This window comes from Ambystoma mexicanum, chromosome 2p (assembly GCF_040938575.1).
Source record: "Ambystoma mexicanum isolate Mex_15411 chromosome 2p, UKY_AmexF1_1, whole genome shotgun sequence".
In the NCBI taxonomy this organism is placed as follows: Eukaryota; Metazoa; Chordata; class Amphibia; order Caudata; family Ambystomatidae; genus Ambystoma; species Ambystoma mexicanum.
In genome coordinates, this window is record NC_090923.1 from 396,006,117 (window position 1) to 396,078,205 (window position 72,089).

Consider the following 72,089-nt stretch of genomic DNA (forward strand, 5'->3'; position numbering starts at 1 on the left):
AAAAATGACCAAATCTTCATGCTAATAGAATCTCCACAGCTTGTATATGCTTCACATTTAGTGCATTGCAACTGCATCTTAACTTTTCCCCCTTTAGTTAATTAATTAACTACCTTACTTGCTTCTTTCATATTTTCAAAATCAGTCTTTGGCACATATACCTTACTTTCATTATGCAGGTTGTCTCCTTGCTCTGCATATTCCTCTGGTATCATTTCAGAAAACAGCGACCCCCATTCCCTTTTCAGGCGCCTTATTCTTCCCAATAGTTCCCTGGGTCAAGGGTTGTGGGGGGGCAGAACCTGGTGGACCAATCTGTTGCAGTATTCTAAACATTGGATGTTCAATCTCGCTATTCCATTTCTCTGTCTGTGTGTGTACATTTTTCAAAAGGGGAGTGGCCTCACCTGTTTTAAGTAACATCACTGGCATTCCCTCAGCCACCATCTTTCTGCAGCAACCCATAACCAGTAAAAAAAGGTGCAAAAAAAGGATAAGTCACAGAACAAGGACAGGAATCAGCACTTTGAGTATATTACCTATCAACGGCTGTACCCATGAAAATAAAGATGTAAACCAATTTTATTCTATGACCTCCCCCCTTCTTTCTCCATCACAGTGCACAAAGCGTATAGTGAGTGAATGGCTTGGGTTAGGGTGTTGTTATCTGAGTCTTTGGAAGGCATGCAAGTGCAACAGGAACTACGTTTATTTGCAAAGATGCCACCCTCCATGGCCGTGAGCAGGTCAAGTACATATCTGTTTTGGAGGGTGGATGACCTAATGGCTCTTTTTCCTGCCTCATAGTGTTAATCCTGTGTTCTGTTTGGTTTGCAACTTGAAGCATTTCCCACTGGGCTAATAGAAGCCAAGCCATTTCACATTTGCCACTGCCTGTATAGTGGGAGCAAGATGAGAGGAAAAGAATGTCTCAGCTTTACTAAACAGCGTACTCCTTGGGATTATCATTCAGTCTGTCACTGGAGTCCTGGAAGAAATAGTTTCTGTGTCAATAACATTGCAAGCTGGAAGAGCCCTGCGCCCACTCATGCATGAGGTGCACTGGTTTGGACATGGAGATATGGAGTGCTCGATGATTGTGGTGAGAATGACATCTGGGACAACGAGCATGGGAGACTGCAAGGTTGCCAAGGAAAACACACCCCTACAGAGTGGCAGCAATTGGGTGTAGGTCAAACAGCTGCATATCCAATATACGTCCACGAGGGCTGGTGTGTCCCCTCTGATGTCTGGGAGATCGATGGTCATGTTACAAATGTGTTAGTCCCCACATGCATGCTGCTATTGCCTCTGAAACACAAGCAGAATCATGCGAGTTTCAGTACATTGGTAGTCTTCTAATTCTGGTCTTTTTATAACATACTTCTTCCAAACAGCAAAACAAGTGTCATAGTCTAGCCATCCCTCCTACTTTACACCCCACTAACACTTCAACTCATTAATGTCTATCATAAACAGCACCCTGCATCTGCAAATCAGGTCAGTTTTGCACTGAATATGTTCCTTTCCTTCTTCATCAGGACACTTGATCAGGGGTGGTATCATAAAGACAGCTTTGCCTTTCCTCTGACCTACTGCTTGATAGTTCAGTATACGATTTTCAAACTCTCTGTGTCTGTTATTTTCGTTATCTTTCTGTAGTTATCTGTGTATGTTGTGGTTTCAGCTTCTACCCTTTGTGCGTGGACCCAGTGTCCCTGAATCAATCATTGCACCATGCATAAGGCAAGGTGCACTAAACATTGAGGGCCTGATTCATGGAACATTTTTCTATGGGATTGCACCATTATAAAAGACTTCCATGCTTCTGGTGTCTATTCTTGTGGTATAGACAGTCCGATTGTGCCCATTGCATGGGGGATTAAAGAACACACATAGCAAGGATTGCTTGACTTCCCCCTTCTGACTACCTTCATTTGGTTGTACCACATGTTGTCAGCCTATAGGTGAAGCACATCTATCACACTGCCTAAATAAACACCTGGGTTTAAAACATCCCCTACCATTTTATGGTCACGGATACACTACCATTCACTGTATTAAATGTAGTATTGGTGACGTTATTGGACCCTCCCCTAGATAACAACCAATTAAATTCAATCAAGAGGTAAGAAACAGAGCGCCTGATTCATGGAAGTGTTTTATAATGGTGCAATCCCATAGGAAAACGTTCCATGAATCAGGACTAGAGAGTGAGAAGACAAGACAAAAAAAGGCATAATCTTTTTAACATTGGCTGTTGTTCTTGATGGCTGTGGAAAAATGTTACCATTCGCCCGCACAAAGTGGTGCATTGAGTTCAAAGTAATTAAAGAACTATCAATGTCACTCATCTTTTTCTCCACCCCTTTTGCTCCTTCTGTTCCCAGAGAGGGGGATTGGATCTGTTGTTCTTCTGGTAATGTGGATCCATGTCTTGCGACTGGCAACTTTGACTGCTGTGGGTCTGGACTAGATAATTTTGTAGGGTGCCTAATTGTGCATTCAGCAATAAACACTCCATCCTGATTGGCTAAAGTTATACATGTAACATTTACTAAAATGTCATACCCTCATTGGTCAAAACAAATTCATGTAACTTCTGATGTGCAGTCCCACCGAAACAACCCATTATTGTAGTGAGTGTGAACAGTGAAGTCAGCAATGTAACTGATATCCTCTCCCATGATCTCAGCCAATTTGGCAATTCAGACATTTCCCAGGCCCTTTAGAAGTTTATACTCTGCAGCACTTTTTGTAACTCCCGTTTTCAAACATGTTGAAACATGTTGCTATCCCTGGCACATATTCTTCTGGCTGTCTCTTGGGAACCAGGTGGTTTCCTGAAAAAGATAACCGAGGCTCTACGTTTTGGAAATTAATTTCTCATATTATCTACATTTCACTCAAAGCTCCTGGGAACAACTAGGTCCTGCAACATTAACTAATATATGTGCTGCACCTCACCCTTCCTCCAAGGACCTAAGCATGCTGAACACTCACTGGGGAACCAGGAAAAAAGTTTAATTAATCGGAAGGACAGGGGCTCAGTTCTGCGGCCAAGTGCCTGAATGGCAGAAGTGTACAACTCGGACGGGGCCTAGTTCAACATGGCAAGACTCGGGCTAGGAGGCCCTTATGCTAATGGAAATCAATAACAATATCATTTTTCTGCCCATTATTTCACCATGTACTTGGTAGCCTAGTGCTCTCTAGAATGTGGCTAAAGTAAATCCCTTCACCTAGGGCGTTGCACCTGCATTCTAACATTAGTCATGAGGGAAGAGATACCACAAAGTATGTTTGATGTCAACATAAATCTATCAAATCTAGATGATCCTTATTTCGAAATTGTAAATATAAAGTTCAGGCTTACTGAACTAGATCATATATAATTAAAATTGGGACGTTGAATTATAAGAGAAATGCAGCTCAATATATTGGAGCACATTTTCAATTGTGTTTGCAAGGCATAAACGACTCGAGCAAGGCTAATTTTTAAGCATTTACATGGCAGATAAGAGAGGCAGAACACAACTTACATTTCCGGCACTCCCTTCCTCTCCACCATACAAATTCTCCAGCATCTGCCCCGACATTAATTTTCTTGAAGACACAGATGCTCGAGATCCCTTTGAGTTCTACCTTCTTTATGCACCAGCAAAAAGCAGACGGAACCCATAGGGATTTATTGTGCATGATTATTGCCATGCGAGCATGGTCGGGGGCATGTACAATTGAACTGAAACGCTCACCGACATGGGAACACTGCTTACCTTGTGCACTGCTTACCTTGTGCACATGGTAAGCCGTGATCCCAGCTGCGCTCACAACCGAAAGTAAAGGCTTGCACTGCGTAGTGCAAATGTGACAGGCAAAAGGTGGTGCACACGCTTATACGCTGCCATTAGCACTTTACATTTGCACTATGCAGTGCAAATGATGAACATTTGCCATTGGGGAGCCACGTACATATAATTCGTTTTAAAAAAAAAAAAGTGGGTCCCATTAAGTCTTACCTTTTACTGAGCATAATCCTTATGTATCTAGACCTTTTTCCTTGACCTAAAATTGTGTGGTTTTATGAGCATCAGGTTTAATATACTTCCTATCTTGCAAAACAATTGGGGTGGAAAGATATGACCCAGTCTCAAGGGATATGAACACTGTGTGCGAATTCAAAAAGATGTGAGACCACTAGGCATTTGTTGCAGACCTGTACATTCACATACATTTAAAATGCAAAGAAGACAATGAAACTGATTCACCTGGGAATGGTGAATGTCATTTTATTTTTCTTGGATGTCTAAGCCTCCATACTATAGTTAGAAAGCTTGTGAAGGCTAATCAAAGCTTATACAGTCATCAAAGCATTACATTTAACTGCGTTGATATTTATGGCTGCATGAAGGTTTATGCTAAAAGCAGATTATTAAACAAGGAGGTTTGCCAATAGAATCAATTGTTATTAAAAATATGAACCTGGCATTTAGGGACACAATATGTACTGTAAGGGTCTAGCAACCCTCCTCGCACCGGCCCCTGCATTCATTGCAGGCAGCCGACGCGAGGTAAGGAGGCCCATCCGGGCATGCCGCCGATTTCCGGGCGCCAACTGGGCCCCCAGGCCCTCCGAGCGTCCCTCTCCCACCCCGCACCCTCTTCCTGCTTCCCGCTCCCCTCCCGCCTCCCAACCCGCCCACCGCCGCTCTGATTGGGCCGTGAGCCCAGCTGTAAGGGTCTAGCAACCCTCCTCGCACCGGCCCCTGCATTCATTGCAGGCAGCCGACGCGAGGTAAGGAGGCCCATCCGGGCATGCCGCCGAATTCCGGGCGCCAACTGGGCCCCCAGGCCCTCCGAGCGTCCCTCTCCCACCCCGCACCCTCTTCCTGCTTCCCGCTCCCCTCCCGCCTCCCAACCCGCCCACCGCCGCTCTGATTGGGCCGTGAGCCCTTCATCACTGGTCCTCCCAGGGCAGCCCTCGCGGCTAAGGGCCCCAAGGCCAAGGGCGGCTCCAGGAAGTGTCAGCAGGTGTCCGCAGGGGAAGCCAAGGAAGCCACCAGACACCGACAAAACTGTAAGTGCTGGCTTGGGTGGGGGGTAGAGCAATTACTCTACTCCAGAAAGCTCCTGCCACTCTCACTTACCTTTCAATAGCCTGCAGTCTAATGTTAACCAGCACCATTGCCCTAGAGAACCACACTGATTAGACTGCGCCACTTCTAGGCAGTAAGGTGATTGTAAGCATATGCCGCACTTAGATGACATCTCTAATAGCCTCTCTGTGAAAAATAGAATTTAGATATACATTTAGAAAGTTGCATTTAGATGTGTACCCAATAGCTGTGAAATGTTGCATTTAGAAGTGTGCCCAATAGCCTCTCTGTGAAAAGTAGAATATAGAAGTGTGCCCAATAGCATCTCTGTGAAAAGTTGAATTTAGAAGTACATTTAGAAAGCTGCATTTAGAAGTGTACCCAATAGCTTCTCTGTGGAAAGTTGAATTTAGAAGTGTGCCCAATAGCATCTCTGTGAAAAGTTGAATTTAGAAGTGTGCACAATAGCCTCTCTGTGAAAAGTAGAATATAGAAGTGTGCCCAATAGCATCTCTGTGAAAAGTTGAATTTAGAAGTGTGCCCAATAGCCTCTCTGTGAAAAGTTGAATTTAGAAGTGTGCCCAATAGCCTCTCTGTGAAAAGTAGAATATAGAAGTGTACCCAATAGCTTCTCTGTGGAAAGTTGAATTTAGAAGGGTGCCCAATAGCATCTCTGTGAAAAGTTGAATTTAGAAGTGTGCCCAATAGCCTCTCTGTGAAAAGTAGAATATAGAAGTGTACCCAATAGCTTCTCTGTGGAAAGTTGAATTTAGAAGGGTGCCCAATAGCCTCTCTGTGAAAAGTTGAATTTAGAAGTGTGCCCAATAGCCTCTCTGTGAAAAGTAGAATATAGAAGTGTGCCCAACAGCATCTCTGTGAAAAGTCGAATTTAGAAGTGTGCCCAATAGCCTCTATGTGAAAAGTAGAATTTGAAGTGTGCCCAATAGCCTCTCTGTGAAAAGTTGAATTTAGAAGTGTGCCCAATAGCCTCTCTGTGAAAAGTAGAATATAGAAGTGTGCCCAATAGCCTCTCTGTGAAAAGTAGAATATAGAAGTGTGCCCAATAGCATCTCTGTGAAAAGTCGAATTTAGAAGTACATTTAGAAAGTTGCATTTAGAAGTGTACCCAATTAGCTTCTCTGTGGAAAGTTGAATTTAGAAGTGTGCCCAATAACCTCTCTGTGAAAAGTAGAATATAGAAGTGTGCCCAATAGCATCTCTGTGAAAAGTTGAATTTAGAAGTACATTTAGAAAGTTGCATTTAGAAGTGTACCCAATAGCCTCTCTGTGAAAAGTTGAATTTAGAAGTGTGCCCAATAGCCTCTCTGTGAAAAGTTGAATTTAGAAGTGTGCCCAATAGCCTCTCTGTGAAAAGTTGAATTTAGAAGTGTGCCCAATAGCATCTCTGTGAAAAGTTGAATTTAGAAGTACATTTAGAAAGCTGCATTTAGAAGTGTACCCAATAGCTTCTCTGTGGAAAGTTGAATTTAGAAGTGTGCCCAATAGCATCTCTGTGAAAAGTTGAATTTAGAAGTGTGCACAATAGCCTCTCTGTGAAAAGTAGAATATAGAAGTGTGCCCAATAGCATCTCTGTGAAAAGTTGAATTTAGAAGTGTGCCCAATAGCCTCTCTGTGAAAAGTTGAATTTAGAAGTGTGCCCAATAGCCTCTCTGTGAAAAGTAGAATATAGAAGTGTACCCAATAGCTTCTCTGTGGAAAGTTGAATTTAGAAGGGTGCCCAATAGCATCTCTGTGAAAAGTTGAATTTAGAAGTGTGCCCAATAGCCTCTCTGTGAAAAGTAGAATATAGAAGTGTACCCAATAGCTTCTCTGTGGAAAGTTGAATTTAGAAGGGTGCCCAATAGCCTCTCTGTGAAAAGTTGAATTTAGAAGTGTGCCCAATAGCCTCTCTGTGAAAAGTAGAATATAGAAGTGTGCCCAACAGCATCTCTGTGAAAAGTCGAATTTAGAAGTGTGCCCAATAGCCTCTATGTGAAAAGTAGAATTTGAAGTGTGCCCAATAGCCTCTCTGTGAAAAGTTGAATTTAGAAGTGTGCCCAATAGCCTCTCTGTGAAAAGTAGAATATAGAAGTGTGCCCAATAGCCTCTCTGTGAAAAGTAGAATATAGAAGTGTGCCCAATAGCATCTCTGTGAAAAGTCGAATTTAGAAGTACATTTAGAAAGTTGCATTTAGAAGTGTACCCAATTAGCTTCTCTGTGGAAAGTTGAATTTAGAAGTGTGCCCAATAACCTCTCTGTGAAAAGTAGAATATAGAAGTGTGCCCAATAGCATCTCTGTGAAAAGTTGAATTTAGAAGTACATTTAGAAAGTTGCATTTAGAAGTGTACCCAATAGCCTCTCTGTGAAAAGTTGAATTTAGAAGTGTGCCCAATAGCCTCTCTGTGAAAAGTTGAATTTAGAAGTGTGCCCAATAGCCTCTCTGTGGAAAGTTGAATTTAGAAGTGTGCCCAAGAGCCTCTCTGTGAAAAGTAGAATTTAGAAGTACATTTAGAAAGTTGCATTTAGAAGTGTAGCCAATAGCTTCTCTGTGAAAAGTTGAATTTAGAAGTACATTTAGAAAGTTGCATTTAGAAGTGTACCCAATTAGCTTCTCTGTGGAAAGTTGAATTTAGAAGTGTGCCCAATAACCTCTCTGTGAAAAGTAGAATATAGAAGTGTGCCCAATAGCCTCTCTGTGAAAAGTTGAATTTAGAAGTGTGCCCAATAGCCTCTCTGTGGAAAGTTGAATTTAGAAGTGTACCCAATAGCCTCTCTGTGAAAAGTTGAATTTAGAAGTGTGCCCAATAGCCTCTCTGTGGAAAGTTGAATTTAGAAGTGTGCCCAAGAGCCTCTCTGTGAAAAGTAGAATTTAGAAGTACATTTAGAAAGTTGCATTTAGACGTGTAGCCAATAGCTTCTCTGTGAAAAGTTGAATTTAGAAGTACATTTAGAAAGTTGAATTCAGAAGTGCACCCAATAGCTGTGAAATGTTGCATTTAGAAATGTGCCCAATAGCCTCTCCCTGAAAGTTGATTTTAGAAATGTGCCCAATAGCCTCTCTATGAAGTTGAATTTAGAAGTGTCCCCAATAACCTCCCTGTGAAGTAGAAGTCTCTGAAAGGGCATGAAACCCATCATATCTCACCAACACGCTTACTCTCTCCTTACATCACCACTCAACTAGAACACAGAGATACTATGACACCATTCGGTATAACTGTTCTCATATCAACATTCGCCGCTCTCTCCACATCATTCTAAATAATCACTGCTGGTTACACACCCCCCAGCGAGGCGTTCTCCTCAGGCCTAACGCAGCCACATCCGATCTGGATTAATCCTGCCAGAACGAACACATACTCCTGACCTCTCAACCACCACACCTACCGCTAGAAAGCAGCTATTACATTGATACTGCACGAGCTGTACACATACCCGGTGCTCACACGCACCTTTTGACTCTCTCTACTCTCTCTACTGATATGAACTTCGGTTCCCAAGGGCGTTGTAGGGTATTTTGTGGAGATTTGGGGCCTGACGGTATTTTATTACCGCCGAAAAATAACTTAGCAATAATCACTCTTTGTATTCAGATTTGGCCATGTGCAACAATAATACAATGGACATGCATTATTTCAGCACCCAGACCTGCATATTTGGTATACGTGGTTGGTGGTATTTTGGTGAGCATAATTCCCTTGTTTTATTTGTGGCCCCAATGTCCAGAATCCCTTATCTTCGCTTAGATTTTTCGTGTGATCACTAGAGAGACCTCAGACCTGCATTCTAGAGATACCACATTTTCCAGTGATAGTGTTGGTGCGCCACCATGGGCAAACTCACTGACTTATTTACGACAGAGAGCTATATGTGGTAGTCTTGTGGTAATTTCCACTACCTTATATACGGTAGGGAGCTATGTTCAGAGAGTCTCTCTTCCCGTTGGCTCATGTACCTCCAACAAGTTATACTACAGTCACTCACAATTATTCATACTGATTCTGACATGCACACATCTGTCTTAAAATGACCATTGCACTGTTTAAAAATCTCCCCACATCATTGGCATTGTAATGGTAAATAGAAAATAAACCACCCGTCTGTTTTCAAATATTTTCTGTATTATAAAAGTTGCATTTAGACATGATCTCATTCTTTACAGAAATAAATAAAATGGTACAGTAAAAGCATTTTCTATGACACACTGCAATTATAGTGGCGGAGAACAGAACTTAAATTGCAACATTAGCACTTGATTAAGACACGCACGGGACTTTCATTTTTCTACACTGACTGCATATTTCCGTGCACACACACAGCTCCCCCAGTTAGGTAATTACCTTATCTGTTCAGAGGCTTCTCTCTGTGAATGTGGCTCTCTTGGCTTAACTCCAGCAAAAAGGAACGCTTGCCTTCTCAAGCCGGGGTCATTGCCTGGAATTCTCAGCTTTTTCAGATAGGACTGCCTCAGCCAGTGGAAAGGTTTTTCTTCCAGCTCTCCCCAATGTCGACTGCAGCAGGACACAGGAATCTGCATTCAGTCAAGACCCCACAGCCAGGTCTTCTCCCCAGTAGTGCAGAAAGATGTCTCCTGTCTTTTTCCCTGCTACTGCCCACTAAAACTTTCCTCTCAGCCCTCTTTATGACGTGTCCCAATGAAATCCATCATCTCTCATCCTCCTACTCTTCAACAATAGCTTCGCTTATACATTTGCAATTGTTGCAAATCTGACTTCCTCCTTCCTGCCGTTACTGTGCACAACAACACGGATAATCAGGCAGAGAAGAGAAGAAAAAAAAATCTGCACACTCATTCAAATGGTTTTCAGAGTATGCCTAATTCTGCAGTAGAGAACACATTTTATTAGTGGGTTATATTAAAATAAGGTTTTATTAGTCAGGTTAATGGTTAATAGGTTAGCTGTTAATTTTCAAATGTGTCTCTAGCAATATAGGCATTTCAGGTGAAAAATAGTGTGCATTTTTAAATGAACACGTGTGCTTTTAACTGTAAAAATAGCTTTGCATCTTATATGTTAAAATCGTTTTTGACTGAATAGCCTGTCTTTCCTTGTTAATCTGCTAACCCATAGAGCAATGCACCGCACCCTTGTGGTGGTGGTGCTGCAAAAATTTTGTGCTACTTGTGCAGTATTGCTGTACTGTGTACTGTAACACGCCAAATATCCTTACATCTACCCTCCTTTTGTTTTTAGAACTTGGCTATAATCCAAGCCAATTCCTAAAAACAACTTGTTCTATTTTTTTTTTTTTACAATATAGCAATCCAACAAAATGAATATTCATGTGCATCAATGAAAATTTGCAATCAACATTTCACCTGAGTCCATCAGTTCATAAAATGTTCCACATTTGCCTTCTCAGTGGAAGTGGCATTACTTTAAGTTTAAATTTTCCAAGTCAATTAAAAACAATGAAATAAAACAACTAACTAAAACAAATAAGTAATATAACAAGTTAAAATAAATAATTAAAATAATAAATACGTGGAACTTCATATGCCGGAACTTTTGCTTTGTCTCTTTTGGTATGTCCCGACCAGCGATGTTATTCGGTTCATCCGAGTACTCTTTCATCTTGGCAATCTTGAATCCACAGTATTCATCTCTTTTGGCATTCCGGTTATTTTGTCTTCACCTCCACCTGGAGGCAGGCATCTTTTGGTCTTCATCCAGGGGACTCCAGGACTCCATCGTCTCCCGTGGCCTCTGATCCCGGAACCTCCGACCAAATAATGTTAATTGTCTAAATCAAAATAGAAAATAAACAGATTAAGTACATAGCACAATACTAACTTCATCCTTTTGCCAAAAATAAAACATGCTTGGTAAAAATACTTCGTTTTTTTTTTCTTTTTTCTGAAATTAAACACAAGTTAAAAGAAAACAAACACATATAAAACAGCATTCAATATTTAACACACTTTCTCTCTGCACACCAACCACGAGCTTCCGTTATATGTGCATTTATTTATTTATTTATTTATTTATATTATATATTTTTACATATATTACAGTGTTTATGTGCCATCATAACAATCAACTTTTTTTTAACTTCTTTGTCACTGCCTCCTGATTACACCCATTTATTTTCTCAAGGGACTCTATCCGTTTCCACATGCTCAAGCTGCCTGATCTCATGTCTGGGATGGCATGGTTTGATTTGATTTACATGGACAAACTGCTCTATTGCTGTTTCACCTTCATTTTTCAAAATTTTATACACTACAGGAGAGACTTTATCTATAATTCGAAATGGCCCCTGCCAGGCTGCCAGAAATTTAGAATTTTTCTGTTTACTTTTTCCAAAATGAAACTTGTACACCTGATCCCCTACATTGTATTCCTTTACTGATGTCTTTTTGTCATAATATGACTTAGCACTGTCAGCAGCTCTTTCCAGATTTCTCTGCACAAAAGCAAATGCATGTTGCAAATGCCTCCTCAGTTCATCAATATATTCATGAACTGTGGATGCACTCACTAGAGTTTGCTCATGTGTTCTGTATAGTAGGTGTTGTGGTAACACCATTTTCCTACCTGTTAAGACCTCATGGGGGCTAACACCTGTTGCTTTGGCAGGAGTCGACCTGATTGCCATCAAAACCAATGGTAAACGCAAATCCCAGCTGGAACCTGCTTCTGCCACAAATTTCTTTAAAATGTCCACAACAGACCTATTGCTTCTTTCAACTGTACCTGAAGACGCCGCCCGATATGCAATATGTAGTTTCCTTTTCACACCTAGTATTTGCCATACCTTACTCATTAGAGTACTTGTGAAATGACTTCCTCTGTCTGACTCAATTCTTTGTGGCAACCCAAACCTTGAGAACACATGGTTCACCAGCAATGTGGCTGCTGTTTGCGCACTACAATCTGGTGCGGGAATGCACTCAATCCACTTTGACATCAAACATACCACACTCAAAATATAGCGGTGTCCCCTGCTCGACCTTTTTAAAGGACCTACATAGTCTATTTGCAAATCTGACCATGGGAGAGTTAGGCCTCTTTTCATCAATGGTGCTCTATGCATTGGTGAAGCAGGTTTAAATTGGGCGCATACTAGACATCCTCTAGTATATAATTCCACATCTTGGGACATATGTGGCCAGTAAGCATAATCTTTTAGTATTTCTAATGTCTTTTGTGAACCTCTATGGCCTGCAGTTATGGCATCGTGTGCATGGTGTAGCATTAGTCCTCTGAATGAAAGGGGTACTACCCACTGTATTTGCCCTGTTATGGACTCTCTAATCATGAGCCCATCCTGTAATCTAATTCGTGTTTTGTTCTTTAATAACACCCTCAACTCTTCTTTTCCCATACAATCATTTTCTGTTAAAGGATTTTGTTCAGGATCTATCAAATGATTATAATAGATTCCCAAAATTTGATCATTCTTTTGTGCCTCAATCAAATCTTGGTCTGGCGTGTCATGACTCCACTGCACCACCGGTTGATCTACCTCCTTTGGTGCTTTAGAACGTGTGACTGCATCAATTTGTATTTCACCCATTAAATAATCAATAGGTAGCAATTCTCCCATCACAGCCCCAATCTTAGCCAGATGGTCTGCCTTATCATTTCCCTCCTTATCCTCTCCTGGTGTTTTTAAATGCCCACGAATTTTTCTCCAGTATATTGTTAAATTATTTTCTGACACCAATTTGTCTATGGCTTGTATCATTTTTCCATGTTTAAGTGGCTTTTTGTTGTATGTAACCATGCCTCTTGCTTTCCAACCAGGCAAATACTCCACAAAGCTATTCCGTGCATAGTCAGAATCAGTCACCAGGACAATTTCACTGAACTTTTTATCAACTGCAGTAGCAATTGCTTTATAGATGGCTGCCAATTCCGCCACCTGACTGCTCCTATCTCCAATCCTCATCCCTATACTAGGAACGCCTTCACATTTCAACCAGACATTTCCTATTCCTGCCACTAATTGTTTATTACTGTCATTTTCAATGTGAAAAGCACAACCATCCACATATACAGTTGGCAAATCCTTGCATGTTTTTTCATCAAAAGCTTTGTGTGGTGATTGTTCAAATTCCTGTAAACTAGCTTCCACATCCATTTCATTTGTTATTTGTTCAGCTGCACAGTCATGTAAGTCAGCTAACCCTTGAGCAATTGGGCTCTTTTTATTTTGTCCATATCTTACTTCTACGGGAAAACCTTGTAATGCCAGTGTCCATGAAGTGATTCTGGATTGCGCTAGATTTCCTGATCTAATTCTTTTACTCTCTAAAAATTGCAAAGGTTGATGATTTGTTTCAATAATCACCTTTTCTCCCTGAACAATGGGGCGGAAATGTTGTAGCGCCCACACAGTGGTTAATAGGGCCTTTTCGCATTCATTAAATTTCATTTCAACTTGGGAAAATGCCTTACTTGCATATGCAATGGTTTTGTGATTCAAATCGTGTTTTTGTGATAACACTGCTGACATACAATGTTCAGAAAAGCCTATTTCTATAAAGAAATCCCTGTCCTTTATGGGGTATGCTAAACATGGTGCCTTTACAAGACATTCCTTCAATCTAGCCACTGCATCAGACTGCTCTCTTTCCCATCTCCAGGGAGTATTTAGTTTAAGCAGTTTAGTCAATGGTTGAGTGATTTCTGCATAATTCTCAATGAACTTTCTGTTATAGCCTGTCATCCCTAATAAACTTTTTACTCCTTTCACATTTTTAGGATCTTTTAATCTTTGTATGGCCTCTATTTTCTTCCTTTGTGGATTTAGCCCATGTTCAGTCACTTCATGCCCTAGAAAGTTCACTTTTTTCTTGCACCATTGTGCTTTTTGCAAAGATACTTTGGCGCCTGCTTTCTGCAATTGGCCAAGCACATGTCTTATTTCATCAAAATGGCTTTTAAGGTTTTCATTTTTTATCAAGACATCATCCACATAAACTATTGTTCCTCTTTCCGCTGCATCTGGCATGGCCTTTCTCAAAAATATGCCAAATTCACTCCCACTATTGATGTACCCGAACGGAGCTCTAAGCCAGGCATATTGAGTCCTGTCAAATGTAAAGGAAAATAGGTGTTGTATCTCCTCTGCCAATGGCACACACCAATATCCAGATGTGAGATCTAACGTGGTAAATACATTTGAACCATGTATCTGAGCTAGGCCCTGATCAATGAATGGTAGTGGCCATCTAGATACTGGTACTCTTTTATTTAACTCTCTTAAGTCTGCACACAGCCGCCATTGACCATTTGGCTTTAACACACCTAAAATAGGCGTATTGGATGTGCTATGAATGGGCCTAATCATTCCCCGTGATTCCAAATTTTTAATAATCTCTGCCAATGATTCTAAACATGCCAGCGGTAGTCTATACTGGCGTACAAACACTGGATTTCTGCTACAACCTTCTGGTAGTGTGGCCACATGTAAATCAGTTAAACCACAATCATAAGCATCTTTTGCAAATACATCCTTAAACTCCATAAATATTTCCCTCAGATTGCGTCGATCCTCATCGCTGTCACATGCATCCGCTAAGGAGATCTGCTCTTCTACCATTCTGGAAAATTCTGGAAACTCTTCTGGTAAAGGAATCTCAGCGCTTTCCTCTAACTGTGTGGCTGTGTCTTTTTGTAGAGCTGCCACTTTCAAATATTTTGGCAGATCAGCTTCCACTTCAATGGGCTGATTTCCTGTTTCATTTTCATTTAAATTAAATATTATGCAATCCTCTTGATGGCAGCACACTGTCTCATTTGAATCATAAGGATACACAGAATGAATTTTAAATATTCCTTTGGGCTGAGAGTCCAGGTGTTCTGGCAACTCGCCCTTGGCATCTACATATTTTTCAGGAATATTCCCAATCACCATGTTATTTAAATCTGCCGTATAATGTGATTTTTGTATGGCCATTCCTAATGGGGAGTTTTCCTCTAAATGAATGTCCTGACAACCTTTATTATTTACCATGATTTTTACAGATCCTTCACCAATGTCTACCAATGGAATGTATTCATAATCCAGGCCTTGCTGTTTTATGGATTCATTCAGGCATACAAATGCATCAGAGCCTTTCATCTGCTGTCCATTTTTGCATTTCAGTGTTATTGCAAACTGTTTTGTAAATGCAGGAACAATAGTATTTTTCCTCATCTGTAATTCGACTGCATAAGGAACTAGTTGTGCACAATGATAAGCCCTTCTTTTGTCTTCAAATTCAGGCGCCGGCCCACCTAGGCGTGACCATATTTTTTGATTAAGGAAATCTAACACCATACACATTCTGTGCATGATGTCATTGCCCATGTAAAATTCATTTTGTGCTCCACTCACTATCCATACATTATGGTAAATTGTTTTCTGCCCAATGCTAATTTTAAGCATGCATCTGCCTGTAATTCGGTTTTCAAAGTTTGGACTGTCCAACCCAGAAACATATTGGTTTTTAATCCTAAATTTCGGGATTTCTTCCCTCTCCATAATTTTTTGCAACAATTTCTCATTAATGAAACTCCTTTCATGTTCAAGCGCTAAAGTGGCTTTTATTGTTTTAAGATAATCATTTATACCAACGTGAACCCATGGTTGCTCATCTTCCATGTGTATCTCTGCCAGAGTGGTAATGTGTTTTTCTGAATCTGTTTTAGGAACAATATTCTGTTTGCATGTATTCTCTTTTAAGTAAAAACGTAATGTGTGCTCATCTATAGCAGTCTGCCAATCTTTCCTTGGGTCCAAGTATATTTGTACAGGTAGTTTTTCATTGTCGCTCTGATCTTTGTCTTGACACATTAATATAACAGTGACACTAGGTATGCAGCTATTCTGGAGATATACCTCCACAGCATCATTTGTTTTGGCAACGGTGTGACATTCTTTTATATTGCTGTTTTGTGATTTTAGTTTCTTAGGCCTCAATGGTTTTTTGGTTAAGGACCACAGCACTCCATTCACCCCATCTATGAGAGGAGACAATCTTTTCAGGCAATCTGTCCCCATCAGAAATGGAATTTCACAAATAGATGTGATCAATACCTCTTGTTTCATTCTGTGCTTTCCTATTTTTATGTCAACCTCAGTTACACCTATGATGGGCACCTCCTCCCCATTAAAGTTATGCACTGGGCCTTGATTTGCCTTCACTGTGATCTGACTCTGTGGAGGCCTCCCTTCATTGATACTCTTTACCAGCTCCTTGGACATAATTGTGGCCTGTGCGCCAGTGTCAATCATAGCAAAGGTGTGGCATTTTTCTTCTACAGTGATGGGTGCATAATATCTGTCCTCAACTTCCTCTAATACACATAAGAAATGTGAATTCTTACTGATTTCAGGGCTCACCTTTCTCAGGTCTTTTTCACTTTTGGCTAAGCACATTGGTAAATGAAAAGACATTTTTCCCTCCTTTTTACCCATTTCTGTGCGAGGTATTTTATTCATTTCTCCATGTTCAGAGGTTTTTTGGAGTGTGGCCACCGTTCGCCCATCCATCTGGGTAACATCAGAGACCACATTACAACCTTCCAACTGATCATGTGTAACAACATCATTCAGCAATTTGTCATTTTTTAATTCTGTGCATTTGTGATCATTTAGTGTAATACCAGCCCTTTCAGCCTCTTCAAAAATATGTGGCTCAAAGAATTTTTCAGGTGATTGACTTGTACCCTCCTTGTGAGTATTTCCTTTTTCTGTCTGTGTTTGGTCATTGTTTTGCTTGCCCAGGGAAGGAGCTATGGCATCCCCACTTACTCCCTGTTCACTGGTATTCCCCATGCATGAGTCATTTTTCTTAAATCTATCCCTTTGTTCTTTTGGAATTCCTAATGTTTCTTTTTCATTTGTGCAAATCTTTACTGTTTTATTTAGCTCTAAGTTAAACCGTACCTCTTTTTTAGAAGTATTTACACTTTCCATCACAATTTCATTTACTGGTACTTTCATTTTTAATCCATTAGTCATCTCAGAGTCGTTATGCAAAGTTATATCAGAGCAATCTGTCATTTTGGCACTGCAGTTATCATGAGTACTTATTCACTTTTCGGAAGCCCCCCGGTCATTGCTATGGCCATCAGCCCCCTCTTTGGAAGGTTGTTTTTGCGCTGTATAGAGCTTTCCTATTTGCTCAGCTAACATTTTCACTTGGGCCTCAAGGCATTGGAACCTTTCCACCTCTCTAGGATCCTCTTTCTGTGGCCTAGGTCGATATTGGTTGTTTTCCCCCTGATTGGATCTATTCTGATACCTCTCAGGTGATTGATACCGGTTGGGATGGTTTCTGAACTCTTGATTCATTTGTGGAGGGGAGCGGGTTGCACCCATCCTTTGATTATAGTCCCCTGGTGGGGAATCATTGTACTGGCGTGGACTGTAGTTCACGTTTTGCCTCATGTCCTGTCTCTCAGATTGTGGGTACTGGCCCCTATATTGATTTCCATTATCAGTAAATCGATCCACATATCGGGGCCTATCCTGATTACCATATATCATGGTGCTGGGATCAAATCTGCTCTGTGTCCCCAATGACTGGTAGGGACCATCATTTCTTTGATCTTGATTTTGTCTCTGGTTATTGTTCATACCTGCCATATCAGACCGGTATCTTACCCGGGGTCTATCTCCTAAATATCTAGGGCTGATGTAGCTCTCTCTATTACTAGGATCATGTGATTGGAACATTGGTACAGGAAATGGCGATCTTTGTTGATTACCCCTTTGTTCAGGTGTCACATTATTTTTACCTTGGCTTTGAGCAGACTCAAGGGACATTTTGGCTGACCTGATTTCCATTACTGTGGTTGAGGGTTCTTTAGATTTAAGCCTAGTATCTTTCATTTTATCACTTTCTCTACCCTGACAATAGAGTACCTCATATAGCTTGGTGCTTTGATGTACAATCCATTCAAGGGACTTGTCACGGTCAAATTCACGGACCAATTGGGATATGATGTCTTTCTGTAGCCCATAGAAGTATGCGGTTTTAAACTCATTGGAATTTGAGTCAAAAGATACATCAAAGCGAGAGAATGCTCTTTTTAAGTCTTGTAAAAATTGGCGAGGTGACGTATTAGGTCCAGCAGTAATAGTGTACGCGACTTTCTTTGCCTCCTGCAATGACTGAAAAGGAGAAAAATGACGCCTAATTTCTTTTTCAAACTCCAGCCATGTCATATTCTGCTGTTCATTTAATCCCCTTATGATGCTGGCCGTCGGGGCATCTAAAGTTAAATGAAAATATTGTCTGTACTGTTCCTTAGGTATCTGGAGCGCTTTAAAAATGTCATGCACCGCTTCTAAGTGATCCTCAATGCAGCATTCACCTCCCTTTTTAAATGGTTTGATCAGGGCTTTAATGGATTTCATTATTTTATGGGGCTACTTGTTGCAATGCATGGAATTGCACTATTTTGTGATTCAATCCTGTTTTCAGGTGTATGAGATTGGTGGCTGCCCCCAATGGGAGTATCAAATCCCCCAAGGGCGCTGCAACCAAGTTCAGTCACCGGCCCAGTCACTGGGGCACTAGCTCTTTGGGCAGAGCTAGAATTCACCTCCACTCCATTGAATGTGGTACCCTGCCGCCTCTCCTGGGACCTGGGAATGCACATTTGCTGTTCTAAGTCCTTACACTTTTTAAGGAGTCTGTTGGCTTCATCATGCAAATAATTATTTTCATCACTCATTTTATTAATTGCCTCCTGCATATCGCACATTTGCATTTGGCATTCATTGAACTCTTTATTTCTCTTGTCTCTTTCTTGGATCATTTTAATCATTTCTTGTTCTGCACTCTGGAGATCACCTTCTTTTTCGCAATGTTCTTTTTGTAAAATCTGCATTTCTGAAACAACCTCATCTTTATCCTGCCTAATGTGATCCACTAAGGCTTTTAAGTGTGTCAATTCTTGCTCACTATCTTCAAATTGTTTCTTGCTTTTGGATAACTGAGTATCAAAGTCTCTGCATTTTAATTGCATGTCTTTTTGGCATACATCCAATTCTGCTCTCAACATTTCCTGATTTTTACTTGCCCCATCTAATTCAGTCTTTAACCTGTTAATTAGCTGAGTATCATTCTCTTGCATTCGCAGGGACTTGTTTAAAATAAACCATATTTTGCCGCATAGCCGTATTAAACAGTCTTTCTCTGCACTTTTATCGGCTGCATTCAATAATCTTGTAAGGCAGACCTGAATTATGCTGCCTTCTGCAAAAATATTGTCTAGTTTTTCTTTCTGCACCTCACCCTGAATGCGGTTACTCCATTCTAAGGTACTGTTCGAAGACCAATTCCCATGTGCAAATAACTTTGCCTCTAAATATTGCACTAGATCTGAGAATGTGGTTTCCCTTTGTGACATTCTGAAATTCGTTTTTAGTGGCACACTGCTATTATAAAATGGGTTCCCTTTAATGTGCAAATGGCAGTGTGAGACACGCTTGCCACGCCCAGTAGGTACTCTATGATCACTTTCCCGGCCTGCAACGCACCATAAATATGTAGGGTATTTTGTGGAGATTTGGGGCCTGACGGTATTTTATTACCGCCGAAAAATAACTTAGCAATAATCACTCTTTGTATTCAGATTTGGCCATGTGCAACAATAATACAATGGACATGCATTATTTCAGCACCCAGACCTGCATATTTGGTATACGTGGTTGGTGGTATTTTGGTGAGCATAATTCCCTTGTTTTATTTGTGGCCCCAATGTCCAGAATCCCTTATCTTCGCTTAGATTTTTCGTGTGATCACTAGAGAGACCTCAGACCTGCATTCTAGAGATACCACATTTTCCAGTGATAGTGTTGGTGCGCCACCATGGGCAAACTCACTGACTTATTTACGACAGAGAGCTATATGTGGTAGTCTTGTGGTAATTTCCACTACCTTATATACGGTAGGGAGCTATGTTCAGAGAGTCTCTCTTCCCGTTGGCTCATGTACCTCCAACAAGTTATACTACAGTCACTCACAATTATTCATACTGATTCTGACATGCACACATCTGTCTTAAAATGACCATTGCACTGTTTAAAAATCTCCCCACATCATTGGCATTGTAATGGTAAATAGAAAATAAACCACCCGTCTGTTTTCAAATATTTTCTGTATTATAAAAGTTGCATTTAGACATGATCTCATTCTTTACAGAAATAAATAAAATGGTACAGTAAAAGCATTTTCTATGACACACTGCAATTATAGTGGCGGAGAACAGAACTTAAATTGCAACATTAGCACTTGATTAAGACACGCACGGGACTTTCATTTTTCTACACTGACTGCATATTTCCGTGCACACACACAGCTCCCCCAGTTAGGTAATTACCTTATCTGTTCAGAGGCTTCTCTCTGTGAATGTGGCTCTCTTGGCTTAACTCCAGCAAAAAGGAACGCTTGCCTTCTCAAGCCGGGGTCATTGCCTGGAATTCTCAGCTTTTTCAGATAGGACTGCCTCAGCCAGTGGAAAGGTTTTTCTTCCAGCTCTCCCCAATGTCGACTGCAGCAGGACACAGGAATCTGCATTCAGTCAAGACCCCACAGCCAGGTCTTCTCCCCAGTAGTGCAGAAAGATGTCTCCTGTCTTTTTCCCTGCTACTGCCCACTAAAACTTTCCTCTCAGCCCTCTTTATGACGTGTCCCAATGAAATCCATCATCTCTCATCCTCCTACTCTTCAACAATAGCTTCGCTTATACATTTGCAATTGTTGCAAATCTGACTTCCTCCTTCCTGCCGTTACTGTGCACAACAACACGGATAATCAGGCAGAGAAGAGAAGAAAAAAAAATCTGCACACTCATTCAAATGGTTTTCAGAGTATGCCTAATTCTGCAGTAGAGAACACATTTTATTAGTGGGTTATATTAAAATAAGGTTTTATTAGTCAGGTTAATGGTTAATAGGTTAGCTGTTAATTTTCAAATGTGTCTCTAGCAATATAGGCATTTCAGGTGAAAAATAGTGTGCATTTTTAAATGAACACGTGTGCTTTTAACTGTAAAAATAGCTTTGCATCTTATATGTTAAAATCGTTTTTGACTGAATAGCCTGTCTTTCCTTGTTAATCTGCTAACCCATATAGCAATGCACCGCACCCTTGTGGTGGTGGTGCTGCAAAAATTTTGTGCTACTTGTGCAGTATTGCTGTACTGTGTACTGTAACACGCCAAATATCCTTACAGCGTTCAACCTACCAGCGCCTTCAGACCATACCAATGGTATATAAGGCGCTATATAAATGCAAAATAACAATAACAATAACAATAACTTCAGAAAATGACAAACCCACACTTGATGAGTTTGCCTGATTTATAAACACGAAATGTGGTGATCAAAATCCCACAAAAGAATCCAGGAAATGTTATGGGTCGCTGATCCAAAATTCAGTGTCTTGGGAAATGATGTGTTTACAACAAAGCAAAGTCCTGGTGTATCTAAGGTTGGCCCGTATGGGGTGTGAATAAATTAAAGTTATTCATCCGGTCCCAAAACCTTTATATCTAGTATAATTCATAGATATTGCATGCAGTCAGAAATTAAAGTCATTCCTTCAAAATGAGACATAAACATTATGGAAATTGCAAATTAAAAGCTTTATATCAAAGAAACAGAAAATGATATACAAAAGTAAGGTCTAACATGTAACAGCATGTAAAAACAATGGTTTAAATGGTACATACACGAATTAGGTGTAGAATCATTAAAAAAATTGAGAATACGTAATGAAAAAAACTTTTTTAACATAAGTTAGTTAACAGTCACAGTTGGTTGACAAATGAACTCTTAACAAGTGAAAGTATGAAATTGAAGAAAATGAAATAAAGAAACAGTAATATTCATCGTAAGCTGTAACCTTATTGAGGAAAACACGTGCCCCTTGTTGTGGGGCAATTGTGAAGAAACAAATAAGTTAATTATTTTTCGTATCCCAAAATCGAAAATTATTATGTATTGGGATTGGGTCTGCCTAAAATGGGAAATGATGTAACAATATTTCAAAAATCGTTCTTTTTCCAGCAATAATTTAAAAAAGTATATATATTTTTTTTTAAACACCAAAAACATTAGCTCCGGTATTCATAGGATTCCCTCATATTTTAATCTAGCATTCGAGATGCACCCTTCTAATTTTGGGAGCATTTGTTGCTGATGTTATTGCATTATGCAATTGATTCAATTATTATTTTCGTCCTTCTGATGTAGTTATTTCTTAAACCGTAAAGAAGTATTTGTTATTGTATTACATGTTATGTGTGTCTTTTTATTGAACATACGGGACATCATTTTAAACAGAAATTATACATATAGGAAACAATACAGGCACCAGAGGCAGTTCCAGATTTGTGTGACTTTTCAATTCCGGCTAGATGTCTGAATGATATTAGACTGGTTGCGAAGGGGTCTGAGGTGTCGGGATGCCTCCTCATCCTTTGCTAATAAGTAGAGCTATAGTTTGGTCTTAAACAGTTTCAATGAAGGGCTGCCTTTAATGATAGGATATATACTGTAAACTGATATAACTTCAAAATAGGTATAAATACCTGTGCCTACGGGATTGGTTTGATTGAATGGTAATCTCATCTATATATCGCCAAATCCATCCCACATCTAAGTGCTGTATTATAAATGTTTTATTTTTAACCAGTATCAAGTGGGTGGGATTGCCAGGACTTGAACCTGCACAGATCTTTATACAAAGGTGGTTTCCGTTTCGCAACATATGCAACAACTGTGCAGGCTTTTTGTTTTAAATTGCTCAGTTTTGCTGTCAATATGCAGCAGCAGCTTTAAACAGAACAGAATGCGCCTCACACACTCAAACGGTGTAACCACCCCAAGCCGTTCCCCCACGTTAAGCACTGCCATAGGGTCTGACAACTTGGTTGCAGAAGAGGGAAACAACACACAACTATCACCCAGGAGGCCAGGGAAAGCATAAAGATACGCGTGAGTGGAGTTAACACCCTGTACCACCCTGAAAGCTCTGGTGGCGATGGCAAGAACACCCCTTTAACAACCTAAGAGCGAACACCTCAACCAAACCCATCTGGACCAAGAGGTGGGGGGGTCCTCCATCCTTCAACCAGTCTATAGATGACCAGACAGTTACAGAGTCATGCAACTACTTTGCACAGAACGGAGGGAGTGACCCACCAGGGAACACCAATGTACATAGCCAAAGTACATAGCGCGGGCAGAGAACCTAACACTGACGTCTGAAGCAACAAGACAAGAAAAGCCCATTAACCACACCTGCTAAAAACCTTAATTCTCTGCATACACATCTCAAACAATAAACAAATACAGCCCCATATCTGCACAGCATTCCACATGCACTTCAATACACCACAACAAGACAAAAAACACACATAGTCATGCATAACAGCACATGGGAGTCTACCGATCCGAAAACCACACCTATGCTCAGCGAACGGTGTTGACTGAACTGAAGCTGTCAACAGGACATCACAACTCTCACTCTACCTTTTCCCACTATACCCTACTAACCCATTCCACCATCTTACCTTTCAGATCTGCCATAGTGCCAGGTGAAAACTCCTGTGGTTGTAGTTTATGGTATAAATGTCCTTTAACATAACATAACACCTGCTTCCTGCCCAAACTCATTGACTGCACTGCCTATGTCAACAGCAGTTTTTCCAAAAACCAACAACCTCCTCAATCCCAGCCAGTCCGGCTTCAGACTCCTCTATGGAACTGAATCTTCCCTAATCTCTATATGGGACAACCTCAAAAACACTGCAGACTCAGATGGTTGTGCCGCACGCATACAATTTAACCAGAGCATCCTCATTGACTGTTTTCAATCCCTTGGCATTAGGGGCACTGCAATTTACTGTATCTCCTCATTCGTGGCAAATTGACACCAAATTACCTACATTCCCCCTTTCACATCTTCTGCCTGACCCACCAGAAATGGAGACTCCCAAGATGCCTGCCTTGTGCCTCTCCTCTTTAATCTCTACATGAGTCCTCTCCCGGCAGTAATCCACTCACACAACCTCACCTGTTACAACAATGCGGACGACACCCCACACCCAGACCTCACATCCTGCCTCACAGGCATTGAATGCTGGATGACTGTCAATGACCTCCTCCTAAACCCTGGGAAAACAGAGATCATGATTTGGGGAAAGACAGCCCTTTTTCCGCAACCCACCCCATGGCCTGCCTCCCTAAGCCCCCCACCCAACATCTGCCACAGTCAAACACCTGGGTGTACACTGACCTGACTATCCACACACATTAACACTGTGTCAAAATCATGTTACTTATATCTCTGCATGCTTAGATGCATCTTCCCTTACCTCGCCCACCCCCACAGAGTGATGGCAGTTATGTCTATTGTCCTTTCTTAGCTAGACTATGCAAACTCTCTGTACCTGGGTGTTCCCGCCTACCAAATTAAAAAGCTTCAAAGAGTCCAGAACTATGCAGCCAGGTTCCTCCTTGCCCTCGGCTGAACATAACACATCTCTGCTGCCCTCCGTACCCTACACTGCCTCCCTATGAGATGGCAAGTTACTTTCAAAGTCATATGCATCACCCACTGGGAATTGCACAAGACAGGCCCTTAATAACTACAACAGAAAATCACCCACCATCATCCAACTGGAAACCTGCAGTCAAGCACTGCTCTGCTTCTAGTTATCCCCTTCCAAATCATGCAGAACTGCAGGTTCCAACTTCTCAGTCCTGGCTCCCTCCATCTGGAACTCCTTGTCCACTCACATCAGACACAGACATGACCTCATGACATTCCGATGGGCCCTCAAGATATGGTTATTCCCATTAGCTTTAGGAATGGACCATATCCAGAGCTGGGAGTCCCTGTGCAGCCTGCCCAGGTTACAGGCTAAGGGCCAGAGGCAAAGGGTAGCCCCCCACTGGGCAGCTATCACCCCACTGTTTGCTCCCTTTCACCCATGGACACCTGACTGAACAACCTTCAACTACGACCCGGGTAAGGTGCTACAGGTGGGGAGCACAGCCATCAATGTGCTCTGGTAAACCCTGCCACTCCAACATTACAACCATCTGCTCATAGCGTGATGCCGATTGATGATGTTTCATTATTTATTTATCCTGTTGAATTGAGCTAAGAGGGAATGTGGGAGTGGGCAAGGTACTGCACCAGGAGAATTTTGTGGGTGACCTTCGTGTTGGCAGTGGAAGAACTGTTGGGAGTGGCTAGAATACCACATTTGGCGGAATTAGTGAGGGCGGCCAGAGCCCCGTATCGGGAGGAACCTGGGGGACTGACAACATACTGCAATTAAATAAGTCTTGGGGAAGACAGTGTGCTGCACATGGAAGAAGTATGAAGGTAGCCATGTGAATGTAAAATGCAGTCACTGTTCTGAACCTAGGTGAATGTAGATCGTAGCTTAACTGTCTTGAAATCTGTTCATTGTTGATTGTAACCTTTGTCTTAAATTTAGACGAATGCAGATGGTATCTATTGTTATCTAGGTGAAAGTAGATTGTAGTCAATGTTTGAATTCTGTATGAGTGCAGATTACAGCCAATGTCCTAAACCTGGGTACGGTGGATTGCGGCCAATGTATTCTACCTGTATAATTGTTGATTGTAGCCAATGCTTATAGCTAGATGAATGTAAAATGTAGTCAATATATTGTAATATGCACATGTAATATTAAATAAATGGTCTGCCCTATTTCACACTTCTTGCCCAACCCATCTTCCATTAGAATGCTGCCAACCCATGATAAAATCTAGCCTAGCTGCACACATAACGCCTATCCTGCTCACATATCTTGCACAACACTTTTTCCACTAGAATGCAGCTATCCCCACAACAACATTCGGCCTAGCTGCAAACATTATATCTCTCTTACTCACACATCTCACACATCACCACTGCCACTAGAATGTGGCCCATCCACACACGTAATGTCCCTTGGCTCACATTTCCTGCACATCACCTCTGCAACTAGACTGCAGCTGCGACCAACGAATACAACTATACCCCACAATAAATTTGGCCTAGCTGCACACATAATGTCTCTCAACCCTTATATTTGCACACACCCTCTGCCATTAGAATGCCGTTATCCTCCAAAGTCAAATTTGCTCTAGCTGCACACATAACATCTCTCTGACATACTCTCCAGCCTGAGCTACTGGCACCCACCCACCTCTCTGCTCAGCACAGGATACCAGTAGGAACTTGGCCACCCCTACCTGCCTTCAAACTGGTCAAAATGCACACACACATTCTATAACTCTTTGATGAATTTCCCATACTTGGACTTCGGTCCCCAAGGGTGTTCAACCAACAGCGCATTGAGACCATACCAATGGTGAAAGGCGCTATACAAATGCCCATACATTACATTGCATTCATACAGACAGTGTTGACATATTCCCTTATTATTACTTGAGGCTTGACTGGCTTACATTGGCATGGCAATTGTGGATTTTTCTCTTATAGGGCCATGGCATTTTGACTGTATTTATAGGCAAAGACAACATGACAAGTGTTCGTATGTAGGGGTACATTGGCCTACAATGTTGCAGCAAGTGTGGACATGTCATGCAGTGGCATGTCATTGTTATTGGCATTATGAGAAAAGAAAACAAAATGATTGTTTGTACATGTTGTACTAGAATACATTGGTGCTTTCAGTATGGACATATTTTCATACTGTGACATGGCATTAGAGGCAATGGGGATAATGGCCTAGATTGGCACAAACAGTGTGGACATGTGCTACTACAGTGGCATGGCATTGTTTCTGACATCATTGGTAAAGACAACATGATGGCTGTTTTTACATGCTATACTGGACTACGTTGAAATAGTCATTGTTGGCATTTTTCATACTGTCTTGCTATGTTTACTGGACTTAGGGGCAAAGACAAAATTAAGAGTGTTCCTACGTGGATGAAGAAAATGGCCTGCATTGGCACGGGCAATTTAGACATGTTCTCTTACAGTGGCACATAATTCTTACTGGCAATATGGTAAAGGTAGTGTCATGAGAGTTCTTATTTGGGGACACAATGATATAGTGGTACAACCAGTAGGGATATGTTTACTGCCATTATGAGAAAAGCAAATATGACATGTTAGGACACAGCCAGCATGAACGGGTATTTTATTTTACACTGACAGAATACTGGCATATATTGTGGTTCATGAACAGTCTGTGCAAAATACTAAAGTGTACTGTTGGTGCCCTGGCATATATTGTAACTATGTTAAACCGGGCTTTAATGTGTACGTAATTATTCAACAACAATATGCCCCTTAACCTCTCTTTGTTGGTTCGGACTCACTTGCCGTACTTGTTGGCTTTCACACATTGATGGACAATGATTACATAAAAATAATTAACGAGCGAGACTGGCACGTTCGCTATCAAGCATGGCATGACTAGGAGACAGTCAACCTTACCAGTGACAGGTGGATAGACATGTGTATTAGCAGCAGCATGCCATTCCACCCCAATATGGCAATCACCATAATATGCCACCAACCCACCGCAAAGAGCCCGGGCATGTTAGCATGCAGATTGGATGAGCACCGAGATGTTGAGCAACCATTGCAGCACCATTACCATTCCTCTATCTACAGTACATAAAATAAAATAAAAATCCTGTTCATCCTTTTTCTATGGTGCACACATTTAGCCCATGCACTTCCTGCCCCCCACTTCGATCCTGCACCTGTTTTAATTGATGAGAAACAGAACTTCCCCTGTAACAATCACTACAATAACACATTGAGCTATCTTCTGCTTGAAAGCAATATTTGCAATGCATGTAAAGCATTTATCTTTAGGGACTAATTATAAGGAACATCGAGCAGAACAATGCCTTTGGCCTGCAAACTGCACTGGCACAGCTGTGCTGGCTTACTTTGCTCCCTCAGTTCAGTGACAGTGTTCAAATCTGATCAATTTGCAGCCGTTGTTCGATATTCGAGGCTTGTGTGTTTTCAAGAAGCAAACCGTGAAGGTTATTTATTTATTTATGTATTTATTTATTTGTTTTGCGGAGACCATACGGTTGAGCTTGTAATGATACGTTCCTAGTGCTTTGAAACAGATCAAATCCCCCCTCGTGAGTTGGTATTTATAGACATGATGTAACCTGTGCATGTGCTTTTCAGTGTAGAGTGTATTTAAGGATGAGCTGCTGGCTTAATGAAAGCACCGTTGCAGAAACATCGAGGCTGGCATTGCCTAATACACACATCATCTACTTGAGGGCAAGAGCATGTGTGTATGGTGAGTCCGGTACAATTAGTCATTTAGATTTTTAAATTGATATTTGATATATGTCATCAACATTCTGAAGTTCACTTCATAAGCACTGTAGGAGTTTAATGACACGCGCTTTTGGACACAGTTCCGTCTCTCCGGTGTTCTGCTTACTGCAGTGGTTTTGGACCACTTTATACATGCAATACATGCTAATCGTTAGTCTGCAATAATGAAATCTCCAACGCAGCCTGTAGCTAGTCATTTATATCTGACAAAAATGAATGGCATCATGTGGTTTGCCAATCTGCTGAGAATACCTCCAGAGATTTAAAGCCTCTAAAACAAGATTTGTTTTGCATTAGCGGGTAACTGAGCAAAGTATAGCACGCTAGGATGCTACAGAAAATACAATAATTGGCACACAGACAATACTATAATTGTGAAACATACGTTTGTGCGGAAAATAATGAGGTTATCCATGCATTAATATGCATGTGATATCCCAGATCTTGTTATTAAAATGCAACCATATTTTCATAATACAGTCCTTCAAGAAAGTCATGAGCTACAGGAAATTAAATAATACACCCCAAATATGCAGCTGCGTTTGTGTTTTTGTGTGATTGATACGCTGGTCAAAGGCAAGAGTTGGGCAATACTGTGGTGCTCATTTACTTTAAATGAGCAATTTGAGAGCGGGGAGCCGTTAGTAAGCGGGTCCCTGCCGCAATATTTTTGTCATGCCAGACAATGTTTACTTTTGTTTACGAACACACACATATAAAGAAACCCTTGCATGTTAATTGTACACACTCAGGGAGTATGCCCAATGGATAATGGACAATGGAAAATGTGCTGGCATAAACATCAATGTCAGTGCAGATGCTGGAAATGCAAGTTGCGTTCCGTCAATACTCTATGCCATACGAATGATGGAATATGTGGCGTGGCATGATTGGAAGGCGTTACATTTACTCAAGACTTTTATGTCTTTTGATTATGTTACACCACTCTAGAACATGAGCTCCTTAGAACATGAGCTCTGTTGTGTTTCTGTAATTAAAAAATAGTTTCAAAGGGACAGTTATTTGATTTGCTTTTCTAAAATATAAAGCACAATTTCTGTCGATTTTCTTTCATCTGCCTAAATAAATCTACACACATGTGCTTGATGTTTAGGACTGGTCAGAGAGAGCTTGCACTTTCCAGAGATCATGAAAATGCATATATGGGGAGACGACGTCAAGTCTACCCCCTCTGATGCAGTGCACACTCCTGAAAACTCTGCTAGAGCAATCGCCACTTTGAAGCAAACATAAGTTGGGGAGACATTAATGGAATATTGATTTTTTTATATCATTTGACCCTGTCCTCCACCTTCCCTTTCCACGCACCCATCACACACGTTACTGCAACGTACCTTTTGGTGTGCAAAACGTGTAGCCACTGAGATCATAGTTCTTCTTGCACGTCAAACAGAATATGAAAACGTGAGCCAGTGAGTAACATTCTTTAAAATCACAGTTTGCTTTTAAAAGCAATACAAATGTAGTGGCCTTACTAGTTGCAGGGCATGCTTCCAGATTCCTGGTGTGATCCTGAAGCACATGTGCTAATATTTAATTGAGTTGTATCTCACAATTAGTCACAGTCACATATGCCAATGCAAGTCACAAAACATGTACTCTCTTGTTCTGATTTCTCCAACGCAGAAAGAATGTGCATAGCAAATATACAGCACCCTGCATTAGAGCAAGCACTCATTAGTGAACTAGTGCAGCCATGTTATCTTTCTCTCGCCCTTTCTCACAATTATCTCTTGAATTTCTTGTAGGGTGTTCCTTTCCCACCTTAGTTCACTGCTACATTTTGTGAGGGTCAATGTGGCTTTGATCGCTATCAGTTCTCAACCCAACCAAGGGAGTAAACCCTTTCCAAATGAGATACCTGAACTATGCAATATTTAACCCATAAAACACTAATGGCTTCTTCAAAAGTTGAACATGACTGCCTACTAGATTAAGTGCAGTTGTTAATGCTGGTTCTGAAATTATAGTAAGTATGTCTCTCCCTTTACGGTCCATATGTCCATGGATGATCTGTTTTTTAAATATATTCAAGACATCCTTCTGCCCAAAATGAAAATATGCAACACCTTACACTGTACCAATGTGAACATTTAAATCACCCATCACAAAAACAAATAACTGCTAGCTTGAAAGAACCGGTCATTGTATATCCTGAGAGTTAGCACCCATCTTGTTTATCTCTTGCTTTCTTTTTTTAATGTGGGTGCTATCAGTGGGATTCATCTTGTACCAGAGGTTCTAGATGAGTTTTGGCATGGTCAAATTCTGAGTTGAACATTCTGCAGACTTCCATGACATCCATGATGAATTGTCATTCAAACTAGATGCTCAGTTCTAGGGTTGAATCTCGGGTCGAATTGAAGGGTTCATTCAGTAGAATACATATCTCTCAGTCTGATTCATTTGTTCAGACACCCTGATCCCCTTGAATCTAGTGTAAGGGAGCATGGTATCACAAATATGAAACTGACACAAAAGGTACCATTTGTAAAACCTTTATTCATTTCTCAGGGTTTGAAAAATCTCCTACCTTGCCCTATAGCTAAAATGGGGGTAGCCTCTACCATCAAATAATAAAGGCAACACAGTCCTAGTCAGTCTCTGTCAAATCAAAATAGCATATACTAACAGAAACCTAATGCCTGACTTATCCTATATACAAAAAGTGTGTAAAGGGGAATATGTAAGCAAAGGAAAATCAGTGTTAGAATATAAAGAATTAAAGTGGCTGTGTTTGCTCTCCTGCCCACATTGGACAGCACGGAGTAAGGTGGTCCCCGTAGACAGACACACTCTGACTCAGGTTCTCAAAACAAAGCAGTTCAAACCGTGGATCGAGGCACACCTGGCCTTCCACATTAAAGTCACTTTTCCATTGTTCCAAAAGTTCCTTCACAGTTCAACAAAAGGGTTCACAGTTCATCCAAATGTTCAAATAGGTCTCCCTCGATCGGGCTCGGACCTCTCAAAGTATAAGTTCACATAGATCTCCCTCTGTCAGGCTCAGACCTCTCAAATTATAAACAAAAAGTTCACGTATGTCTCCGTCTGTCGGGCTTGGATCTCTCAATCACAGCACTTGCAGGTGTTCCCTTCCCCAAGCTTTATTCACATTCGTTAGGGTTCCCATCCCCTAACTTATCACCCTTCCGGTCTCCCTTAGTCGGGCTCTGACCTTTTACTTTTGTCAAAGACTTTTAAATGTGGGTGGTGTTTACTAGAGACCTCTGCAGGACCACTTCGACTTTCCCTTCAATTCCCACATTTGTGTTATTTGCCTCAGTGTGTATTGGTCTATGTAGTTAAATATCATAAGCACAAGAGTTCAATGTTCATTTTCCACTTCCCCTTTTACCGGGATCAGTCTTGATCATCACACCTTTTAGATTTCATTCATTTTGTGGCTTTAGAACAAAACATTTCACCCTTTGCAGAGACTTTCGAGTGGGTTACTTCCTTTTGCCGGACCACCCTGCTACTCTGTATCACGGCTTCACAGTTATCGGTAATTTTAAAGTTCACCACAGGTCTGCCTTTCTTTGTGTCTCATCCAAACTTGTGCAGCCTTCAATTGTAAGATATATTGTTGCCACTTCAATCTTTCCTTAAAACTCACTGGTCTTTCATCTTGCTTGCCAGCTTACTGTCTGTGTGCATTCCTTTAGTGTCTTTGCTGTTTTCATTCAATTGTCAAGGTTAATACAACAGGCATGGCCTCACCTCCCCAACTCTGTTGTTCTCCTGGGAGGGTCATGGGGGCCTTTAAAACCCAATGCAGTCATCTTGTCTGGGATTTGGCCGTATCCATGTATATCTCATGGTTCTTTGGAATCAACAACCTCCTGCAAGGAACTCCTGGGTTCCTTAACCCTTGGTTTGTTCCCCTCGATATGTCGCTCTGCTTCACTATGCTCACCTTCAGCCCGGAAGTTCTGCTGCTTCTCATGTTCCACATTGCTCTGAGTGTGTCTCTATGTTCTGCCTTTTATCCATGTGGGGAGAGCTAATGGGCATCACATGTATGTGATTAAAGTCAAGCGCCTGAGTTTGCCTGACCCAATCAGTGGGACATGTCCAATCAGATATGTAAGGGTCAGTATTGCTACTCTCAGTTGCCCTCTTCTTTGGCCCAGTGTTTGTGTAGAAAGGGGGGGGAGTTGGAACATCAGAGAATCCTATGAAATAGTAGGGGTCATGGGAACGGGAAAGGAGGGAATGCTGCATTTCACCATCGGTCGCCTCACACCACCTCCCTGAAGAGCCCTCACCCAGGTGATCCTCCCACACTGTTCCAACCGCAGGGTCTGGATCCATAGGAGATGGCCATGCTTTGGCCACCTGAGAGAGAGAGATGTGAAGGGACTAGTAAGTGAGTCACACTTTGGTTTCTCACACAAGTAAAGGAAGTCAAACATTCTATAAAAAAACGTTCTCCATTCCTATTCTTATAGGGTAGTACACAGGTCAGGATCAAACTTGGAGGGTGTTTGGATAGCTTTAACACTGATATGAACAATGTTTTGAGAATTTTGAGTTTTAAAAGCAAAGTGTTTGTTTTTGTAAAGTTTGTTGGTAGCCTGATATGAACATGGTCTTCTGCTTGTACAATGGCCTGGAGTGTGGCCAGGGACATTTGCAGAGGTTGAGATTAATTCTTAACCTTCCAGTCAACACCTCTTTTCTGTTATCTAAGTCACTCCAAGTGTGGCTTATTTCCCCAGACGAGGGTCCACACTTTATGGGCCTAGAAACCCAAGCTACACCTCACTGATGACACCCAATGTGGTTGGAGCATGTATGGTGTTTCTTCTGGTCTCGTGCAGAAGAAATGTGACCAAGAATTTCAGGCTGGCAGGCTTAAGAATGGTAGTTTAGATTGATAACCGTAGCAGGTGCCAGAGGTTGAGATTAATTCTAAACCTTCCAGCCACCACAGCTTTTCTGTTGTCTAAGAGTTATTTGTGTGTGTGTGTGTATGCCCAGCAATGCATCTGTTGTTTCAGAGGTAACAAGCCTGTCAAAGGAGAAGCCCCATAAATTGAAATCCTCTCCCCTCTCTCCCGCATAGTAACCATTGTCATGGATGTGATACTATTTGCCCTTGCCACTAGAGAAGTCAATCATGTGGGAGGAGCCTGAGGACTTCAGCACAGTACAGGGCTGTATGAAGTGGCTGAAGTGGGGGCAGAAATAACATGGAAAGGTTCATGAGTAGCCACATTTACCACTGACAAAACAAATGTAACATGAAAAGAAGGCCCCTGCTTCTGCTGATCCTACTACTGAAACAACATGCACCATTACCCCGTCCAATGGTTCTGACAAGTGAGCGGGTTCTAGCACTTCCCAGGGGTAGGGTACTGTATGTCAGAAACAGCTGGCATGTTTTGCTAACACTTCCACACCAAAACAGCTAGCCCAATTGGTACCAGTGGCACCTGCAACTGTGGCCAGCACCATGCATCTGTTGTGGGGGCAGCTCCAACAAGCATTTTCCTTGAATGTGACACTAACAATAACTACCTTGGGGCAGAATCTGCTGGATCATGTAATGAGGAATGCACAAACCTATTTCGTGCAATACATGGTATCTGCGAGTCAGGGGAACAGCCCTTAACAGTGGTAGTGACCAACACCATGTGATATTTCACACTTTTATAATTTAACACTGTAATATTTCCCACTTTGATAGGTTGCCACTGTGATATTTTCAATTTGTATATTTCACCACTGTGTTATTTTACACTTTGATCATTTTGCACTGTAATATTTGAAACGTTACCATGATTCTATGTTTACAATTTGATAATGTGACACCTTGAAAATTGGCCAGTGGGATACTATGCCACTTTGATCATTGGCCACGTTTATCCTGTGCCACGATGATATTTTGCAAGTACAATATTTGCCACTTGACAATCCAACACTTTGACAACTTGCCACTGGGATATTGTGGAACTAAGATCATTTACCATTTGTTAATTTATCACTAAAATACTAGTAATTTCAACACTTTCCAACTGGGATAATTTGTCACTGGGATACTTGCGTTAATGTGCAACTAAGATTCAGTTTGTTGCTTTTTAAAGTTTTTCTATACAGTACTTAGATACCTGAAGTAAGCAAGTAAGATTTTCTGACATATGTAATAAGTCTGTAACTGATGAATCTACAGTTATAAATGTTCCACTGTAATACTTCCAATGTGGATGCTTTGCCATATCTGGTCACTGGAATAGATTGACACTTTTATAATTTGCCAATATGATAACTTGCCATTTTGAGAATGTGCCACCCCAATATTTCTCCACTACGATAATTCCTGCTTTGATAACTTTCAGAACAGTTCAGCAGAGACACCTCCGCCCCCCAAATCTAATACTCACTTCCTAGACTTCCCTTCTGCCCTAGAACAACTCTTTGATAAACACTCCCTGACACTTCCACTCTGATGTTAGCCCAATGTTGACAAGAAAAAGCACCACATGGATTGCTACAACTGGTGAAATAAACCTCACCACACCCGCTGATGTAGTATACTCAGTTCCCAGCAAACAAATTAACCAAAAGGCGCTGAGAAGAAAAATGACAGGCACCCTGTGTAGCAAAACTCATGGTTAGCCCCCTCAAAGACAACTCTCCTGAAGCCAATCACCTGAACTACACAAAAATGCCCCCCTCATCTATATAAAATGCACAAGCACTACGAAAGAAACCCAAATAATGCAACCAACTACTTCATGGAACCTCAATACTCCTGGAAGCCTCTGTAAACAGAGCAGATATCTTTTATGACATTTTGACTTATACCGCTTTATGTCTCATGATACATATACAATTATAAATCCAATCTAAAAAATGACACCGACATTGGGAGGAATGAATCAATCTCCACCAATGGATTGAGGAATGCTTAAAAGATATGAAGAGAACATACCTACCTTTTATAACCAAGAATGGGGACAAAACTGAATACTAATTCCCAAAATGACATGTACTCACAAAAGCCCACACACTGCCTGCTCAAAATCTTCAATGACGAACCATAAACAAAAAAGGTCCCACACTCAACCCTAAAATCAAAGTCAATTAATGGAAATGATGAATGGAAACAAGGGGCAATAACCCTAAAAAGCCAACCCCTAATGGATAAACAGAACCCGGAAACCAAGACGATTCACTGAAATTTGATCAACACCCAATCAATTTTCAAACATATCACACACACAAGCTCATCAGTAAAGGGGTGGCATATATGAATTTACTCACAGATACCTGGCTATTGAATTAGAGGCACTTAGTAAACCTTCTGGAATTCTATTGCCACTTCCCACCTACAACAATTTCCCATTGTGTTAAGAATCATTGGTCCATCAATTGTGTTCATAGTGAGAAACACTATGTGGCATAATAATTATGGGTATACATGACTGCTCGCTCACACCTCTGGTCCTGTACTTCTCAGATGAGGGGTATAGTCCTCCAGCTGCATTGTTTTCACTGGTTTGAACCAGTGTGGTCCATAGGCATCAGTTCAATGGCCTTGTCCCACTAGCCTGGACAAGCCACGACCTCTGTACTCAGCATATTAGGCACACATGTGCAGTCCAGTTCATGCCAAGCAAGCATTGCTGTAATTAAATAGGGGACAAATGGTGCTGTGTGCAAAGTCTGCTAGAAGTAGATATATATATATTCAGTAAAACATCTTTGTTAAAGGGACGTTATGGTTAAGTTGCGCTACTAAAAACCTATGAAATTCAGTGAAAAAATGTTGTTAAAGGGACGTTATGGTTCAAAGTAAAACCGGAAAACCCCTGAAATTCGGCAGTTATGGTAAGATAAGCAACCATAACTCGCGCCGCCACCGTGCACTGCTAACACTAACACCCAGGACATCAAAGATGACATCACAAATGGCCACATGATTTTCTTCAGTAACAGTCAGCAACTAAAAATTGTAAATTACTATATTTGTAAACTTATCCTTCAAGTATGTTCTTAGAATAATTCCCTTATGGTCCAGTCATATCATATGAAACATATACATAGGAGAAGTCACAACCTTGAAAGACAGCAATCATTTTTGTGCATTAAAATTATCAGTAGATTTATCAGCACTTTCTGATACTTTTGATGTTTTTTTTATTACTGTACTTTCCCAGTATATGCTCATATTTTTATATGTTGTACTCACACTATTTTCCTTAGGGTCCAGAAACATCATGTGATATATATAGATAGGGTAAGTAACAGCTTTGAAACAGACCAATAATTTCTCTGCATAAAGGTAATCAGTTAGGTTATGAACACGTTCTGCTACTATTGCTGTTTCTTTTTCCTACTTCAATTCCCTTGTATATATTCATATTTGTATGTGGTGTCTCTTTGTGATTTGTGTATAATAATGCAATTATGTAGTAAGTGGGTTTTATTACCTACTTATCATAAGTTTCACTGTACGCAAAACTCTAATATGAAAACAGTTATCATTTCAATATTCAACATGGCAAGCTTGTGAATATTGCACCTTCATCATGTATGCTGCACACAATGCCTATGTTTCTACATGAGTACCTTAGTATACTGGATTGAAGTTAATAATAGAATGCTATTTATATCAATGCATAGCTTAATGCACTGATTAGCACTTGATATTTATTCCAATAATCTTTGACACTTTTTTTATTAACATTACACTAAGAATCCCTTGCACAGACTTTTCATGAAAGGTAAATGCACATGTGATGTCATCAGTGATGTCATCAATGACATTTGTGATGTCATCTTTGATGTCCTGGGTGTTAGTGTTAGCAGTGCACGGTGGCGACGCAAGTTATGGTTGCTTAGCTTACCATAACTGGCGAATTTCAGGGGTTTTTCGGTTTTACTTGGAACCACAACGTCCCTTTAACAAAGTTTTTTCACTGAATTTCATAGGTTTTTAGCAGCGCCACTTAAACATAATGTCCCTTTAACAAAGTTTTTTTCACTGAATATATATATACATATATATATTACATGACTCCATTCACCTCCACAGATATTTAAGAAGTTATTTCTGTTCACATTTCGTTTATTAAGAAGTCTTTTTTTAAAATGTAGTTATTAGTTTTGTTAGTGGTTTCATTCTGTTTAACACAACAATAAATAAGTTTCTTTTGAGAAGAATTGCACTGTCTATCAACGCTTCTAAGATTACTTTCCTACGATAGGTTTGAAGTGTTGAACCTGGTTTCGCTCCTGTTTTTATCACATTTTGAAGGACTTTGTGACAGAACATTTTGGCTAATATACTTTTCTTGGTATGCTTACTTTGTACTACATCAAGATTTATAGAAGACGTTTTATTTGTAGTGATAGTTGATTTTCTGTTAATAGTTTTTTGGGTCGTTTTACTTTGTGATAGAGGAGGCAAAGTTTTTGCACTAGAAACTTCTTCTGTTTCGCAACATGACTGTATTAGCTGTTGTGTTTCAACGTTTTTTACAAATTCTGCTATAGATGGGTGTTTATGTTGGAGACTTTTCTTTTCATTTGCTCTACTTCTGCATCCCTTTCTACGGAGTTGCTTTTTGGTGGGCATTCTTTAGCGTCTGTTGAAAAAAATACAGAAGGTATGGGTTGGGGTTTTCTGCAATGCATGTGTGTTGTGTGCATGATTGTTTGAGTAAGATGATAAAGATGTATGTAATGGTGTGTGATTGTGAATTGGGAAGTTGAACTACTAGGGATGGTTATTCTTCAATTAATGTGTTACTAAACTGGGTTTCAGATGACAGAAAAAAGTAAGCCGGTGGTTTGGAGAAGAATAAATAATATAGGTAAAGCTATACAATTAAAACAGTTGTTTGTTCTACAACATCTACATTCTAGCAGCTGAGTTGGGTAATTTGTGTGCCGTAAAGTAGGAATTTGAGGGCCATTCTGACAGGAGATCACTGTTTAAGAAGGGGGGGGATTTTTGGTCAGAATGGTCCAGAATCTCTATTTTTAGGCACAGAAATACCATGAATGCACCGTACAGTGCGTGTGAGTTATAAATCAAATATTATGGTAACAATCTACTTACTTTTTTTTCAAAAATGAGTAGTTTGCTTCTTAGTTGTTCTTTGTAAATCAAAATCTGCTGCTTCTATTCAGGAGAATGAGCTTCACTGCAATTGTAAAAGAAAGAAATTAGTAATTTGGTTGCTGTATAGCACTGTTTTCATTTTAGACATAGATTTTTTTAAATTGAAATGCTCAGCGCCTTCCTGAAAACCATTAAAACTATATTATGACTAAGAGTAGGAAAGAAAATATCTTTACTATGGTTTGTAGAATCATAATCTACCAACGTATACCACTATTCTTGTAACTAAGCTTTTCCACGTAATAGTGAGTCATTGTCATCACCACCGTGCACTGATAAGGTTAACAACCACAACATTAACGATGACATCATAAATATCAGTACCACTACCTAAAAACTCTCGGGGGGTATGTTTAATTGTTATATCATAACATAGGAACATTTAACAAATTCACAAAGCAGCACACATACACATTATATGTACTAATACATAAGAAATGTAACCCATATATGTAACACACTAACCATTCATTTAAATACAATATGTTCTAAAATGGAATATACCAAAAGATAATTACCTCACAAACACTCCACAACTAAAAGCAAGACCAGAACTACAGAGTACTCAGAACATATTTTACCTGAAATAGTAAGTGTACTTCATTTTACTCATATATTTATAAACTTTCTGTATTAGATAAAAAAAATATATTATAGATTTTTTTTTCTCACAGAAATGTCTAGTACTCTGGAATGGCTAGAGGAGCATTTCCCACATGAGGAAATGTCAGAAGATAGTGAAACAAATGGTAGACACTTTACAATATAAACCATGTAATTGTTATTATTTTATATACATTTAACATATATATATATATTTTTTGTACAGAGCATACCAAAATAGAAAATACCTCTGAAGAAACTGTTACGGATAACACTCTTGACAGCATAAAAGAAAAAATTGATTTATTGTTGACCAATTTTAATAATTTGAAAACTTTTGTTCAAGATCATTTTAAAACAAAATCCTCATACCATTGTCCCACATGTACTTGTCCCTCCTCACCATATCCCAGTCAATTATCCCCAAACCCTCTCCATAACCCAAAACGTTTTGATGAGACTTCCATCCCTTCTTCACCTGATACCAGTCATGTTGAAACCCCTATTTCTCCTGTTTTTGTTTCCGTTTCTGCCTCACCTTCTCTGTCATAAATTGTTAATATATGTTAAATAAAGTTACATTTTTATATTTTGTTTTAATTAGTTTCAGTTTAAAAAAAAACAATTTAGATGTCCGCGGACAGCACGGTTGGTCTGAAATGTTCGTAAATAAACGAAAATGGAGGTGTCCTGAAGAACACTATACCTGTCCGTACTGTTCGCTAGCAAGTTGAAACTGTTCTAGAACACACGCGGTGTCCTGAAATGTTCATAAAGAAACGAAAATGGAAGTGTCCTGAAGAACACTATACCTGTCCGTAGTGTTCGCTAGCAAGTTGAAACTGTTCTAAGAACACAAGCAGTGTTCTGAAATGTTTGTAAAAAAACGAAAATGGAGGTGTCCTGAAGAACACTATACCTCTCCGTACTGTTCGCTAGCAAGTTGACACTGTTCTAGAACACACGCAAATGTCTTGAAATGTTCATAAATAAACAAAATGGGGGTGTCCTGAAGAACAGTATACCTGTCCATATTGTTCGCTAGCACTTTGAAACTGTTCTAAGAACACAAGCGGTGTCCTGAAATGTTCGTAAATAATAGAAAATGGAGGTGTCCTGAAGAACAGTATACCTGTCCGTACTGTTCGCTAGCAAGTTGAAATTGTTCTATGAACACACGCGATGTTCTGAAATGTTCATAGATAAACGAAAATGGAGGTGTCCTGAGGACGCTATGTCTGTCCGTATTGTTCGCAAAGGAAGTTTAACTGTTCTAAAGAAACGGCTGTCCGTAACTGTTCGTTTGACGTGTGACGCACTTTTAATTAGTTCAGGACCCGAACAGTGTCCGTAGAAAATCAACGCGCATGCGCAAACCAATATCCGTGCATTTGGTGTCCTGCGGACAGCGCTTCATTCGCGAAGATGTTCGCGAAGCAATCATATGACCGTGCCCACGCTGATCGCGTTTTCTGAATGCGGACACTGTTCGTGTCCCGGAACAATTTAAAAGTACTTTTTCAAGTAATCCACAATATTTCTCAATAAAAACTCACCATAGCACACGTCCCACATACTAATCCTGAGTTTCTACTACTTTTTGAAACTTTTTGAACCTTTTTTTGTGAACGATCTGTCTGCGGACAGCACGCATGTCAGCGAACCGCATACAAGCACCCCTATAAAAGACCACACCCTAGAGCTCATTCTCATTGTGTTTCTGGCTATTCTTCAGAGCACAGCTATTTTTCCTGCAACTTGCAGATTATACCATCATCAAGATGGCATCCATGACTGCACTACTGCCACCTGGTGCTGCACTTGCTTCAGCACCACCCCCACCCCCTCCACCACCACCACCTCCCCAAGGGCCTGAAGAGGGGAACATGAGTGAGGATGCAGAGGAGGAAGAAGAGGATGACGAGAATGAGGTAGTGGAAATCCCTACTACCCGCAAACGGCGTGATACTTGGGTGTGGTTGTTATTTACCATTCATGGGAATAGTCCTAAGGCTTGTGCGAACTGAGTCACCTGCAATGAGTGCAAAATGGTACTCAGTCATGGGAGGCATGGTTCGTATAGCTTTGGGACCACCACCATGAAGCGACACCGCAAGTCATTCCACACTGGGGCCGTTTGCAAGGTTGTACCTTGTGAGGAGCGTAGCAGGTTGATTTCCTCTACTTCATCCTCCGTTTCTGATCCTGTCACCACAAGGAACATTCCTGTGGGAAATCGTCTTCTTCAAGCTGCCTCACAAGCCATACGCAATGCTGATGACCCTTACCTTTCGAGGGTCACAGTTGTGTGTATGTACTGTGACGTAGTACTCTGCAGGGGGGAGCATTGCTTTTGAGACTATCGTCTCAGAGCACGAGATTACCTGCTCACTACCCAAATAAAACCCACTCTACATCTTCCTCTCTCAGCTCGCCCTTTCTTATCCCTGTGGTTGGTGTCTCCACCTTTACCCTCCTTTACCCTCATCTCCTAGTGTGTCATGTATAAAAAAAAACAAAAATATAAAATAACAAAAATAAAAAAAAAAATAAGGCTCTTCTCAGAGCCGCCTTTCACATTTAAAAAATAGAAGTGAAAATAAATGAAGCAGGGCCCTTTGTATTTCTTAGAAATCCACGGACAGACCGCAGACATCTAAAATTTGGGGTGCTACCCTATCATAACCATTGCAATTTTCTCTGGGAGGAAGTGGTGGCTCTGAAAAGAGCCTTTGGGAGGTGTTTGTGTTTCAAAAATTATAAATACTCAACACCTACTTCAAAATGGATGCTGTAATTCTAAAAAAGGTTGCAATGCATTTTGTATGCTTCTTAGAAAAATCTGATTGCCAGCATAAGTTAGATGTACTCCATCTCTGCGAAAAATGTATGTACTACGAAACATAATATTTTCATTGTGAAAAGAGGACATGCCAAAATCTCTTAGAAAGGCGCAAACAGCCTTATTGACATTGCGCCTTGCTTTCTCCATTTGTCGACCAAATGAAGAAGAACGAAGCCACATTTGTCTCTGCGCAATCCATTGAAAAATTACTTGAGAATTTGGAAACATGTCCATGACCTTCCCAAGTCCTTCTTTCTTTGCAAATTGCAAAGAAATTCCAGACACATGTCCTAAACTGTTCCCTCCACAATGAATTATAATTATATCTGGATGTTACTCTGTCTCCAAAGTATCACAGAGAGGTAACACGTCCAACCACTTCATTCCACGTACTCCATGCCAGTGTACTTGCACATGTGGGAATCCAAGATCTACAGCTACTCCACAGGTTTCTGCATGCACCTTCAACCAATCTATCCACGAGTCTCCCACAATCCAAACAATCTGTTTTCTGAAACATACATCCATAGCTATCTGTTCTTTTCTAAGCAAAAAGAGTATCTGAGAAACTCTCTCCTGCAACAACACACCCACTAAACTTTCCTAACCAATCCCTTTCTGTGCTGATTCTCATTTGCATGACTTCCCAACCCAAAGATCCCCGGATATAACACCCGATATCCGCGAACTACTGCCATGTCCACGGACATATCGTAACATGGACAGCCCTTCTACCATTTCCACTTCACTCTCTGTGCCATTCCCTCATTGGATGTAGCTAAGAAGTCACATGACCATCCACCAATCACAATCAAGACCTCTACATCTAACTGCATCATCGTAGATCAGCACTGCACATGTACTGTGAATCTCTCTGAGTACAAGTGTCATATCACTGGCAAGCACCATCTACAAGAAATACTGTACAAGTCTCCATGATTTCTCCTTGCAGCTCCATGCATATCCATATGCATGAACACAAACTACAGGTATGCATATTTTCTGTACAGTACATGAACACATTTTCTAACTGACTTTTAGCTTGTATAATCTGTAAAATGAATCTACTGTCTTTTTTTCAATCTCTTAAAATCAACTGTCACTTACAAACCTTTATACTATTTAATTTCTTCATACACATACACTCAAATCAGGTTAAACTAACATTTTTGAAATAAAATATATAGATTACACATAGTCAAACAAAATTGCATGCACACTCTATGTTCAAATATCAAACTAATACTTGTACAATTACATATTTTTTTTATTTCTTTATTTATTTAATTACTTACATTTATATAGGACAAGCAGCCGACATTGAGGCACCATTACTTGGAAGAGCTTAGTAACAGGAATAGTGGTATTCAGTGGTACATTATGAATTTCACAAGGCATAGTAAAGATATTTTGTTTGCTACAGTTAGTCATTGCAATACAATGTATTCATTAAGAACATATGATATGTATTCAACTGATGTGACGTATCTTATGTAAACAAGATAGGCTTAATGGTTTTGATGAAGACACTGAGGATTTCAATTGTAAAAAAACAATGTCTAAATTAAAAACAGTGATATATACAAACAAAATTACTAATTTGTTTCTTTTACAATTGCAGTGAAGACCATTCTCCTGAAAAGAAGCAGCCGAATTTGAAGTACAAAGAACAACTGAGAAGTAACCTGCTCATTTTAGGAAAAAAGTAAGTAGAATATCACCATAATATTTGCATTATTACTCAAACACACTGTAAGGTTAATTCATGCTATTTCTGTGCCTAAAAATAGAGATTCTGCACCATTCTGTCCAAAAATCCCCATGTCTTAAACAGCGATTTACAGCAAGAATGGCGCACAAATTCCTATTTTTCGACACACAAATTACCCAACTCAGCCGCTAGAATTTAGATGTTATAGAACAAACAACTGTTTTAAATGTATAGCATTAGATCTACTATTTATATTTCTCTGCACCACTAGCTTACATTTTTCTGTCAACCGAACCCCAGTTTAGTAACACATTAATTCAAGAACCACCATCCCTACTAGTTGTAATTCCCAATGCACAATCAGACACCATTACATAAATCTTTATCATCTTACGAAAACACTCATGCACACAGAACACATACATTGCAGAACACCCCAACCCATACCTTCTTTATTTTTTTCAACAGACCCTAAAGAATGCCTACCAAAAATCAACTCCGTAGAAAGCAACGCAGAAGTAGAGCAAATGAAAATAAAAGCGTCCAACACAAGCATCCATCTCTAGCAGAATCTGTAAAACAAAAAGTTGAAACAAAACAGCTAATACAGTCATTTAGTGAAACAACAGAAGTTTCAAGTATCAAAATGTAAAACAAACCATAAAACAATTGACAGAAAATCAGCTATCACTACAGATAAAACTGCTTCTTTAAATGCAAAGTAAGCATACCAAGAAAAGTATTTTAGCCAAAAAGTTCTGTAACAAAGTCCTTCAAATCTTATAAAAACAGGAGAGAAACCAAGTTCATCGCTTAAAAAAAATCGTAGTGTTAAACTAAGTGAAACCACTAACAAAACTAATAACTAAATTACAAAAAAGACTTCTCAATAAACAAAATGTCAACAGAAAGAACTTCTTAAGTACCTGCGGAGGGAGGTGAATGGAGTCACACTACGAGCACAGAACCATACTTTAATGAAGAAACGTACAAACAAAAGCAAACAAATACAATTGCCATACATAGCAGTGGTCGAGGTTATGAAAAAGTTAATAATACCATAATAATGGAACAATAAGTACTCCTTACAAAAATATGCCCTAAAAACTTAGAATTACCCCTCCATTCAATTGAATCAGAATGTCTAGTGTACAAATGGCCATGCATGCCAATGTGTAAAATTCCCAAACAATTTTTTAAGTCTTTACGCCAATTCCTCAATCAATATGTGAAAGGCAAAGACAAAATCAAAATTAAACTACTGCAAAATATGGATACCTGTCCAGTACGCAAGTACACAGGACTACAAGGACATTCATTGGCATTACAGGACCTACTTGCAAAACCACCTTCCATGATATCAAAAGGATATCAACACATCATTCAACTATAAGAAATCTAGTTTATAAATTGTACTATGCTAAAAGCCCTGCTTTAGCACTAGCCAAATAAATAACATTCTTCTACATGGTACAGCAAAAGACCTACTAGAAGAAATCGACTATATCCAGAAAAATATTTTGGAAGTGAAACCCACTTACAGAATGAAATAGCTGTAAACCAAATTAGTAACAATTCTACACATGGCAACCTTTTACTACACACATACAAAAAAAGAAATACTAAAATTTAAAAGTACATCAACTGAAGTACCAAACCATGTGTGTGTATGTTGCCGCAGAACTTTTTATAAAAGTAACACAAAAACTGTAGACCTATCATACAAAATAGAAGACAATGAAGATTCTAAATGGTTTGAATTAGCTCTCTACCTCATAGCAGAAAACAAATATGAAATAACTGACCCCGTAATACTTTGCAGTTACTGCACTACAAAACTTGACATCAACCAAACTCCTTCACGTGCTATCACAAATAATTTGGAATTATATCCACTTCCAAAACCCCTTCAACAACTTAATTTATATGAGAGCATCATAATTCAAACAGTGCACCCATTTCAAGCAATAATACGCCTTCAATCAAAAACGGCAAAATGAGCTCCCTCTGAATTAGTGAAAGGTATTTGTGGAAAAGTAATGTATTTACCATTAGATCTAAAAGAAAATGTGCACACTCTAGGAGTGCAACATCCAATGCAACAATCTTTAATTATCTTGGTAAATGGAGTACCTACAAAAGACACAAGAATTTGGCAACAGCTGGTAGATTTACATAAAGTTAGAGAAGCCTTGCAATATCTTAAAGAGAATAACGAATATTAAAAAAAAGAAATTAATATTGAAGAAAACTTGAAGGATACAACTGAAATAATTCAAGAGACACAAGAAGCTGGTCAATTTGAGCTCCTAGATCCTGCTACAATATCAAACACTTTAGACCATTATACAATTCATCCATTGCACTCTAATGACACCATAGAAGATGCACTGGAAACGTACCAAATGTGTCAAACAAAAGGATCACCAATCAGCATATGGGAAAAAAGAATATAGAAGCACATGCTTTTCTTCTACTCTTTCCTACTGGCAAAGGAGCAAATTACGATGATAGACCTATTCAAATATCAGCATCAGAATACCGCTCATTACGGAAGTATTGTGAAGATCCCAGATTTAGACAAAATGTGGAATACATATTCCACCTGCTCTTTTAAAGTGAACTAGCAACTTTATGTTACGGAGTTGCACACATATTAAAATCAGGATCGCACTTTCAAAATATGACAGCTACACAATTATTACAAAAAGTTCAACAAAAAGATGAGGTTTTACAATCAAATATTACAAATCTATTAGGAAATATGCGTGGTACTAAAGAGTACTGGTTTCAACGTCATGGAGATATACGTTGTATGATCAGAAACCTTAGCCCACCCACTTGGTTTGTTACATTAAGTTGTGCAGAATATGCATGGGAAGATTTACATGATTTCCTACCTATATCAAACAAAAACAAAACAAACATAGATATACTAACAACTGGAGAACTTTGTTCTCTGGATCCTATTAATGTTTCAAGATATTTTCACCATCGCTTCATTGCTATGCTACATTTTATTTGTAATAAAACTGTTCCTCCCCTTGGAGAAGTGCAACTCTTCTTTTGGAGAAAAGAATACCAAGCCAGAGGAGCACCACATATCCACATGCTTTTATGGATTGAAGATGCTCCTAAATTTGGTCAAGACAGAGATGCCACTGTTTTACAGTTTATTGAAAAATATGTCACTTGTGAAATTCCATCAGAATCCACAAATAGTGATATTCATGCACACATTTTACAATTTCAAAGACACAAACGTGGCAAATATTGTCGTCACAAATACAAAAACAAAGTGAAATACTACACCAAATGCCGATTTAGTTTCCCTAGACCAGTTACAAATACAGGTCAAGTGAACAACCTCATGTCTTCAGTTAGACATAGGGCCTCATTACGACCCAGCCGGGAAACCATGGTGCTAACAGCACCATGGTCCATGCCGGTAACCTACCGACTCCGCCATGGAGAAAGGGGGAATTACCACCCCATTACAAGGTTGGTGGGGTGGTAATTCCCCCTTCCTCCATGGCCCTTCCCATTCCCATTTTTGCCCCATAGGGCTCAATGGGAATGGGGAAGGTGCTAAGTACGGTACCGCAAATTGCGGTACCGTACTTAGCACCAAGGTCCCTTTGCAGGTCCCTACTTTAAATGCTGGTGTAGACCAGCTATTAAGGTCGGGTCCCGTAAAGGGACCTCGTAATCAGGCGCTAATGGGTTAACGGCACCGCAGCCTTTTACGGCGCGGTTAACCCATTAGCGCCAGGGTTGTAATGAGGCCCATCGTGTTAAAGTTAAGTCACCTAAAAATACATATTACATAAAAAGAAAAGAGGAAGAAAAATATATCAATGATTACAATGCAATTGTTGCCCAGTTATGGAATGCATATATAGATGTGCAGTACATTGCAGAAAATTCTACTGCAGTTGCACGATATGTCACAGAAGAAAAGACAGAGCTGCAAGACCTCTGGAATGACCTGTCATCAGATAAAACAGTGTCTCAGAAATTATACAGCTTGGGCATAAAAATGCTGTCCCATAGAGAATGTGGATCCTATGAAGCAGCTGATCATTTAACTGGTACTGCATTGTATGGTGAATCTGAAAATAAAGTATGGCTAAGTCTTGGTCCAGCTAAATATAGAAAAAGAGTTCTAAAATCGTACGAAGATATAGAAACAATAGCCAAACATGATCCCAACAGCCAAGTCATTTTAAAAAACAATTCATTGGACACATACTACGCAAACCGGAGTACCACTTTGGAAACCATGTGTCTATACCACATAGCCCAAAACTACACATACAAAAATAATATAAAACCTGATGAAAAAAAACAGTAAATACAGAGTGACAAACTGTGAAGGCAGCTTAGTAAAACTTACCAAACCAACTTTAATTAATCATATCAAATTGTCATTAAAGACTCCTCAACATAAAGAAGTATATTACATGTCCCTGCTACAACTCTTTAAACCATGGAGAAAAGAAGAAGAAATAATAGATAACTATGACTTATATGAAGACGCTTTCAAAGCAAATGAAAGCACTATAACTGATGTAAACTTTACACAGTACAAAACAATGTTGCACAATGAACAGCAACGCGAAGAAGAACTCCAGGCCCAACTAGATAAGGACACTCCTGACAGTAGTCAACCTTCTGTAACAGGGAGCCAAGAACCACTGGGAGAACCACTAATAACAAATGAGGCAGAATTAGCTATGATAGAAGTAGAAAACACCATGTGTCAGTATGAAGATAAAGAAGGCTTAACTATACTACAATCAAAACTAAACAATGAGCAACGTAGCATTTTTCAAGAAGTAATAAAAGAAATTGCACATGGTGTACAACATGAAAACAAAGAATGCACCTGCCAAAATTACAAACCTATACTATTGTACGTCAGTGGTGAAGCTGCTTCTGGCAAAACATTCCTAATCAAAATCATCAGTAAGTTCCTTCAACAATTGACAAACAACAAACTGTCAGCTATTGTCACTGGCCCCACAGGTTTAGCTGCCTACAACATAGGTGGTGTCACTTTACACTGATTACTACTCCTGCCAGTAGAACACCAAAACAAATTAGACTATTACAAACTTTCTACAGAAGCTACAATGGAACTACGCAAAGTATTGAAACAAATGAAACTGCTAATAATAGATGAAGTGAGCATGGTGTCCAACCTAATGTTGGCTTTGATTCACTTCAGATTACAAGAGGTACTCAAAACACACTATGAACCGCTCTTTGCAGGAAAACAAATTATTGTTTCCGGAGATCTTCTTCAATTGACACCAGTAAAAGGTGAGCCTATTTTTAAAACATTAGGACACAAACTCTGCCGTAAAACTGTTGGCAGCATTGGAAATGTCAACCTTTGGCAACATTTCCAATACAGAGAATTAACAGAAAACATGCGCCAATCTGCAGACCTAACTTATGCCAACATTTTAAAAAGTTTGAGAGTTGGTATACTTTCTAAAGAAGCAGAAGCAACATTGAAAACCCGGCACATTAATGCACTTTATGGCGATAATGCATGTGCTACAGATGTTATGGAACAAATAGCCCACAAAAATGTCAATTGTATGGCCTTAATGCCAACTCTTGCAAGCCATTTCAAATTCAATGAAATAATGTTATGTAAAGAAATGCAACCAAAAATGGAAATTAGCGCCACAGACAAACTAGATGTACATGGTATGACACTACCCATATGTGACCAAGCCACAACAAGACTAAATATTTTAGAAAAATCAATCTCAAACACAGCAGGCTTGGAAAAGATATTAAAATTATCCTTAAATTGCAGAGTAATGCTTAAACGTAACCTTGACGTGGACCAAGGACTAGTTAATGGAGCACTGGGTACAGTTGTTGGCTTTCAAACATACACACATGACAAGAAAATTCAGTTTGTCATTATTCTCTTTGACAAACTTTCAGAAGTAAAAAGGGTAGGACGCTCAACAGCTCGATTCCCTCTCTTCAAAGACATGTATGTACGCAGAGAACAATTTTCTCTAACTCTTGCATACGCAGTCACCATTTATAACTCACAAGGTCTTACCCTAGACAAAGCAATGATAGACATTGGTAACACTGTCTTTAAAGAAGGCATGAGCTATGTAGCACTATCACGCTTACGTTCACTTGACGGTCTATTTCTAATCAACTTTGATGAAAGTAAAGTAAACACTGATATTCCTTGCATTTTAGAATACAATAGATTTCGCTCACTATACACACCCCATCTAGACACATATTCTGTACCACAAAAAGAAAAACAATGTAAAAGAAAACTAAATCAAACAGAAATGCAACAGGATGTCACTGCAAATCCTCCAAAGAGAGTAAAAGAAACTAAAACTTCATCAAATACCACAAACATAAAAGAACCCTTTAGGGAAAGTAAACCAGGTACTTCATCAAAGAAGGAATACAAACTAAAAAAAAACAATCAGATACAGAACTACCTGGACCATTTAATCTCAAATTGAGTTGGAGTAAGTTGCTACGCAAATGTAGCAATGAATATTCTATTTCAATTGCTGCCAATTGTTGACAACATTTACTTACACAGTACAGAACAATTGTGTTTGCAAATGTTAGTATGTCACAGAAATGCAACAAACGATCCTGACAACACATATAGTGTTTATGGAATAAGACAACAATTGGACAACTGTGTTGGAATGTTTAAATTCACTATAAACTCACAGGAAGATCCACAAGAATTTCTAATGTACTTACTACAAGTATTGGAAAACAGAAACATACCTATAAATGAAATCTTCCAGATTTCATACATGTGGAAACATACATGCACTCTCTGCAACAATGTGAAACAAGAAAAAATCCCCAAAGCAGAGATTACCAGCAAATCTTACAAACGCTTATTTAATGTTCTTAAAACCAAAATTTGATAACTAAACTGTACTTAAACCTTAAGTAAACTTGTAGAAAAAATATAAACTGTTTCAATATTCCATAAGCTATCTAACTGCCCAAAGATTCTACAACAACTAATCAGATAAATGAATACCACTAAATTAGAGCAAAAAACAGACAGTTAGTATACGCCAATTGGTATCTAACTGTCCCAAAATGTAACAATATCCAAACAGATAAATCAATACCACTAAAATATATAAAATAATAGACAGTTAGAATACGCCTACTGGTATCTAACTGCACCAAAGTTTTACAATATCCAAACAAATAAATAATATGTTACTGCTCCAAAAAAATGCAACAAGCCAATGTATAAAGCATTAGCCAGAAACAACAAGTGAACACTGAAAACAAACAAACAAATAAACTGTAGCATAACAGAAAAAGGTTTTTTTTTATCCAACATGGATTTTTTTTTCTCCCAAAGACCCAATGATTTTAGCAACAAACACAGAAACTGAGCAAATTGCACAGTACTCTGGTTTGTAATCTACTAAATATGAGGGTAAAACAAAAAAAAGTTGATTATACAATGTAATAAATCATTACAAAATACTAATACTAACATGCTATTTTCTTTTATCACAGAAATGAACAAGAAATACATGTACTCCAGTTACTAAACCAAACAGTAAGTATATTATAATAAGTACAACCATCGCAGCATATCACATCCATAGTGGTTGATAACTTTGTTCCTTATAAATTTGTTTTTCACCCAAAGTTATAAGCCACTATAAGTGTAATATGCTGCAGTGGTTGGAACCATAACGTCCCTTTAACAATGTTTTTTCACTGAATTTCATAGGTTTTTAGTAGCGCAACTTAACTATAACGTCCCTTTAACATGGTTTTTTCACTGAATATGAAAGGTTTTTGCAGCGCAACTTAACCATAACGTCCCTTTAACGAAGTTTTTTCACTGAATTTCATTCGTTTTTAGCAGCGCAACTTAACCATAATGTCCCTTTAACAACATTTTTTCACTAAATTTCATTGATTTTTAGTAGTGTAACTTAACAATAATGACTTTGACTTTATATACATGTCATATGGAACTGACTGAATCTCTTCTACTGTACTTGATGTCCACAAACTCATTTAATGTTCGCGGACATGTTCGAAGAACAGTACCACTACCTAAAAACTCTGGGGGGGTATGTTTGATTGTTATGTCATAACATAGGAACATTTTACAAATTCAAAAAGGAGCACGCACACACATTATATGTACTAATACATGAGAAATGTAACCCATATATACAACAAACTTACCATTCATTTAAATGCACTATGTTCTAAAATGCAATATACCACAAGAAGATAAATTGGCTTCCAACATAATTACCTCACAAACACGACAGAACTGAGAACAAGAGCAGACCCACTGAGTACATAGGACATATCTTACCTGAAATAGTAAGTGTACTTAATTGTATTCATATATTTATAAACTTTCTGTATTGGATAAAAAAATATATTATCTTTTTTTTTTACTCACAGAAATGTCTAGTTCTCTGGAATGGCTAGAGGAGCATTTCACACATGAAGAAATGTAACAAGATAGTGAAACTTATGGTAAACACTTTATAATATAAACCATGTAATTATTATTATTTTGTATACATTTAACATATATATATATTTTTTTTGTACATAGCATACCAAAATAGAAAATACTTATGGATAACACGTTTCACAGTATAGAAGAAAAAATGGATTTATTGTTGACTAATTTTAATAAATTGAAAACTTTTGTGGAAGATCATTTTAAGCCAAAAACCTTGTACCATTGCCCCACATGTACTTGTCCCTCCTCACCATATCCCAGTCAATTATCCCCAAACCCTCTCCATAACCCAAAACGTTTTGATGAGACTTCCATCCCTTCTTCACCTAATAACAATCATGTTGAAACCCCTTATTCTCCTGTTTTTGTTTCTGTTTCTGCCTCACCTTCTCTGTCATGAATTATTAATATATGTTAAATAAACTTTAATTGTTATATTGTGTTGTAAATAGATTCGTTTTTTTTTTAAAACAATGTAGGTGTCCGTGGACAGTGCAGGTGTTCTGAAATGTTCATAAATAAACAAATATGGAGGTGTCCTGAAGAACACTATACCTGTTCGTACTGTTCGCTTGCAAGTTCAAACTGTTCTAAGAACACACGCGGTGTCCTGAAATGTTCGTAAAAAAAATAATTAAAGTGTCCTAAAGAACACTATATCTGTCCGTAGTGTTCGCTATCAAGTTTAGACTGTTCTAAGAACACAATTGGTGTCCTGAAATGTTCGTACGTAAACGAAAATGGAGGTGTCCTGAAGAACACTATACCTGTTCGTAGTTTTCTCTAGCAAGATGAAACTATTCTAAGAACACACGCGATGTCCTGAAATGTTTGTAAAAAAAAAAAATGAAAGTGTCCTTAAGAACACTATACCTGTTCTTAGAGTTCGCTAGCAAGTTCAAACTGTTCTAAGAACACACGTGGTGTCCTGAATTGTTCGTAATTAAACAAAAATGGAGGTGTCTTAAAGGACACTATACCTGTCCGTACTGTTCGCTGGCAAGTTGAAACTGTTCTAAGAACACAATTGGTGTCCTGAAATGTTCGTACATAAACGAAATTGGACGTGTCCTGAAGAACACTATATCTGTCCTTACTGTTCGCTAGCAAGTTTAAACTGTTCTAAGAACACACACAGTGTCCTGAAATGTTCGTTTCACGTATGACGCATTTTTAATTACTTCAGTACCCGAACAGTGTCCGTAGAACATCAACGCGCATGCGCTAACCAATCTCCGTGCATTTGGTGTCCTGCGGACATGCGCCTCCTTCGCAGACTTGTTTGCGACGGACCATATGACCACGTCCACGCTGATCGCGTGTTCTTAATGCGGACACTGTTCGTGTCCCCGAACATTTTAAAAGTACATTTTCAATTAATCCATAATATTTTTAAATAAAATCTCACCATGGCACAAGTCCCACATAGTAATCCTGAGTTTCTACATACCTTTTGAAACTTTTCAAACTTTTTTTTGTGTTCGATCTGTCCGCGGACAGCGCGCATGTCCGCGGACTGCGCACAAGCACCCCTATAAAAGAACATGCCCTAGAGCTTATTCTCATTGTGTTTCTGACTATTCTTCAGAACACAGCGATTTTTGCTGCCACCTGCAGATTACAACATCATCGAGATGGCATCCAAGGCTGAACTACTGCCACCTGGTGCTGCACCTGCTTCAGAACCACCCCCACCCTCTCCACCACCTCCCCAAGGGCCTGTAGAAGCGAACAGGAGTGATGATGCAGAGGAGGAAGAATAGGATGATGAGAATGAGGTAGAGGAAATCACTACTACCCGCACTAGGCATCAGTCTTGGGTGTGGTGGTTATTTACCATTCATGGGAATGGTCCTAAGGCTCGTGCGAACCGTGTTACCTGCAATGAGTGCAAAATGATACTCAGTCGCGGGAAGCACGGTAAGTACAGCTTTGGAACCACTACTATGAAGTGACACCTGAGGTCATTTCACTCTGGGGCTATTCGCAGGGTTGTACCTTGCGAAGAACGTAGCAGGTTGATTTCCTCTACTTCATCCTCTGTTTCTGATCCTGTCACCACAAGGACCACCTCTGTGGGACAGCGTCTTCCTCAAGATGCCTCACAGGCCATACAGAATGCTGATGACCCTTACCTTTCGAGGGTCACAGTTGTATGTATGTACTGTGAGACAGTACTCTGCATGGGGGAACGACTTTGTAGTGCTTTTGAGACTATCGTCTCAGAGCACGAGAAGATCTGCTCACTACCCAAATAAAACCCACTCTACATCTTCCTCTCTCAGCTCGCCCTTTCTTATTCTTGTGGTTGGTGTCCCCCCTTTACCTTCCTTTCCCCTCCTCTCCTAGTGTGTCGTGTATAAAAAAAAACAAAAAATACAAAATATCAACACAAAAAAAATAAGGCTCTTTTCAGAGCCGCCTTTCACAGTTAAAAAATAGAAGTGAAAATAAATGAAGCAGGGCTCTTTGTATTTTTTAGAAGTCCGCGGACAGTATGCGAACATTTAAAAAATTGGGTTGCTACCCCATCACAAACATTGCAATTTCCTCTGGGAGGAAGTGGTGGCTCTGAAAAGAGCCTTTCAGAGGTGTTTGTAAGTCAAAAATTATAAATGCTTAACACCTACTTCAAAATGGATGTCGTAATTCCAAAAAAGGTCGCAATTCATTTTGTACATTTCTCAGAAAAATCTGATTGCCACCATAAGTAAGATGGACTCCATCTCTGCAAAAAATGTTTGTACTACGAAACAGAATATTTTCATTGTGAAAAGAAGACATGGCAAAATCTTTTAGAAAGGCATAAACAGCTTTATTAACATTGCGCCTTGCTTTTTCCATTTGTGGACCAAATGAAGAAGAACAAAGCCACATTTGTCTCTGCGCAATCCGTGAAAATATCACTTGAGAATTAGGGAACATGTCCATAACCTTCCCAAGTCCTTCTTTCATAGCAAATTGCAAAAAAATTCCAGTCACATGTCCTAAACTGTTCCCTCCACAATGAATTACAATTATGTCTGGATGTTGCTCTGTCTCCAGAGTAGCACAGAGTGTTAGCAAGTCCAACCACTTCATTCCTCGTACTCCATGCCAGTGTACTTCCACATGTAGAATCCAAGATCTACAGCTACTCCACAGCTTTCTGCATGCACCTTCAACCAATATATCCATGAATCTCCCAAAATCCATACAATCTTTTTCCTAATACACACAGACATAGCTATCTGTTGTTCTCTCAGAAAAAACAGTATATGAGAAACTCTCTTCTGGCATAACACACCCACTAAACTTTCCTGACCAATCCCTTTCAGTACTCATTCTCATTTGCATGACTTCTGAACCCAAAAATCCCCGGATGTAACTCCCGATGTCCGCAAACTACTGCCATGTCCGCGGACATATCGTAACATGGACAGCCCTTCTACCATTTCCACTTCACTCTCTCTGCCATTCCCTCATTGGATATAGCTAAGAGGTCACATGACCATGCACCAATCACATTCAAGACCTCTACATCTAACTGCATCATCATAAATCAGCACTGCAAATGTACTGTGAATCTCTCTGAGTACAAGTGTCATATCATTGGCAAGCACTATCACCAGAAATACTGTACAAGTCTCCAAGATTTCTACTTGCAGCTGAATGCATATCCATATGCATGAACACAAACTTCAGGTATGCATATTTTCTGTACAGTAGATGAACACATTTTCAAACAGACTTTTAGCTTTTGTAATCTGTAAAATGAATTTACTGTATTGTTTACAATTTCCTAAAATCAACTATCACTTATAAACCTTTATACTATTTACATTCTTTATACACACACACTCAAATCATGTTAACCTAACATTTTTTAAATGAAATATATAGACTACATATATTCAAACAAAATTGCATGCAAGCACAATCTATGTTTAAATCTATAAAAAAATACTTATACAATGTCATATTTTTTTGTTTTTATTTATTTATTTACTTAATTACTTTAATTTAGACATGACATTGAGGCGCTATTACCTAGAACAGCTTAGTTACAGAAATAGTGGTATTCACTGGTATATTATAAATTTCACAAGACATAATAAAGATATTTTTTTTGCTACAGTTAGTCATTCAATACAATTTGTTCATTAAGAACATATCATATTTACTGAACTGATGCAATGTATCTTATGTAAATAAATTAGTTTAATGGTTTTGAAGAAAGTTTTGAAAAAAATCAATATCTAAATTAAAAACAGCGCTATATACAAACAAAATTACTAATTTGAATCTTTTACAATTGCAGTGAAGACCAGTCTCCTGAAAGGAAGCAGCCAAATTTGAAGAACAAGGAAGAACTAAGAAGTTACCTGTTAATAAAAGAAAAAAAAGTAAGTAGAATATCACCATAATATTTTTTATTTATTTATTTATTTTTTTAATTAGTTCATTACAAACTTTTAAAATACAGATTTTGAATTACAGGAATTCCACAGTAAAAAATTCCACAGTAAAAAAAAAATTCCTCAGTAAAAAAGACAAAGAAAAAGGAATAAAAAACGAAAGAAAGTAAAAGAAGACAAGCAAACTTAGAGAAAGAATGAATACGGGTGGTTCTTCCGCTAAATCTAAAATAGAAAGATGAAAAGTCGTACTATTTCAAATGGTCCAAGAAGCTAATTTTAGGATGAACAAAGACGGTAGATGAAATGGCACCCTTCGTCCAGATTCACATGTTATTTCCCTTCGTTGTTTAGGCACTTTTCCAAATTCTCTAAAAAGAATGTTAGTGCAAAAGTTACTTGTTTGATGTCTCCTTGATGGAGCAGACTCCACACTATTTCTGCGCTTCGGCATGTTGCCAAGACATTTACCTTTTTAAGAATGGCTTGCCTTAGTCCGTCAAACTTTGGACATATCAGGACGAGATGTTTCAGGGTTTCTTTGTCTTTTTTACAAAACCGACATTCATCATCGGTTATTACTGATTTGTTACAGATGTTTGATTTTTCCTTAGTGCGGTACAAATTGAGGCGAAACAGCATAAAAGCTCTTCTTTTATGATTAGAAGGGAAGAGTTCCAAATATTTAGGACGTTTCAAGGGTTGTCGAGCTTCTATGGGCGCGTTCTTCATGCAACGATGTGCTCTTCTCAGTTCTGACGTTTCAGTCCAGTCTTGATCCCATAGTTTTTTTTTTTTATATTGTTTGGGTTGTTAATGAGTGTATGTAGATCTGTTGCCAGATCACTTAGAATTTTTGCGCATGATTCTTTCCACATCGTCAGTATAGACGTTGGTTGGGCCGCCCCATCAGAATTTAAAATTTGGAATTGTGGGTAGCAGTCGGCTCCCATAATTTTCCGATATAAGGTTAAAGTGCTCCATTGTATTTGGGCATTTATCGCGATCAACCCAATTACGTACCGGAGACATGCAATCGGAGCTCCTTTTGGTAACTGTAAGATCTTGGACCAAAAATTGTTTTCACACCAAGGTCAGATGGTGTGTGAGCATCCAAGCATCGTTTCCACTCCAAATATTAATGATGGAATGACTTCCACTCGATAAAAGTCCATGACCGGTTTCAGACTGAACTTCCCATATTTGTTGTTGATCACAGCTCCTTGAACTGTTAGCATTCTGCATTTTCGTCTGATCCTTTGCATCATTGGCTCATCGTTTATGTTTGAGCTGATTGTTACTCCCAAGTACTGCACTTGGGTCGCTTGGGCAATTAGCTTGTTTCCGATGTACCATTTCGGTTCCTTATTCCTCTTCTTTGTCCTTAGATTCTGAAAAGTTAGGATCTCCGTTTTAGATGGATTAATTGTTAGCCCATTTTTTTTCCATATGCAGCTCTAGGGCTATCAGCTTTCTCTGCAGACCAATTGGACTCTGATCTAAAATGACCATGTAATCTGCATAGGCCATGTGGTGCAGCGCTCTCTCATTTATCTTCGGAGGGAAGGTGCGGACTTCCGACAGGTCTTTATCCACATCTGAGATTAGGAAATTAAACAGAGTTGCCCCCAATGGGCAGCCCTGCTTGACCCCTCTTGATGTTAATATTGGAGAAGAGAGCAAACCCGCCTGGTTCAGCCTTATGCGAATTGATGTATCTGAATGTAGATCGTGTATTGGTGTTAACAAATTTCCTGGGCAGCCGTAGTGCTCAAATTTTCTCCAAAGGATTTGACGGTCTACACTGTCAAAAGCACAAGCCAAATCATCAAATGCCACATAAACCTTCTTGTTGTTTTTAATCGCTTCCATTTTCAGGATGTTAAGCATCAACAGATTCAGGGCACAGCCAACTCCTTTCACGAATCCTGTTTGCCGGGTGTCAAAGTTGTTGGAATCGTGTATCCATTTGGTCAGATGGTATAATATTTGACTTCCAAAGATTTTCCCGAGGACATCCAGGAGAGCGATTGGCCTAAAGTTTCCCGGCTGGCTTCTATCTCCTTTTTTGAATATTGGTACTATAATGCCTGTCTTCCATGACATTAGGACTCTTTGTTTTTTTGATATATTTCGAAAGAGGTTGATGCAAAACTTTGACCAGGCCTCAGGATGATCTTTTAAGAGCTGATTTGTGAGCCCATCGGGCCCTGGGGCTCTTGAAGTACTCAGATTATGTATATTCTTGAGTATATCTTGTTCAGAGATTTGGAGCACCCAATCTTTCTTATCATTTGTTAGTTCATATCCAATATCCGTTTGTTTTGCAAACAGGTCTGAGAAATGTTTAATCCAACGAGCCTCTGGGACTAGACTTGAAAGGAGCGCTTTCTGTGGAGCTTCTGTTTTGTTTATGACTTCCGAATATTTTGCTAGATTTCTGTTGTTCATAAGTTTTAACATTGCCTCGGCATCTTTTTGTAGCATGTTCTGTTTGTGAAGCTTTAGCCATCTTTTATAAGTTTTTTTGATGTTGTCAAATTCCAGCCACCATTCTTGGGTTCCTTTTTTTTGCAATTGTCTTCGTGTTTTCCTCAATTCTCGCTTCTTTGCCACTATCTTTGGATCATACATATGCTTATGTGTCAGTTTGTTCTTTAACAGGCCACGCACCGTCTCTGAGTGTTGCTCGAACATTGTCAGGTATTCTTCGTTTGTGTCCAAGTCTTCTTTGTCTATATTTTCCAGGATAGAGGACATTTTGTTAATTTTTCTTTCGTTCCATCGGATCCTGTTTCGCCCTGGTTCGACCGTAATCGGGGTTTGCCAATGATCCCTTGTTGTTCTTTTGATTCCATCTATAGTCGCTATCACCAGATTATGGTCACTTTGTGGCATTTCTACTATGTTTAGACTATAGACTTGTCAAGGATTGAATTTGCAACATAAAAGTAGTCCAAGATTGAGTGGTACTTTCCATTGTTCCATGTAAATTGTGGAGGTATATCCCTGTTTGTGTTTCCGTTCAATAGGGCCATTCTTCTTACGTCCATTTCTTCGACCCATGCCGTTTGTATATTAAAGGCATCTTTGGACACAACTGGGTTAGAGGCAATTTGATTAGAACCCACTAGATGAAGAGAGGGGATGTTCAAGTCACCACATAAGATTATAGGAGGTTTCCCTTCGTCACTCTGCAACGAGTCGATTAGATCGCATATTTGGTCAAGAAAGTCTGATTCGTCATTGACATCATGCTGCCAATAGATATTGATGATGGCAAATCGTTCTTTTTTGCCATTTTTGGCAGATCCAACCTCAATCCAAGTTACTTGAACATATGGCGAAATAATTTTAGAGGTTCTCATAGTTGTCGAAGTTCCGCTTTTGGTTAGTGTAATTAAGCCTGCTTTTGGTCGTCCTTTCTTTAATTTCACTGCTGGATTAAAGGCAATTTCGTAATTTGTCACAACAGGGCATTCTACAACCCATGTTTCCTGAAGACATATTACGTCCAACTGCCTGAGTTCCTTTGGGAATGTATTAAAAAGATACGCAAATCCTCGGGTGTTCCATGACCCTATCCTTAGGGTCTGATCCGGCGGCTCCTTCCGGCATTATTTGTCTGAGTTGGCATTTAGAACACTCGGTAACCACGCCCAGGAGTCTTTCTCCCTTGTGACACCCACTTGCTTTGCATCTGTAGGTTCCATATCAGGGATCGCTTCAGCTGCGAACGTGATTTGAATTACGTCACGGTCTTCTGATCTCTGGCTTTTTCCCTGACATATTTGTCTTTCGTTTGCACGATCAGAGGATTCCAATTTCTCCTGTTGATGGTGATTATCGAGATGTCAAGAGGTCTGAGTTTGTTCAATGGATTTTTTTGTCCAATTATTTCTGGAATTCGCATTCAGACTGTAGGATCGCTCTCCTTCTCTCTCTTGAAATTAAGACAGATCGAAGAGCTGTTCGACAGCAACAAATCTCTCACAATGCGTGAGTGTATGTGGAGTTTTACTACATCCATTAGATTTTCGTTGACAAATTCCACTGTCCTAATATCTTCAGAGGCAATTGATCTCAATTGTGGTATATGATTAAACAGTTGGAAAACAGTTCTACGATTTAAGATTAACTCATCTTTCCCTTTTAGGATCTGCTCTAAAATCAAACAGTAATTTGCTGCCCTTATCGTTTTTGTTACTGGTTGTTTTATTTTTTGTGTTTTTGAGATCCATCTTTGCTTTGGGTGAGAGTTTTCATCTATTTCGCGTTCAATTTTGCTCAGCTTAATACCACTTATTTGCTGGTCTTCATTTACACAACCTAAATCATTAGTATTTACCAAATATAGAGCTGCTTTTTTTTTGCCTTCTATTATATTTAGACGCTCACTCAGGGTCAGATAAATAGGTTCTGAAGGCAGTTTGTTACTGTGATTTGGTATTGAAGTATTGGATTCCGGGAGCTGCTTAATAATTTGACACCTTCTTCCTGTTTTCCCACAATCCCTTCCAGTTGGACGAGCACTTTCCTGAGGTTCAGCCGCCAGTTTAGGAAGTTTAACGCCCGTAGATTCGGGCTGGTTCGAGGCTGGCTGTTCTTCACTAGCTTCTCCTTGATCCTCTTCATATGTGGAAAGGTTTATTAGATCCGTGATATCGACAACTTCTGCGAGATCGTCTTCTGGGATCGCTGAAGGATCGGTGTCGTGGGCAGCTGCTTCCCCAGACGTGCTTGGTTGGGCGGCTGATTTCAAATCAGCGTTTAAATTGATTGGAAGTACAGCCTCAGATTCTAATCTCGTCTGTAACAAGGCATTTAAAGTCTTCACATTCCTTAGGAATTTACTTTAGTCCCGTGCTTGGAGATTTTTTCGTTTGATTATGTTTTTGGATTTCCGTTGTTGTTTTTGACAGACTTTTTTTGTATTTCCTGTCTCCATCTCTTCGTTTTCACCCTGGACAGGTTTTTGGAAAATTGGAAAAGTAGGTTGACTTTTCTCCATGACTTTATCGAGACAAGGTTCCAGGGGGATCTCAGTAGCAGTTGTTTTTGGGGGGACGCGAATGGTTGAGCAGCGATAGAGGGCAAGCTTTCGCAAGACGAATCTGTCGACTCTCCCGAGTCCAATTGCGGATTTATCCGGCTGGTATCATTAGGCACGATTGTATTATTAAGAGATTTGTCCACAGTTGATACTGGCATATCCATTTGGACTTCTCGGGTAATAGCATTGCAGCTTCTCTGCAGGATGTCTTCAACGTCTGTTGCCTCTTGTCTTAGATTTTTGGCAGATTTCGACTCGAAGCGTGCTTGTGAGCCAACTTTTTGACTTTGCTCGTCACTATTATGCCAAAAAGGCAAATTTTGTGTTTGGTAACTTTTCATCATTGATACTGTTTCTCTAGCTACCTCTGCGAAAAGGCGTTTATCTTCCGCGTTTGTTTTTAGCTGCTCTCGGATTATCTCCATAAATGTGCCACAGGTCTTTGTATCATTTTTCAAATTGGTTTTTAACCCTTTAATTTCGTCTTCACAGCTTTTCATCTTCGCGTTTAGTAAAGCTAGCAACGCATTTTGATCTCGGCATGCCTCATTCAACTGGTCATAAAGTTTAATTAAAGGTGTAACTGTTATTGTCAGGGCCGATGTTAAATTAGGTCAAAGTTCATTTATTACTTGTTCAATGAAACTAAAACATTGTTGCCTATTTTTGTCGCCTTTATCTTTGGTACTAAATTTGTCAGTATCAAGTTGGGACATCCGTCCGTTTATTTTTTGATTCGTATGATTTGACGAATCGGAATCTGACGAACTTGTCTCCGAGCTAGATGGAGAACTTGGACGGGGACCTTTCTTTGTAGTTGTTTGCAGGCATTTACCCGCTTCCTGTTCCCGGTCTGAGCATAGCCGTTTCTGGGATAGCTGAATTGATCCGTGAAAACTATGCTCCATCCTTCTCCGCTTCAGTTGCTGAAATGAGTTTGTCATGGGCCTCTGACCAAGACTCGGTATAACAGGTTGTGTAGCCACTAGATTTTCAGACAAGGTTTCACGTGATTGTGGCACTAAGTTTTCCAACATAGATGAAATGTTTTGTTTTTGTCTGGTTTGAGCGGCTGCCATTGATTGGTTCATTACTCTTAGGTCTTCAATCAGTTTGTCAGCAACACTCAGAGAATCACGACGGTTTTTAGTAGAGTCGGCCGGATTCTGAGCTTGTGCATCAGACGGATGTGGGCTAGTAAGTAAGAGCTTCGTATGCTACAAAGGACCTTCGGAGCGTTGCTGTTGCTGTGTTTGTACGTGTGCCACAAAAACTTCCTCCTGAGCGAAGGTCAGCGCCCCCTCAGACAGATGATTGCTTAGTTTTTCCAATATTTCCGGGTCGCTAGAATTATGATAGATTACTTTGTGATCAATGTCGCGACCAAAGCTCTCAGTTTTGTTTCTTGTCTCGTTTATAAGTATTTTTTGCGCTAAATTGGACAATGAGCTTATTTTGCCAACAGGACTATCATCGGCACTACTAACATAGGTTTCTTTAAAATCTGTGTTATTTTTGCCACTTAGATTGTTAGCCGCGTCTCCAGGTTCACATGCACAAAGACACACGTCATAGTCATAGGAAGTTCATTTTCGGTTGCAATACAACCCTTACTACTTTGCTCCACCAGCGTATCTTGACCGGCTGAGTTTAAATGTTTTTCCAAAATACACTGACATTGTTTACATTTAGTGGGCGTTGACGTTCCCACACTCCCAAATTGACTTACGTGTGTTGGGCACAAGGTCTCATGAGGATGCTCAGCAGCGGCACACATGTTGGAAGAGGAGGAAGCCTGCCACATTTCAGATAGTGTGCTGCTTTACGCTCCCCCAGCGAACACAGCAAACACACTCAGCTCACTCCGCCTCGGCTCTGCCGATGGGTGGGTGTTTTATAGCTCCGCCTGGTAAGTTCAAAGAAAATGAAGACAGACTCCGGACTGGGTCTTCAAAGGCATAGCAGCAATTCCACTGGAGAATGGAGGTTACAGAGCAGCAAACACACTCAGCTCACTCATATTTGTATTATTACTCAAACATACTGTAAATTTAATACAAGCTATTTCTGTGCCTAAAAATAGAGATTGTGTACCATTTTGTCCTAAAATCTCCATGTCTTAAACAGCGATTTACAGTCAGAATGGACCACAAATCGCTATTTTTGGACACACAAATTACCCAACTGAACCGCTACAATTTTCATATTATAGAACAAACAACTGTTTTAATTGTACGCATTAGATTTACTATTTGTACTTTTCCACACCACTAGCTTACTTTTTTTTTGTCATCTGAACCCCAGTTTAGTAACACATAAATTCAAGAATACCTATCCCTACTAGTTGTATTTCCCAATGCACAATCACACACCATTACATACATCTTTATCATCTTACTCAAACACTCATGCACACAGCACACATACATTGCAGAACACCCCAACCCATACCTTCTTTATTTTTTTCAACAGACCCTAAAGAATGCCTACCAAAAGTCAAGTCCATAGAAAGCAACGCAGAAGGAGAGCAAACAATAATAAAAGTGTCCAACATAAGCATCCATCTCTAGCAGAATTTTTAAAAAAAGTTGAAACAAAACAGCTAATACAATCATTTAGTGAAACACAAGAAGTTTCAAGTACAACAACTTCGCTTCCTCTATCAAAATGTAAAACAACCCAAAAAACAATTAACAGAAAGTCAGCTATCACTACAGATAAAACTACTTCTTTAAATGTTAATATAGTGCAAAGTAAGCATACCAAGAAAAGTATTTTAGCCAAAATGTACCGTCACAAAGTCCTTCAAAATCTTATAAAAACAGGAGAGAAATCAGTTTCAATGCTTAAAACCTATCGTAGGAAATTAATCTTAGAAGCGTTGATGGACATTGCAATTCTTCTCAAAAGAAAGTTATTTATTTTACTGTTTAAACAAAATGAAACCACTAACAAAACTAATAACTAAATTACAAAAAAGAGTTCTCAATAAGCGAAATGTCAACAGAAAGAACTTCTTAAGTATCTGCAGAGGTGAATGGAATCACACTATGAGCACAGAACCATATTTTAATGAAGAAGCGTACAAACAAAAGCAATCAAATACAATTGCCATACATAGCAGTGGTTGAGGTTGTGAAAAAGTGAATAATACCATAATGGAACAAGAAGTACTCCTCACAAAAATATGCCCTGAAAACTTAGAATTTCCCCTCCATTCAACTGAATCAGAACGTCTAGTGTACAAATGGCCATGCACGTCATTGTGTAACATTCCCAAACAATGTTTCAAATCTTTACCCCAATTCCTCAATAAATATGTAAAAAGCAAAGACAAAACCAAAATTAAATTACTGCAAAAAATGGATACCTGACCAGTGTGCAAGTACACAGGACTACAAGGACATTCATTGGCCTGCATTACACCTTTTGCTAAACACATACAAAAAAGAAATACTGAAGTACCAAACCATGTTTGTGTATGTTGCCGTAGAACTTTTTATACAAGTAACACAAAAACTGTAGACCTATCATACAAAATAGAAGACAATGAAGATTCTAAATGGTTTGAATTAGCTCTCTACCTTGTAGCAGAAAACAAATACGAAATAACTGACCCCTTAATACTTTGCAGTTACAGCACTACAAAACTTGACAACAACCAAACTCCTTCACGTGCTATCACAAATAATTTGGAATTATACCCAGTACCAAAACCCCTACAACAACTTAATTTATATGAGAGCATCATAATTCAAACAGTACACCCATTTCAACCAATAATATGCCTTCAACCAAAAACAGCAAAATTACCTTCCTCTGAATTGGTAAAAGGCATTCGTGGAAAAGTACTTTATTTACAATTAGATCTAAAAGAAAATGTGCATACTCTAGGAGTGCAACGTCCAATGCAGCAATCTTTAATCATCTTAGTAAATGGTGTACCTACAAAAGACAAAAGAATTTGGCAACAACTGGTAGATTTACATAAAGTTAGACAAGCCTTGCAATATCTTAAAGAGAATAATGCATATTACAAAGAAATTAATATTGACGAAAATTGAAAGATACAACTGAAATAATTCAAGAAACACAAGAAGCTGGTCAATTTGAGCTACTAGATCCTGCTACAATATCAAATATTTTAGACCATTATATAATTCATCCTTTGCACTCTAATGACACCATAGAAGATGTACTGGAAACGTACCAAATGCGTCAAACAAAAGGATCGCCAATCAGCATATGGGAAAAAAGTATAGAAGCACGTGCTTTTCCTCTACTCTTTCCTACTGGCAAAGGAGGAAGGTATGATGATAGACCTATTCAAATATCAGCTTCAGAATACCGCTCATTACGGTTGTATTCTGAAGATCCCAGATTTAGACAAAATGTGGAATACATATTCCACCTACTCTTTGAAAGTGAACTAGCAACTTTATGTTACGGAGTTGCACACATATTAAAATCAGGATCACACTTTCAAAATATGACAGCTACACAATTATTAGAAAAAGTGCAACAAAAGGATGAGATTTTACAATGAAATATTACAAATCTATTAGCAAATATGTGTGGTACTAATGAGTACTGGTTTCAACGTCATGGAGATGTACGTTGTATGATCAGAAACCTTGGCTCACCCAGTTGGTTTGTTACATTAAGTTGTGCAGAATATGCATGGGAAGATTTACATGATTTCCTACGCATATCAAATAAAAATAAATCAAACATAGGTATACTAACACCTGGAAAACTTTGTTCTTTGGATCCTGTTAATGTTTCAAGATATTTTCACCATCGCTTTATTGCTATGCTACTTTTTATTTGTAATAAAACTGTTCCTCCCCTTGGAGAAGTGCAACACTTCTTTTGGAGAAAAGAATACCAAGCCAGAGGAGCACTACATATCCACATGCTTTTATGGATTAAAGATGCTCCTAAATTTGGTCACGACAGTGATGCCACTGTTTTACAGTTTATTGAAAAATATGTCACTTTTGAAATTCCATCAGAAGCCACAAATAGTGATCTTCATGCACACATTTTACAATTTCAAAGACACAAATGTGGAAAATATTGTCGTCGCAAATACAAAAACATAGGGAAATACTACACCAAATGCCGATTTGGTTTCCCTAGACCAGTTACAAATACAGGTCAAGTGAACAACCTCATGTCTTCAGTTAGACATAGTGTTAAAGGTAAGTCACCTAAAAATACATATTACATAAAACGAAAAGAAGAAAAAAAATATATCAATGATTATGATGCAATCATTGCCACTTATGGAATGCAAACAGAGATGTGCAGTACATTGCAGACAATTTTACTGCAGTTGCACGATATGCCACAGCATACTTAACTAAAGCAGAAAAGACAGAGCTCCAAGACCTCTGGAATGACCTGTCATCAGATAAAACAGTGTCTCAGAAATTATACAGCTTGTGCATAAACATGCTCACCCATAGAGAATGTGGATCATATGTAGCAGCTGATCGTTTAACTGGTATTGCATTGTATGGTGAATCTGAAAATATAGTATGGCTAAGTCTTGGGCCAGCTAAATCTAGAAAAAGAGATCTAATATCATATGAAGATTTAGAAACAATAGCCAAATGTGATACCAACAGCCAAGACATTTTAAAAAACAATTTATTGGACACATACTACCCAAACAGAAGTAATACTTTGGAAAACATGTGTCTATACCACATAGCCCAAAACTACGCATACAAAAATAATATGAAACCTGATGAAAAAAAGGTAAATATAGAGTGACAAACTGTGAAGGCAGCTTAGTTAAACTCACTAAACCAAATTTAATTAATCATATCAAATTGTCATTAAAGACTCCTCAACATAAATAAGTATATTACATGTCCCTGCTACAACTCTTCAAACCATGGAGAAAAGAAGAACAAATACTAGATAAATATGACTCATATGAGGATGCTTTCAAAGCAAATGAAAGCACTATAACTGATGTAAACTTTACACAGTACAAAACAATGTTGCACAATGAACAGCAACACGAAGAAGAACTCCAAGCCCAACTAGATAAGGATACTCCTGACAGTAGTCAACCTTCTGTAACAGGAAGCCAAGAACCACTGGGAGAACCACTAATAATAAATGTGACAGAATTAGCTATGATAGAAGTAGAAAACACCATGTGTCAGTATGAAGATAAAGAAGACTTAACTATACTACAATCAAAACTAAACAATGAGCAACGTCGTATTTTTAAAGAAGTAACACAACAAATTGCACATGGTGTAAAACATGAAAATAAAGAATGTTCCTGCCATAATTATAAACCTATACTACTGTACGTCAGTGGGGAATTTGGTTCTGGCAAAACATTCCTAATCAAAATCATTAGTAAGTTCCTTCAACAATTGACAAACAACAAACTGTCAGCTGTTGTCACTGCCCCCACAGGTTTAGCTGCCTACAACATAGGTGGTGTTACATTACACCGATTACTACTATTACCAGTAGAACACCAGAACAAATTAGACTATTACAAACTTTCTGCAGAAGCTGCAATGGAACTACGCAGAGTATTGAAACAAATGAAAATGCTACTAATAGATGAAGTGAGCTTGATCTCCAACCTGATGTTAGCTTTGATTCACCTCAGATTACAAGAAGTACTCAAAACAGAATATGAAGAGCTCTTTGCAGGAAAACACATTATTGTTTTTGGAGATCTGCTTCAATTAACACCAGTAAAAGGTGATCCTATTTTTAAAACATTAGGACACAAACTCTGCCGTAAAACTGTTGGCAGCATTGGAAAGGTCAACCTTTGGCAACATTTCCAATACAGAGAATTAACAGAAAACATGCGGCAATCTGCAGATCTCACTTATGCCAACATGTTAAAAAGTATCAGAGTTGGTATACTTTCTAAAGAAGCAGAAGCAATATTGAAAATCCGGCAAATTAATGCACTTTATGGCGATAATGCATGTGCTACAGATGTTATGGAACAATTAGCCCACAAAAATGTCAATTGTATGGCCTTAATGCCAACTCTTGCAAGCTGTTTCAAATTCAATGAAATCATGCTAAGTAAAGAAATGCAACCAATCATGGAAATTAGCGGCACAGACAAACTAGATGTACATGGTATGACACTACCCATGTGTGACCAAGCCACAACAAGACTAAATAGTTTAGAAAAATCAATCTCAAACACAGCAGGCTTAGAAAAGATATTAAAATTATCCTTAAATTGCAGAGTAATGCTTAAACGTAACCTTACCATGGACCAAGGACTAGTTAATGGAGCACTGGGTACAGTTCTTGGCTTTAAAACATACCCACGTGACAACAAAACTCAGTTTGTTAATATACTCTTTGACAAATTTTCAGAAGTAAAAAGGATAGGGCGCTCAACAGCTAGATTCCTTCTCTTCAAAGATATGTATGTACGCAGAGAACAATTTTCTCAAACTCTTGCATACGCAGTCACGATTCATAAATCACAAGGTCTTACCCTAGACAAAGCAATGATAGATATTGGTAACACAGTCTTTAAAGAAGGCATGAGCTGCGTAGCACTATCACTCTTATGTACACTTGACGGTCTATTTCTAATCAACTTTGATGCAAGTAAAATAAATGCTGATAGTCCTTGCATTTTAAAATACAATAGGCTTTGCTCACTATACACCCCCCACCTAAACACATATTCTGTTCCACAAAAAGTAAAACGTTATAAAAGAAAAATAAATCAAACAGAAATGCAACAGGATGTCACTGCAAATCCTCCAAAGAGAGTAAAAGAAACTAATACTTCATCAAGTACCACAAGCAAAAAAGAATCAATTAGGGAAAGTAAACCAGGTACTTCTTTAAAGAAGGAAGACAAACTCCAAAGAAAACAGTTAGATACAGAACTACCTGGACCATTTAAATTCTCAAGTATAGTTGGTATAAATTGCTACGCAAATGTAGCAATGAATATTCTATTTCAATTACCACCAATTGTTGACAACATTTACTTACACAGTACAGACCCATTGTGTTTGCAAATGTTAGTACTTCACAGAAATGCAGCAAACAATCCTGACAACACGTATAGTGTTTATGGAATAAGACAACAATTGGACTACTGTGCTGGAATGGTGAAATTCACTATAAACTCACAGGAACATCCACAAGAATTTCTAATGTACTTACTACAAGTACTGGAAAACAAAAACATACCTATAAATGAAATCTTTCAGATTTCATACATGTGGAAACATGCATGCACTCTCTGCAACAATGTGACACAAGAAGAAATCCCCAATGAACGCTTCATATATATATCAATACCAAATTGTGAATCCATTCCATTTCAGCGACTTGTACAAAATGCAAACCATGATAGATTATGCTCTACCTGCAATTCAGATAATCGCTCCACGTTAGTAATACAAACACATAGTAAATACATAATACTAATGCTTCTATGTTACAATGCAGATGGTACCAAAAACAACTGCAAGCTGACTGGATTCACACATGGTCAAATATCACTTAGTAAGAAAACCTTCACAAAAATAGGTATAATCTACCACGCAGGAGCCACAACCAATTCAGGGCACTACACTGCATATATAAAAAAGAAATGTGGATGGTTTGAATGTAATGATAGTACCATTACTCTAAAGCAGAGATTACCAGCAAATCTAACAAACGCTTATTTGATGTTCTTAAAACCAAAATTTGATAACTTAACTGTATTTAAACCCTAAGTAAACTTGTGTTAATAAAATATAAACTGTTAGAATACTCCAAAAGCTATCTAACTGCTCAAAGATTCTACAACAACTAATCAGATAAATGAATACCACTAAATTAGACCAAAGAATACACAGTTAGAATATGCCAAATGGTATCTAACTGTCCCAAAATTTAACAATATCCAAATAGATAAATCAATACCACTAAAATATATCAAAAAAATAGACGGTTAGAATACGCAAATTGGTATCTAACTGCTCCAAAATTTTACAATATCCAAACAAATAAATAATATGTTACTGCTCCAAAAAAATGCAACAAGCCAAAGTATAAAGCATTAGCCAGAAACAACAAGTGAACACTGAAAATAAACAAATAAACTGTAGCATAACAGAAAAAGTTTTTTTTTTTTAATCCAACATGGATTTTTTTTTCTCCCACAGACCCAATGATTTTAGCAACAAATACAGAAACTGAGCAAATTGCACAGTACTCTGATTTGCAATCTACTAAATATGAGGGTCCAAAAAAAAAATATGTTGATTATACAATGTAATAAGTCATTACAAAATACTAATACTAACATGCTATTTTCTTTTATCACAGAAATTAACAATAAATACATGTACACCGGTTACTAGACCAAACAGTAAGTATACAATAATAAGGAGAACCATCACAGCATATCACATCCATAGTATCTAATACTTTGTTCCTTATACATTTGTTTTTCACCCAAAGCTATAAGCAAATAGGAATGGGATATGCTGTGGTGGTTGTGGCCAGGGCATAGAGTCTTGGGTGCATGGCCACTAGGAGTGTTCTTAGAACACTTTCAACTTGCCAGCGAACAATACGGACAGTGTTTTCAGGACACCCCCTACGCACATTTCAGAACAACGTGATAGTTCTTAGAACACTTTCAACTTGACAACGAACAATACGGACAGCGTTGTCAGGACACCCGCTAAGAACATTTCAGAACAACGCGATAGTTCTTAGAACACTTTAAACTTGACAACAAACAATACGGACAGTGTCCTCAGAACACCCCCATTTCGTTTATTTGCGAATATTTCAGGACAACGCTTGTGATCTAAGAACACATTCAACTTGCCATCGAACAATACGAACAGCATCTTCAGGACACCCCCTACGAACATTTCAGAACAATGCAAGACTTCTTAGAACACATTCAACTTGACAGAGAACAATACAGACATGGGGGGTGGGTGGCGGGAGGGATAGAGACACGGGGCATGAGCGGGGGGTGGGCGGCAGGAGGGATAGAGACAAGGGGCATGAGCGGGGGGTGGGTGGCGGGAGGGATAGAGACACGGGGCATGAGTGGGGGGTGGGCGGCGGGAGGGATAGAGACACGGGGCATGAGCGGGGGAGGGATAGAGACATGGGGCATGAGCGGGGGTTGGGCGGCAGGAGGGATAGACACACGGGGCATGAGCGGGGTGTGGGCGGCGGGAGGGATAGACACACAGGGCATGAGCGGGGGGTGGGCGGCGGGAGGGATAGACACACGGGGCATGAGCGGGGGTGGGGGGAGGGAGGGCAGGCATGACACGGTAACGGGGGGGGA